At 34.5% G+C, this 71,592-nt stretch overlaps 6 protein-coding genes, 1 non-coding gene and 2 pseudogenes across 10 annotated transcripts in view; 8 read left to right on the top strand and 1 right to left on the bottom strand.

The window, feature by feature from the left end:
• Positions 1 to 4,416, top strand: part of LOC132645510 (protein ABIL1) — a 6,941-nt gene extending 2,525 nt beyond the window's left edge. For 2 of the 4 annotated variants that reach the window (XM_060362523.1, XM_060362522.1), the window contains exons 2-10: positions 1 to 68; positions 172 to 254; positions 522 to 672; positions 763 to 862; positions 986 to 1,075; positions 1,157 to 1,241; positions 1,361 to 1,413; positions 1,499 to 1,602; positions 4,023 to 4,416. The exon at positions 1 to 68 is cut by the window's left edge. In XM_060362523.1, the coding sequence (XP_060218506.1) occupies positions 27 to 68; positions 172 to 254; positions 522 to 672; positions 763 to 862; positions 986 to 1,075; positions 1,157 to 1,241; positions 1,361 to 1,413; positions 1,499 to 1,602; positions 4,023 to 4,178 (864 nt within the window). In that variant the 5' untranslated portion in view covers positions 1 to 26 and the 3' untranslated portion in view covers positions 4,179 to 4,416. The remainder of the gene's footprint in view (positions 69 to 171; positions 255 to 521; positions 673 to 762; positions 863 to 985; positions 1,076 to 1,156; positions 1,242 to 1,360; positions 1,414 to 1,498; positions 1,603 to 4,022) is intronic. The other 2 variants (XM_060362521.1, XM_060362524.1) reach the window with 1 other exon arrangement.
• A 167-nt stretch (positions 4,417 to 4,583) lies between these two features.
• Positions 4,584 to 9,689, top strand: LOC132645509 (UDP-D-xylose:L-fucose alpha-1,3-D-xylosyltransferase MGP4). The gene is made up of 4 exons (XM_060362520.1): positions 4,584 to 5,991; positions 6,636 to 6,797; positions 7,212 to 7,427; positions 9,047 to 9,689. Exons 1-4 carry the CDS (start codon positions 5,494 to 5,496, stop codon positions 9,257 to 9,259), a joined length of 1,089 nt encoding a protein of 362 aa, XP_060218503.1. The 5' UTR covers positions 4,584 to 5,493; the 3' UTR covers positions 9,260 to 9,689.
• Positions 9,690 to 10,466: 777 nt separating this feature from the next.
• On the bottom strand, positions 10,467 to 10,538 carry TRNAG-UCC (transfer RNA glycine (anticodon UCC)). Its single transcript has one exon. It is a non-coding gene; the product is annotated as a tRNA-Gly (tRNA).
• Positions 10,539 to 16,649: 6,111 nt separating this feature from the next.
• Positions 16,650 to 18,068, top strand: LOC132644392 (protein FAR-RED IMPAIRED RESPONSE 1-like). Its single transcript, XM_060360983.1, has 3 exons — positions 16,650 to 17,237; positions 17,355 to 17,536; positions 17,834 to 18,068. Exons 1-3 carry the CDS (start codon positions 16,650 to 16,652, stop codon positions 18,066 to 18,068), a joined length of 1,005 nt encoding a protein of 334 aa, XP_060216966.1.
• Positions 18,069 to 36,970: 18,902 nt separating this feature from the next.
• On the top strand, positions 36,971 to 45,661 carry LOC132645507 (uncharacterized). The gene is made up of 14 exons (XM_060362518.1): positions 36,971 to 37,854; positions 38,033 to 38,119; positions 39,115 to 39,224; positions 39,534 to 39,584; positions 39,709 to 39,880; positions 40,526 to 40,843; positions 40,981 to 41,184; positions 41,384 to 41,869; positions 42,044 to 42,253; positions 42,881 to 43,069; positions 43,881 to 44,044; positions 44,171 to 44,323; positions 44,431 to 44,509; positions 44,858 to 45,661. Exons 1-14 carry the CDS (start codon positions 37,420 to 37,422, stop codon positions 45,311 to 45,313), a joined length of 3,114 nt encoding a protein of 1,037 aa, XP_060218501.1. The 5' UTR covers positions 36,971 to 37,419; the 3' UTR covers positions 45,314 to 45,661.
• Positions 45,662 to 46,239: 578 nt separating this feature from the next.
• On the top strand, positions 46,240 to 48,306 carry LOC132645508 (acidic endochitinase-like; annotated as a pseudogene).
• A 4,141-nt stretch (positions 48,307 to 52,447) lies between these two features.
• On the top strand, positions 52,448 to 57,656 carry LOC132645506 (BAG family molecular chaperone regulator 6). The gene is made up of 3 exons (XM_060362517.1): positions 52,448 to 52,611; positions 53,325 to 55,258; positions 55,621 to 57,656. Exons 2-3 carry the CDS (start codon positions 53,390 to 53,392, stop codon positions 57,535 to 57,537), a joined length of 3,786 nt encoding a protein of 1,261 aa, XP_060218500.1. The 5' UTR covers positions 52,448 to 52,611; positions 53,325 to 53,389; the 3' UTR covers positions 57,538 to 57,656.
• A 6,274-nt stretch (positions 57,657 to 63,930) lies between these two features.
• On the top strand, positions 63,931 to 65,166 carry LOC132645504 (uncharacterized). Its single transcript, XM_060362516.1, has one exon. The coding sequence runs from the start codon at positions 64,137 to 64,139 to the stop codon at positions 64,932 to 64,934; it is 798 nt and encodes a 265-aa protein (XP_060218499.1). The 5' UTR covers positions 63,931 to 64,136; the 3' UTR covers positions 64,935 to 65,166.
• Positions 65,167 to 65,308: 142 nt separating this feature from the next.
• On the top strand, positions 65,309 to 67,418 carry LOC132645503 (uncharacterized; annotated as a pseudogene).
• The last annotated feature ends 4,174 nt before the right edge of the window (positions 67,419 to 71,592 follow it).

The following is a 71,592-nucleotide window of genomic DNA, read 5'->3' as shown; positions in this document are numbered from 1 at the left end:
GTAACCCGGTGCACTAAGCTCCCGCTATGCACGGGTCCGGGGAAGGGCTGGACCACATTGGGTCAACTGTATGCGGTTGCATTTTTGCTAGAGGCTGTTCCCATCTTAACCATTTTTCAACCTTTGCAAGAACTCTGTTTTAACTCAATGATCATGTGTTGCCTGTCTCAGGAACTCAAGAACTTGAGGCCGCAACTTTATTCTGCTGCAGAATATTGTGAGAAGTCTTATCTTCAAAACGAGCAGAAACAAATGTAAGAGTATTCCCATGAACATAATATTTTTCAGTCAATCTTTCATGCTTCTCCTAGGTTTTACAGCAGTCATAGAAAAAGTAGGTAGCAGCAAATTATGTCCATAGGCTCTTTGATCCTTGGCTGTACGGGCTCTTTTAGCCTTCTCAGCAAAAATCTTTTGTATGCTTAGGGCAATCTCCAAAATGCTGGTAACGTTTATGCTTGGTCATGCTGCATTCTTTCATTGCTCCTTTGTGCTCATATTCTAATGCTACTTGTTTTCAGGGTTCTTGATAACCTGAAAGACTATGCTGTAAGAGCTCTTGTCAATGCTGTCGACCACCTGGGAACTGTTGCTTATAAGTTAACCGACTTGCTTGAGCAACAAACACTGGATGTCACAACCATGGAGCTAAAGGTCACGTGTCTTGATCAGGTAACTTCTGGTACTTTCCCCAATGAAAAATGGCTCTTTCAGAATTAAGACAGGATGGAACCGAACTTACTTTTCTTTATTTTATTTCAGCGACTTCTGACATGCAAAACATACACTGAGAAAGAAGGCCTCAGGCAGCAACAGCTGTTAGCTGTCATCCCAAGGCATCACAAGCATTATATTTTGCCAAGTACGGCTACTTTTTAGTCCTTATTGCATTTCTCTTAAAGCTCTTGCTGTTTTCTGCGGTTGTTTCCTCATCCTTTTTACCTGACTTGCACACTTCTCTCTCTCCTGATTGATGAACAATTAGATTCTGCTGGAAAGAAGGTGCACTTCAGCCCTCAAGTTAAGATGGACTCGAGGCAACATTTACAAGCAAGACCCCGCCTTTATCCTTCAGGTGGCGTGACTTCTTGATGATAATGTCTCGTATTTTCTTCGGCATTTTATTTCGTCGTTCTTATCGTATGTTCTGAATTAGGTACGCCTGCTGCGAAAACTCTCTCTTGGCATCTGGCAACAGAAACCAAATCGACATTGAAAGGGACTTCACGTACTTTTATGAGGTTAGTGGTGGTATTGATCTGGAAGCTTTGAGAAGGAGATTACTATCATTTTTTTCTGGATAATATTCTCAAATAATTTCTAGAGGTGTAGAAAAACTGATCTTTCTTTACATTTGCAGTCCTGAGGAAGCAAAAGGTTCTGAAAAAGCATCAGCCGCATTCAACTTGTTAGGTATGTGAAGTTTCCATGTTCACTTGTGCTTTACATGATGATGTGTTAGACTCATGGCTTCTTACTGTTAATTTTCATTGATCAGATGAAGAGAATACCCGGAAGAAAACATATGCAGCTCGTCCTCAGTCACCCAACGTTCGTCCTGCATCAAGCCTAGCGATGCAAACTTTGGGGGTCACGCGGCAGGTAATGTCAAATGCATCTATTGGAAGAACAGTTCAATATATCATGCTATCTGTTCCTTATATTACATGCTATCCTTCCTGAAACTGCACCTAGTGTTGTTATATGACAGCTGCTTATAGAACGCCTTTATATAACTGTCAATCTTGTTATCAGACACGTCAATTTGCTCTTCTTTTACTAATTATTGATACTTCTATAGTAGCTAAAGTGGTTTAGAAGAAAATGATGTCGATCCACTTTGGTTTGGTAGTAGTTATTCTGTAAGAGGAAGATTGATAATGATCATAACTGTCATTGCATAAATTCCGTGCTAGTAGTAACAAAAAGTATCAATTTCAGCACTTTCGTGTGTTCTATTTATCCTTCTGTTTATTTTGACAGTTGCTTTCATATCAAGTTAGTGATCACATGTTATTCGTCTAACATTGGTAATGCAAACAAAGGGGTCTAACTAAAATGTCTATGATGCTATAGGCAGCATGATCCTGAATATTGAGCTCAAAGTCTCTTCAGAAATTTTTGCACTTACATAAGTAAATTCTCCTTTGAAGGCTCTAAGTAGTGGTCAGAACTGATGTTTATGTATTAGAATTTCTGTTTTTTCTCCAAAAATTTTGTTTGGCTTGTTCCCCCTTTTTTTTAATGACATGGGAACCCGCAGCCGCTACCCTTCGGGTGCGCACATGGTAAACCCAGCTCTTGTGCAATAGCTCGCAAACCACATAGGAGAGATAACCCGCACTAGGCAAGCCCCGTGCGACGAGCTCGGCCCAGAAGGCAAATCCCCTGCTGGCATAGGCAGGGGGTTTCGAACCTGAGACCTCCATTATGAAAGCCCCATGTTGTTTGGCATGTTCCCCTTGCAGGGGGAATATAGAGGGGACCAGGGATTCTTCTTCCTTTCTTTAGCTATTTAAATCTGTAATTAGTTGGTTTCTTCCTCCTTTTTATTTCCCTCAACAGCATTGCATGACAGGTGAAAAGAAGGGTTTAGTTTAGAGGTATCTGGATTTTAACTCAGGTTACTCCTTCCTTTTCTTCGAAAAGCATCACTTGAAGGGTGGAAAACAAAAGCTAGAGAAAGAATATACAATTAATTTCATCAAAAAGAAAGAATATACATCTATGCTCATAGTCGTCGTTTTTATCCATTCTACGGTTTGCCTATGATATATATATATATATCGAATAAGTATTTTTACCAATCGACAAGAATATGACCAATAATCTAAAAGATATATGTGCTTGTTATATGTTTGGCTCTTTGTGGTTCCATCCAACATAAAAAATTCTTTGGCGGGTTTGGCATGTTAAGGTAAATACTCTAGAATTCAGATACCTTTATAATTTGAATTCTCTGAGAAGTGGATCTGTCTAATTCCTATTCGATGTCCATAATTCTGTTTCATCCATCCCAAAAATAATTTCTGTATTCCCAGGAAAGAATCTTAACTATGTAGTATTATTTTCTAGAAAAAGTTAATGGGTGCAACTTTTTCCACTTCACTATAGCTTTTCTTTATTTAAATAAGTTTGTGTGTTTGCGCGCACTTATGTTATGTAAACCAAAGCCACCCTAACGTAAAACTGAACAACACATTTCAACTCTACCTTGATAATTGTATACTTTTACCTTATCAAAAAAAAAAAAAAAAAAAAAAAAGAGAGAAAAAACTCTGCCTTGATAATTGTGTGGTAACTGTGAGTTACAGAATAGGAAATATAATTCAGAGGGAAGAGTATTAGATTACCTTGGTAGGAGTAAGGTCTGCGTACATTATACCCTCCCCAGACCCCAAGATGTGGGATTTCACTGGGTTGTTGTTGTTGTTGTTGTTGTAGGGAAGAGTATTAGATGACTTGGTGAAACATGAGTATCACTGCTTAACATTGCTATCTGAGGATCATACATAATTGAAATATGAGCTTCCAAGTAGTTTAGTAGTCAAAGTCTTGCAATCTGTCATTGTACTTTTTAATCAATCAGACAACTTAACTTTTTATATTTCAATTAGTTAGCTTCATCTCTCCAAAAAATTTAATTCCAAGAGGTAAATATGCACTTTTGCTGGAGAGCAATAACTTGTTTGGTATTAAAGCTGGTTTGTCTGCCATTTCGTTTTATCTCTTTTGATGTAAAACATTTGTGGCCGTCTATCTATAAGCGTAGACGGTTTGCCTCTTCTCTCTTCATGGTCTAATTTAGTATGTGGATATCTTCTGAAATTTTGCTTCGGATTGTATCATTGGTTTTGAACCTTGTTCGGTCTTATAGTCTGTTTGAAGTTATGGAGCATCTAATAGGACCAGACCGAGACTGCAAGTCTTAATTGATCAAACATCCTCCTATCTCCTCTCTCTCTCTCTGTAATCTGAATTGTTTTCTTCTTTATAGCTTAAGTGAAATTTTGCTTTTGCAGGGTACCCTGGAGGGCAGCAAACCTCTAACACCATACAGATCATTTGATAATCCAAGACGGGAGATTATCCGTGCACCTAATCGCAGCAGGAGTATGCTCTCGGCTTTCTTTGTCAAGCATAAGACATCTAAGTTGAAGACCAGTGCTGTCTCGTAATCTACAGTAAAATCAGAGCAAGAGGTGCCATCCATCTAACTTTCCATCTGTAAAAGAGAAGTTGTACTAGGCCATCACCTGGAGAACACCTACTTTTAAGATCATTCACAAGTTTCCCACGATCATAGGCAATTTGTTTCGTTTGAGAATCAATAAAGAGCAGTGTGTATATTTGTAAGGTAAAGATGTTAATATCTGTCTTCTTGTAGAAGAAATTGTTGGAAAAATAATTCTCTAACTGCATTGTCCAGTATTCTTAAGCCGAGTGTAATCCATCCTCAATGGTTGCATATCAATGTTCTTGCAATTCATGAAATGAATAATACTGACCATGTTGATGTTTTTGATTTCGAAAAAAGGATGTCCGGCAATTCTGACCAATCATGTAGGGTAATTAAAATTCTTTTCCATTGTTATCCGAATTAAATTTCTTTTAACATAACAAAATACTGGAGATAATAAAAGTGGGGAACGGAAAGGTTTCTTGTATTTTTATCCTTTCCTCTACTAGAGAAAATTAAAACGTGTCGTGGATAACACACAGATCTTAATTACTGTATAGGATTACCAAAAACCACGTATTTGGCAGAATGATTGATATAATTAATTATTCGCCCTAAATTGAACTGTTGAGGAACACAAGACAGAGGCTCTCATAATCCCGTTTGGATAATCTTTTGTGGGGAAATTTAGAGAAGTTCTCTGAAAAACTTGTCCAGAGAAAAATAGCACTAAAGCATGTATACATTTCTGTTATTTTCTTGATGTGTATTTATTTAAGGATATTTAAATGAATAAGTGGGAATTCACGTAGCAGATCTTATTTGGGATTGAGGCATAGTTGCTATTGTATACTTCTTCTACCCAAAATAACTACGGGTAAATGAAATTTGATTATTTGAAAAATTAGACTGATTACATGCCAAAACTCTAAAAACAGACCAGACTGATAGAGAAAAGTGTAAAACATTTTACTTATCAGTGCATTCATTTAACCGAAAACTTCCATCCAGAAAATCTGATCAAAGTGTATCAAACAAAACAAGAATTTCATAAAATATTCTCTCATTCTTTTATTTTCAGAGTCACTGGCAAACCCCTCTTAAAAATAAATTCATTTGAGCCAACACCAAGAAATTAAACTCAGGGAGTGGGGATCCGGTTCATAGTGCAAGTGTTTTCAATCCCAGTTCCCATCTCAGATCTGTGTCTGATCTAATACAATTTTGCCAACTACTTTCTTTATAATTCCACAGTGCTAACTTCCCTTTTTCGCTAGCTCGCAATTCAGCATTTTCTTGTAAATCTATCAACAATGTCATCAACATCTTTACACCAAAGACCTCTTTACAATCCTCTCACAGACCCACATCCATTATCCCCACCATCTTCTCAAACTTACCAAAAACCCACTTCTTTTCTTCAAAGCCGAACCACCCTTTTGTTCCTTCTTTCTCTTTTAGTAATTCTTGGAGTTCTCTATCCATACATTCAATTTCCTCAAAATGGGTTTCTCTCTTACACCTCAAAATCCAATCTTTTTGAATCCAAATGGCGTGACTATTCTTTGCCTAAAGCTGCAGCCTTTGTGGCTAAGAATAATACACTTATAGTATGTATTGTTAGTGAACCTTACTTACCCTTTTTGAATAACTGGTTGATTAGTATTGTGAGACAAAAACATCATGAGAAAGTTCTTGTTATTGCTGAGGATTATCCTACTTTGTTTAAGGTTAATGAAAGGTGGCCTGGTCATGCTGTGATTATTCCTCCTGTTTTGGAGTCCCAAACTGCTCATAAGTTTGGATCTCAGGTACCTTTAAGGATCTTTTGCTTCTGGGTTTATTGTGTTTAGTGAACCCCTAATGTTCCCACTCTTCTTTTTTTTTTCCATTTGTTTGAGTAAATTTAGTTTCTGTTTTTACTTAATCAAAATCCTTCTAGTTTCTGTTTCTAATATGTTTGTCTGTGAGCAAAAGTGCAAATAGATACTCGGAATTTGAGTGTAGCAGATTGGCATTATTTATGTGACCCTTAATGAATATTGGAATTTAATCATCACCATCATGTTTCCTTAAGCCTTTTTTTTTTATAAATAAATAACAATGATCACCATGTAGAATTACTACATAACTGGCTCCCCCACCCCCTAATATTTGGATACTTAAAGTTTTGTAGGTAGAATGTGTTTGAGAGTGACAAGATCCTTGCATTATGATCTCTTCATTATTCAGCTAATTAATGCTTTAAAATTGGATTGCTGATGATTGAAGATTGAGAATAGTAACAATAATGATATTGTGTTTCTGTTGATCCTTCACTATCTGTCTTTGACAATCCTGAAACAAATCTTGTAGTTAGATTTAGAGAGGGAACAAGAGCTTTCTGGAATGTTGTACTTGCTTGAGTTAGTTATTTTGTTTCTACTGAAATAACATTGATGGTTCAATTTTTAAGGGATTCTTCAACTTTACGTCCAGAAGGCCTCGGCATCTTCTGCAAATTTTGGAGCTTGGTTATAATGTCATGTACAACGATGTTGATATGGTTTGGTTAGCGGATCCATTTCAATATTTAGAAGGAAAGCATGATATATACTTCATGGATGACATGGCTGCGGTGAGTGCTGAAGAGGATGCAAATGCTTTAACTTTTCCTTGTGTAGTTCTGATAAGCCTAATGGTTGAGAAATTATTTTTAGAAGGAAATGTTTGGGAAGATAAAATAAGAATATATGCTCATTGAATGTACTGGCTTAATTTAGTGCAATGGTAGTTCTTAACTCTCATCATCTTGGTTCACTCTAAAATTTCTGATTTAAGCATTGTGGCAAACTACTATTTCCTTCTTTTTTCCCTTTAATTTTCACTTCTCTTCTTTCTATTTTTTAACTGGGAAGATCGGTCATTCTCCGGTAGTTACAACAGCTTTTATTTGGTTGCATTAATTTATACCAATTTTATTGTCTTGATATTGTGGATTGGATTGTTAGTGATGAAAAATCCGCTCTCTTCCTTTCTTTTGGAACACCAGGTAAAACATCTGAATCACTCTCATGGTTTGCCACCTCCAGGGAAGAAGGGTCGGCCTTATATCTGTAGCTGCATGATCTATGCACGACCCACCAATGGAGCAAAACTAGTTATGAAAAAGTGGATTGAGGAAATGCAGATTCAACCATGGTCCAGAGCAAAGAAAGCTAATGACCAGCCAGCTTTTAATTGGGCATTGATGAAAACTGCTGAACAGGTGCGGGTTGCTTTCTTTTTATTTCATATTCTACTTCCATGCTTTAGCACCAGCTGCAAGAAACTTCGTTTGTATTGGAATCCCTTGTTGCTTTTGCATTTCATGACTTATTAGTTGTTGGTTCTTCCATGGGTCATTTGAATGGTTTCGGCAGGAGGTGTTAAAAATGTCAGGCTTATTTCAGAGCCAAAATTAAGCATGATCTAAACGTAAAACTAAGCTTGTTTCTCAAGTAGCACTGTTATTCTTTGAAGCCCAATGACGCGGGAAGGTATAACCAACTTCCTTTTATGTTTTATCCTGTTCCTTGTTTTTATTTCCTATTTTCTCTTCGTAGTGTATCCCTTTTTGCTGAATAATTATAGCCTGAAGTTTATGTGATTGAGGTTGAAGAAGCAATGTAACATGCAGCTGGTTGGATCTCGTTTCGAAGGCAAATTAATTGATGAGATTAGGCAGCATTTCTGAAATAAATAAGCTGCTTTTACGCGCTGCTATTTCACACTGATTGCTGTTTTAATGATCTGCACCAATTTAGCTTTTCTATCTATTCCAGAAAACTCACCCCTGGTATTTGTAGAGTCATATTTGTGTTGTAGGTCCAAATAGGTAATTGGTAATTTCACGTAACTTCTTGGTATCCTTTTGAGCCTTAGTCTGCTCATGCCTATAATAGCCACAAGAGGACTTATGTGGTGATTGCGGTGAGAGTTAGCGAAGTGTCAAAGCCCCGTGTGCTACTACTTCGAAGAGCAACTCAACTGACTTTAAGCTGTGATATAGGATGTATCCTCTCCCCTAGGATCTGAGAGACCTTCAACAGACTTAGAAGTAAAAAAGGAGTGATTTGTTGCTTATGGATCATCAGAACACTGGCTAAAAGGTTACATAAGGGATACTATTTCCGTTTTCTTATGTGAGCTAGTCATACCAAGATCAATGAAAGAGAACAAAATGGAACTAGCTTTAAATTTATTGGCAGACTGATGATGCAACTAAAATTACTGGATCAAAACGTTTTCCAGTTTAGGGTTATTTAGATTCTGTCTGATTGAGCGAGTGAAATATGGTTAGTTTAATTGTGTTTTACGCTAAAAAGTAATTTAGTCTTCTCCTTTTCTGTTCTGCGCTGCACTCCCTTTCAGTGAAAATATAAGTTAGAAAGATTTTGTTCAACTCTCAACGGAATCAAACTAGAATATATGAATCAAAGCTAAAATAAAGTTGTGGAGTTTATCACAAAATAGATATACAAATAAAAGTGTGATTTCTCTGACCGGATAAATGAAAGTTGGCAGGCCTCTACTGTACACGTAGCCCACATGACTTTATCTCATCCAGTTATCAGAGAATCTGGTTTTGTGGAAAAAACTAAATAAAGCAAGACCAGAGCATGATTATAGCTCTTTCAATCATCCATTTTCTTTTTCTATTTTGTGGTCACAACTTAATGCAACAGCTCTTTTAATTTTTGTTTAGCTGTTTATTTTAGTTTTGTGCTCTTTTGCATCCAACATTTGTTTTTTTATTTATTTCATATTTTTTTTGGCTTCTATTTTAGTTACCTTTGATCAGGGTAAGCAGTTAACGTGTTTGTGTAATACATGACACTGTTGCAGGTTGACATGTATCTGCTTCCTCAGTCAGGATTCCCAACGGGTGGTCTATACTTTAGAAACAAGACTTGGGTGAAGGAAACTAAGGGAATGCATGTTATTATTCATAACAACTACATAGTCGGTTTTGAGAAGAAGACAAAACGTTTCCGTGATTATGGTCTCTGGTTGGTGGATGATTATAGCTCTGAATCTCCACTTGGCAGATTAGACTAGATAGGAAGAGAGTAAAAAGACCCCATGATGTCCTTTTGGCAAACCACCGGAGCTATTATTTGAACAGCAGCACGCCAAAGTTCTCTCTTCCCTAAAGGCTTTGGAAGTTTTAGGAGCTGGCGGACATGCATTGCCATCTCTCAAATCATTTCATTCAGTTGATATGATGTGATGCTAAACGAAAATGCATAGATTTTGTATTTCCACCCCAGATTTGTTGAGAACTCTGCTATTGTTTATCTAATGTTTGCTTTGTTCTCATAAAAAACGAGTCTGCATTAGGGACTCCAAAAAATGCTCTATTCTTTCGCTCTTTGTACTCCAATATTGATTTGTATAATTGTATCTGTTCTGTATACAAGACACAGTAATTTGTGTAATACTGAGAGAAATCTTTAGTTAACAAAACAACTCAAGCTTGAACAGCTCTTTTTTCCAGTTTTCAGTAATATGTTTTACCGGACTAGTGCATTTTATATTGGTTTGCAAGCCTAAGCATGGATTTCTTGTTTCTTCCCTTTCTCCTTAAAGGATTAGGCATTCATTATAATTCACAAGATTCTAAAGTTATTTTTGCTTTCTTTAGACATTAAATTTGTCATTTAGGGAAAACAAAGTTTGAAGCTTGTTGAACAAGTATTGACTGATGTCCAGTAGTATCTATTATATATGAACAAAAGATTGAAGTTATCTTATATATGGGGTGAAAAGAACCTAAAATCGAACTCTTTTTGTCATCCGTTGCCGTCTCCATCCAAACTGTGTCATATGAAGAAAAAAAATCAGGAAAACGTTGTAGGATGCGTCTGCCGGGAGTTTGAAGCTTGTTGAACAAGTATTGACTGATGTCCAGTAGTATCTATCTATTATATATGAACAAAAGATTGAAGTTATCTTATATATAGGGTGAAAAGAACCTAAAATCGAACTCTTTTTTGTCATCCGTTGCCGTCTCCAGCCAAACTGTGTCATATGAAGAAAAAAAATCAGGAAAACGTTGTAGGATGCGTCTGCCGGGAGTTTGAAGCTTGTTGAACAAGTATTGACTGATGTCCAGTAGTATCTATTATATATGAACAAAAGATTGAAGTTATCTTATATATGGGGTGAAAAGAACCTAAAATCGAACTTTTTTTGTCATCCGTTGCCGTCTACAGCCAAACTGTGTCATATGAAAGAAAAAAAATCGGGAAAACGTTGTAGGGGATGCGTCTGCCGGGAGTCGAACCCGGATCTATTGCTTGGAAGGCAATTATCCTAACCGTTGGACTACAGACGCCTTGGTTGGTTGTTACTTCTTACTCCTAACACTAAACTGTTTGGTATGATTAACATTCTGTACGAATAATTTTCTTTTACCGCTCACTAGTAAGATTAACTAGTGATTGCTCTATTTGGAGAAATTAAGGCCCCGTTTGTCCCAAGAAACCAAAAAAAGATTCACTTTTTTTGGAATTTTGAAGTTGGAGTTATATTTGGCCATAGTTTTTGCTGAAATGTAATTGTCAAAAAGTGAAAAAATTTAAAAAATAAGTTTTTTGAGTTTTTAGTATTCCGGAATACAACTTCAAGTTGTATTCAAAATTCTTATGGTCAAACGCTAAAAAGTGAAAAAAGTGAAAAAAAAAAATCGAAATAAAGTAAATAATTCTTATGGCCAAACGCCTACTAAAAATCATGTCTTTAAACAAGATCTTTAATAAACATATTTTCAATAAAACAAATGATTCATTCAAATAATTGTGGGTCTTGCTTAATTCTTTATTTTTATAATACGGTTGTTATAGTAGAGTTGTAGCTCTACAAGTGCTCTTTGAATTCAACTAGATATTACTCTCTCTATTTCATAATAAGTGACTTTTAGGCTTATGCACACCCCTTAAAAAAGTGTTCATTCCTAAAAAATTAAGAATATTTTTACTAATTTATCCCTAATTAAACGTTTAGAAAAAGAAAAGCTTAATGATTCTTGATTATGTAAATAAGTGTCATTTTGGAAGAAGAAGATTAATTTCTTCTTGAAATCCTAAAATGCTATTTATTTTGAAATAAAATAAAAAACCAAAAAAATCACTTATTATAAAATGGAGAGGGTAAATGTTTTATCACAAGGCTAACCAACCGACAATTTTTTTTAATCATTTCTAGTGGATTAGGAATAAGTTTATCTATTAGTACTATCTAGCAAAATGCTGTCACTATTGAATCAATGTGCGATATATAATTAACTAGAGATTTTTGTCATGCAATCAATTTGTTCTATACGTGTAGTGTAGAGTGTCGGTCCACAGTTTACTAGCCACAAGAGTTGATTATACGTGTAGGATATTATATGAAAGCTGTCATATTCCTCACTGTTCTAATACTATTTTATTTGTCAACCTAGGTACTAAATTGTTCTAATATCCACACTACACATTTCAGATTCCTTCTAATTATCTAGTGCTTCTCATTAACGGGGGGCATAAACACCAAAAATCGAAAAATCGGATTGAACCGAATTAATTCAGTATTTCAATTTTGGTGTTTCGGTTTCGATATTTTTTTTAGTAACAAATTCGGTGTTCGGTTCAATGTTAGGTTCCGATAGTTAAACTGAAAATTTACTACATGATTTTTACAAAGTTGTTTATCCTGTATATCTCAAAATATATACCGTGAAAACAATTAAGAACTTTTTCATGTTCTAAAGATAAAGTTGACCTTTCCTGATCTTTTGTATTGACTGTATCATTAATATAACAAATGGTTTACTTCCCTGTTGATGATGTAGTAGGTTTTACATTGGGAACTCTAAAACTCTCACATTTAGTTTCAGGAATCAGCATTTTAGAAAATTATATTGTACTTAGTTATTTGGAAGGTGGAGATAGATTATTCTGAATTGCGTTCAGAGGTGGATCTAAGATTTGAAGGTGGCGGGTGCCACAATTTTTTTCAATGTACATCTTGTTAGGAACGTGTATTTGGGTCGGGTCCATCTCTTTTTAGTTTATTCGGGTTAACTTAATAGATTTTTTTTTATTTGCAAATGTGAAAATTACATCTCAAAAATCAAGAAACGAACATAATTAGCATCTTAAACAAGGAATCACACTCATTAGCACCTATTAACAACACAAGTAAAATCAACATTTTCACCAAGGGACTTGCATCTCTTATATATATTGAAAAATGAATTCGCACAAGTAAAATAGCATCTTCAATAAGGGAATTACACCAATCAAAATAAGAAAAATAATAGAAAACTCTTCAATAGGTAAATACACTCCATAAGTAAATGTAGAATTAGATAAACTACAAGTTCTCAAAAATAAATCATAAAATTTAATGTTTTTTCTAAGCAGTGCTTATGAAATTTCCATCACAATTTAAGTAGTAAAGTGATTTAAATTGAAATTATAAGTACTCCAATTCATTTCTCATTTTATTAATTGCTTATTAAGAGTGTCTCAAGTCAAATATAGATAAGTAAACATGGACGGAGGGAGTAACAAACAAAAGAAATTATTAAAAAAAAAATTGAATTTTGATCTCAATCCAAAATTCCCATTGAGACCCAAGTTTTTCGATTCAAATAATCACAGATTTGAGATTAAGAGAAATGCTTAATTTAAGGGGTTTTGAAGTTTATATTTGTGTGTTCTCGCTAGAGATCACAAATAAAATAATAGAAAATATGAAAGGCAATATAAATAATAAAAGATAAATAGAAAATTGGGATGGCCGAAAAGGGAATTACTAGTACAAAGGAAAGAAAAAGCGCAAAGAAAAACGAGAGTCGAAAAATATTCAAAATAGATTCACACTTGTATCAGCCGTGGCACCTTTGTCTAATTTAGGATTAGGGGTGACAGGATCAAATATTTAACCTAATTTAAGCAAATTACAACATAAGTATATATAAAAAAAATATTAATCGAGGGGGTGCCATGCCACCCCCACCCTAAAGGGTGGATCCGCCCCTGATTGCGTTCAATCTGTGACTCTCTTGCTGCCTTGTTGGTTTTGTTTATGGACTGTGTTGCTGCCTTGCTACTGCTTGTTTATGGCAGCAGCTATAAGCTACCGATTTTGTTTAAGTTTAAGGTTGCTGCTACTGCTACTGCCTACTGCTTGTTTAAGTTTGAGGCTTTAAGCTAGTGATTTTGTTTAAGGCTTGTTTAGATCTCTTATAAGTTCATGTGAAAATTGAATTCCAATGAATTGAAATAGCCCATTTTGAATTAATAAAACATAAAATAGCTCACTTTTAATTTAAAAGAAAGTCCATTTTACAAGCAGAAAACCGAATTAGAAAAATAGAAACCGAACCGTACCGAACTTCAAAAAACAGAACCGAACCGAACTAATTTAGTGCGGTGTTCGGTGTCCACTTTCAAAAAATCAAAACCGAAAAACCGAACCGAACGCCCACCCCTACTTCTCATAGTTGTTGTTGGGCTTTAAAGACATGGGTTTAAAGATGAGTGTAGTGTGAATTGGAAAATGCTGGAAAAATAAGATGGAGGCAAATGAAATTCAAATAAATTTCATTTTATAAAGGCACTTTGTCCCTCATTGGTGGGAGAAAGCACTTCTTGTGTGCTATAGAATAACCTCTTCTAGCTCTTAAAGAGTTGAGAAGAGGGACTCTCCCCGCGCCGTTGTCGTTGCTCGGCTTGACTTTGGATTTGAATTTGGTGATCTGATTGATTGACAATCTTTTTGGAACAAATCAACAGTAATAACCATTGGACAGACACAACTATAAATTCCGAGTCTTTGCCTCAGTTTTTGACAACTAAAAATTTGCGTTTTTTTCTCCCCTATCTCTGTTCTGCATTATGTATATTTTTCCAAAACAAAAACATAAGGGGTCGTTTGGTAGCTGGACAAGAAACAAGTTATTCATGTATTAATTTCTGCATTAACTTATACCATATTTGGTAGCTAGTAAAGAGAAACCTTATTTGTATATTAATTACATACTTATACCGCGTTTCGTAGCTAGTTAGGAAGTAATTTATTCATGTATAAAACTAGTACGACGTTTGGTTTGCAATTTAGAAACCCGCATAACTATATATGTATAAGTTATGAGGGAATCCATGTATTATTTTATGCATGGTAGAAGATGAAATAACTAATACAAGAATAAAAAATTGAAATGACAATATTACCCTTATCAATCCCCACTTAAATACTTTCCTTTTCTAAACCATATGTTTATATAATCTTTTAATGTCATATTTTAATATTTTTTTAAATAAACAAATATTTTAATTTTAATTGTAAACAAATATTTTAATTTTAAGAAGTATATAATATTTATTAACTTTTAATACAACAAACCAACATCCAAAGAAATAATTCATGCATAACTAATACCTGCATAACTAATATCTGCATTACTAACACCTACATAACCAATATATGCATTACTAATACCTGCATAATACTAACCAGCTACCAAATGACCCCTAAGTTTCCAATGTGATTTGCTGCCGCTCTTTGAATTCGCCGAAGTTCTGCAATTTGCATTGCCACTATTATAAAATAGTTTTCCGTTTGGGCTCGAAAAATTTTCGTTTCATCTAATTTCTGTCTTTAACGTTTTCTGATTTTATAAAACAGAAACTGGTTTTAGTAAATTACTGGTTGTAGTAAATTACTGGTTTTAGTAAATTACTTATTTGAACACTTAGAGATAACAATTATTACATCATGATGTTAATTATTTCGTGTGACTGAGCTTGTTGAACACTGAAATAGAAGCATTTTAGATTTCGAGTGTGTTTAGTACGGAGGAAATAAAGCAATTTTTCATGTTTAGTTGGGTAAAAGTTTTGTAAAATATTCACTTAATTTCTTAAGTAAGAGGTAGGGAAAACAAATCTCATAAAAGACGTCTAAACTGATTGTCTGCCCCACCCTCCAACACACCCCATCCCCGTAGTATTTGTCTAGATTATATACAAATGCATTTTGGATATAATATTATTCCGCTTGCCAAATATAGGAAAATAAGTAAGAACAACACTTATTTTTAAGAAATATAATTTTCAAAGAATTTTTTGTGGAGGACATGAATTAGGGTAGAAGGTTAGTAGGTAGTAGAGCGTTGTCTTTCTTATCCTTCCTTACTAGTAGTCTTAGTATTTCTCCTATTGTTTCTTGTCTTTCGATTTCTATTATTATTTACGGTCTCTAGTTCTTCGCTTAGCATATTGTTTTGTTGTAGCTGCTGCTCTTTTTTCCTATGTGACCTGCTTTATTATTGCTTTTCTCTTAGCCGAAGGTCTATAGGAAACAGTCTTTCTACCTCCCAAGGTAGGGTTAAGGTCTGCGTACACTCCACCCTCTGCAGACCCCACTTGTGAGATTTCACTGGGTGTGTTGTTGTTATTGCAAGAGAATTTTTTGTGGAATCGTCTTCCTTCATACCGAACACAACCTTCGTTTAAAAGAATTATTTAGATTACTAGATAAAGTCAGCATCGTGTAAAAGCATATTATCCCCTATTATTTATATTTAAGGATGCTGCTATTTGACACAACTCAAAATGACACAACTTGGCACAACCCACTTAAAAAGTCCTAATTACCATTAATGAATATTTGGCTCTAAACAATTTTTTATTTTTTCGCTCCATGACTAAGTCATAATTACACTTAGGCATGCTCAACTTTTCCGTTTTTCAAACACCTCGAGAAGATGAGCAATCTCGTTTTTATACATTTATACGTTATACATTTACGCTATACATTTATATGTTATACATTTACGTTATACATTTATATGTTATACTTTGCCTCTTTTTATTTTTATTTTATAATTTTATACCATTTAAACAATAGAAAAATCCCTAATTACATACAATTGGTGCCTCTTTTTTATTTTATTTTATCTTCCACAACAGTTTCCTCTTACTCTTTTCTCTTCTTCCTTTGCCGAAATCACAAACATAAAATGGACCCAAACATTTTCAATGTTGATAATAACAACAGTGAAAACGTTGATTACAACAGTGAAACTGATGATTACAACGGTGAAAATGTCGTTAACAACATTGAAGACTGTGATATAAGGGCAACCTTGAATAATGTTTTAGGGATTGAAGATAATAACAGTTTGCCCTCTAATGTTGGAGAAGATGAAGATGAAGATTTAGAGGATTTCAATGGTGGTGGTCCAAACCCATACTTGGACAGCGAGGATGAAGGGTTCAACTTGGTGCGTGTAGAGGAAAAGGTAAATACTCCTGATCACTTTGAGGAATACGAAGAGGATCCTTTGACGGATGAATATGAACATGAGCATGATGTGACAGCTGAAGATGAAGCTAGAGGAGGAATGAATGAGGAGAGATTTATACATGAATAATTTTTACAAGGTCCTATTAAAGGGATGACATTTGGAAGTAAAGATTCAATGTTTTCATTTTACAGAGAGCACGCCAGATTGAAAGGGTTTGGTGTGATGAAAAAAACAGCGTTAAAAAAATGTAGTGATTTTGTTAATTATGTTGCCTATGCTTGTGATAGGTCAAGGAAAGGAAAACAAAAGAAATCGAGCAAAAGGATTGAATGTAAAGCTCGTGTTAATGTTGTTATGATGGTTGATGGATCATCATGGCGTGTCACTAGGGTTGAAAGTGAGTATAATCATGTGTTGGATGCCAGATTATCACGATTTATGCCCTCACACAAGGAAATGAGACGGAGTTTGAAGAGGCAGCTTGTTGCTCACGACATTGCAGGTTTGAGACCTTCAAAGAGCATAAGACTTTTGGAAGTTGAAGCTGGTGGTCTTGAGAATTTGGGATGTACCCCCAAGGACTGCAGAAATTACATTTTGCGGGAGAGGAGGTTGAGAACCTTGTCCATCGATGCAGAAGCAATAAACAGGTTTTTTCTTGACATGCAGATTAAGGATAGGGAGTTTTTCTATGCAGTAGACCACGATAATTCTGGCAGGCTACGTAACTATGTATGGGTTCATACACATTCTAAGTATGCATATCTTGAATTTTGTGATGTGATATGTTTTGACACTACCTACCTTGTGAATCAATGGCGCATGCAGTTTGCTTCATTCATTGGTGTGAATTAGCACCGGCAGTCCATACTTCTTGGATGTGATTTGATTACAAGCGAGGATGCTAGCACTTATAAATATGTCTTCTCTACTTGTCTTAGAGCCATGAATAGTGTAGCTCCAACCGCTATTATGACAGACCAATGCGAGAGTATTAAGGCAGCTATCAGAGTAGTGATGCCAAATGCAATCCACAGGTATTGTATTTGGCACATCACAAAGTTGCCTTTCAGGCTAAAGCGAGTTCATAATGCTAAAATTTCCAAGAGGGAATTTAAAGCAGTAATCTTTGATAGCATTACTATTGATGAATTTTTTGGAAAATGAGAGGCATTTATTCAAAAATATGAGTTACAAAACAGAAGATGGTTCTCTAATTTGTTTTTGGAAAGGGAGAAGTGGGTTCCTATATACCTAAAGCACTATTTTTGGGCTGGTATGCGATCCACACAAAGGTGTGAGGGTATGCATGCTTTCTTTGATGGCTATATCAGTGGCTCTAGCACACTAAAGCAGTTTGTTGAGCAATACAAGATAGCCTTGAGAGAAAAGCTTGATAAAGAGTTAACTTCTGAATTTAATTCTAGGTATACAGAAGCAAAAGTTTTTTGTGGATTCATGTGGGAGGAACAAATACAAACTCATTACACTCGTACAATATATGATCTTTTCATGGACCAGGTAGCGAAAAAGTATCACTGTGAAATGAGCATTCATGAAGATGCTTAAGTGGTGGAAAGTGTGGAGAAGTTCGACATTGCAGATTATTCAATTAAGAATGATTTTCATGGCAATGTATTTGTGTTCTTGGTGGAATACAGAACAAACGGTGAATATTTGGAATGCAATTGCAAACACTTTTAATCTACTTATATTTTGTGTTGCCATATACTAGAAGTTATGTCAAGAAAGAGGATTAACATAATCCCTAAGAGGTATATAATTAGAAGGTGGAGAAGATATGTCGTTCGTCCACACTTGAGGAAATTCTTTCCTGGTGGCTACCCAACCATAACTGATGAGTTCAAAAGATATTATATGTTGAAGAAATGGTTTGACAAGGTCTGTGATGTTGCATTGGATAGTGAAGTGAAAATTAGAGACTTTAAAAATGTAATGAAAGCCAGACTGGCTGCCTATTTAGATTGGGATGATGATATGCTGATGCTAGACGTTGGGGGAGATGATTCAGACGATGATAATTTCACATACATAAGAAACCCAAAAGAGACTCGTCCACGTGGAAGGCCACCAATTAACAGACGTAGAGGAGGACGTGAAAACGTCTTTAGGCGAGGGGGTGGACCAGGGTATAGGGCTAGATGTGCACCTAATGCCAATGAAAATAATGAGAATGGAGGTGATCATGCTAATGCAGTTGATAATAATTGTGGTACAAGTACAAGAAGACGTGCACGAGGGAGTGCGAGAACTGGACCTAATGCCAATGGTGACAATGCCGGTGGAGGTGATAATAATGGTGGTACAAGTTCAACAAGACATGCACGTGGGAGTGCAAGAACAAGAGGTAGAGGTGTAGGGGGTGGTAGAAGTGGCGGTAGTTATAATAGAAGTAGTGGTGGTGATGTTCAAACAGACCAACTAGTCGTTTAATTGAATTGGAAGTTTTATTTTGTGTTTCAAATAGTGATGCATTATTTGTTTGTTAGTATTGCAAGTTTTTGTATATATTGATTGAATTGGAAGTTTTATTTTGTGTTTCAAAATAGTGTAAATGTTAATGTACTGGATGATGCATTATATGTTTGTTAGTATTGCAAGTTTTTGTATGTATTACGTAACAAAGAGAAGTTTGCTATTTGTGTTAACTTCAAACATGTGATTTGATCACAAAATTGAGAATGTTCTGCCTAACTTTTGAAAAAAATTGTCTTTAAAAAAAATAGTTTCATAAATTCTCCCATATTACTTGTTCAATAGAAATTATTAGAAATCTGAGAAAACATAGTAAAATATCATTTTAAAATTCAAAAAATTCAATTATTCTTTCTTAATGGAGGGAATCCAAAAATTTTGGAATTGAAAAACGTTTAGGAGGGAAAATGAAAAGGTGAAAAAGTGTCTTCTCACTCCAATTTACTACTCCTATTTAAGAACGTTCAGCCCTAACTTATTATTTACCCAAAAAAATTTCAATACAAAGTAGTTTTGCAAACCAACAAATTTTGTTGATAAATGGTCGATTTCACTCAAGTCCATCCGAGTTACCATCCCCACCCCCGTTTCAGAATAAGGCTGAGTAGATCTTATGCAACGTTGGATGATGTGGTACTCACATTTTTTATTATTTTCATTATTATTATTTTTGTTAAATTACAATGTATTTATAATTCTTATTTTTTTACATTGGTTGCCAACGGTTGTATCTCAATACATTCCACCTCGAGGCACTGCCACTAGGATTGTTCATCACAATGTTGTATGGACAGCCAAAATTATACCTTGTGGTCAAAGAAGGAGAATCCAGGATGGATGGAAAGAATTCGTTGAAGGGGCAGGTTTTGAAGAAGGAGATGTGCTGGATTTTGTGTTGTTTAGGAGCTCTGATTAATTTGTTAAATTCGTGGTTGTTAATAACGTGTCACACCCTAACAATGGTATGGCATGACGGTCACCCGACTCTCATCAGAGTCGAGCGAACCCTTAGATATTCGCTCTATCAAAACCTGTCATTTCAAAAACTTTTGAAAACATGAAACTTTTCCAAATAGAAATCATTATCTTTATAACGATATGAAAACTTTCAATCAAATAAGTACTTTAAACCAATTGAAATCATCTAAAATACATACTATTTTAAAATCCACAAATGACTTAACTGACATCACTTTGTCAACATCTCGACAAACATACAACAGGACACTGTCTACAAAAGTCTCTAAGAAGTGAACTGAACATTATGAGTCAGGACAGGGCCCTGACATACCCATAATCATGCATATCTATACATGACTCAGCACATATCCAGAATGAGGTGGAACTTGCCAATCCCAGCTGACGTCCAAGCATTCTAGCTATACACTTAACCTGCCAAACAATCTGGGGCTGCGGGCATGAACGCAGCGTCCCCAGGCAAAAGGACGCCAGTACGGACAATGTACTGAGTATGTAAGGTGGTAACAAATCATAATCATAATTTGATTTAGGAGAGAAGAAATCACAATCTAACTCAATACCTGCAGCCTTCGCTGGAAGAAACATAAATGTATACACGAAGTCTCAAAACAATCTTTAAGTAAATAATGCAATCTAACACACATGCCGCTTCCGACATGTTAACAGAATGGTCCCTTCGGACAGCCGCTTCCGGCTAGTATCACAATAGTCCCTTCGGACGGCCGCTTCCGGCATAATAATGATGGCCCGTTCGGGCAGCCGCTTCCGGCTTAATAATAATGGCCCCTTCGGGCAGCCGTTTCCGGCTTAATAATAATGGCCCCTTCGGGCAGCCGCTTCCGGCTTAATATTACCATCATATCAACACAAACTCAATCTACAAATATCAATTTCAATTTATAGCATAAGTCACTAATCAATTCATCACAATCCGGTTATTAGCCTTAGTCTTTCATAAGAAGTTATCAAATTTGTATCTCACTAGACTTAGGAGGACATACTTCCAGGTTTGAGGGTAGAATTGTTATGAAATCTTTACTACTTATATTCTACTCAATTTCATTTTATTGCCCTACCCAAAGAATAAATGATCATATCAATACAAAGGGATGATACTATGGAACGTAAACATAAATGGTAAATGAAATGAAGTAGTAAAATCTCGCACCCCCTTCAGAGTGGTTTTGAAAATCAAACTTTATGTTTCCTTTAGTATAAAACTAATTTCCTCGAAATCATTAGTAAACCCATATACACAACTCAACTTGGCACCTTATGGGTGTTCCCTTTGGAACAGAATAGGAGTACAATATCAATAAGTCATCACAAGAAACATTTAGACCTTACTCGTCTAAGAATGGAATCATATGGAGTACATATAGAATGAATAGCACAAGAATCATGCCAAAGGAAGAAAGGTTTGCCTTACATACCTTGTTGCTTCTCAAGTTAACCATAACTTAGGTCTCGGGTTTCACCAATCTACAAACAATACCAAATATGCCAATAATCAAATTAGGATACTCTTTCAAACAAATCCTTAATTACTTAGAAATCTAACGATATTCGGGTAGCATCTTCCTTAAAAACTTAATAATCCTTATGATTCCAATTTATCCAAAATACCAATCACAATACCAATAACAATATCAACAAACACATATCCAAATAGAATCAAATCCATTCTTAAATCACCTCCAAAACAGCCCAATATACATTCCTACACCGATGCTTGTATACACTTCTTTATTTTCGTATATACATAGTATAACAACAAACACAACAACAACAACTACAGCCAATCCTACAATATTCCAGCCCACCAAACAATTCATAACGACCACCAAACAGTCCACATGATAACAATAACAATTTATCCGATTTCTCGCAATTAATTTCGTAGTTCCCGTCTCACAATTTAATTATGACCTGGACGAATTTAAATATATCTAGTAGAAGAGAATTCTTACCTCATATGCCAAGAAATAATCTTCTTCCACCTTACTTCACTTTGAAGAAAGCCTGAATTCAACCACGCGATAAAACAGAACAATGAGATCGAAGCGGTGAACAAAACCCGTAAGTTAGAACTTCACGTTACTGCTTGTTGATATTCCTCCTTGTAAGAAAGAGCTGATCATGTACGTATACATGTAGTGCATTGATTATTCAAATCTTAGTCTTGGTATCAATTTATCCAATTCAATTCTATTTGAATTCTTAAATACTATTCTATTTGTACGTATACAATTTGTCATGGTCTTTACTTTAAATGTGCTAACAGATTTTACAATTTGTCATGATCTTTACTTTACATGTGTCATGTTAGCACTTCATATGCCATGACTCATTCTAGTTGCTATCCTTTAGTTCAATACGTGGCAAACTCATTTAAGTGGAAAACAATTGTTGTCCATGCAATATACATCCAACAGCTTTAATTAATACAACAATTAATCGGTACTCTTCCACTTTATTCCATTATTTAATCAATTACCCACATAATTAATTTCTTGATCTCAATTCACTTAAATGGTGATTATTTTCGACACACTTTATATACTCATTACCATGACCGTATAATATAACACTAGTCCATAACCTCATTTGTCATACATAAAATATTATTTCCAATCATTGTCGTCACATTTTTGTCTTAAATAATTTCGGGATTTCATCCCATGTATACACCAAGTTCTTTGATTTTCATGCTTGAAATGACCAAATCCTCCGGGCTCGAATAAATTTGCTCATTTTTGGCGGTTCAATTTCCTAGTCTAAAAATACGGGGTATTATAGCTTGGACCGTATTTCATTCAAATAAATTTCAAATCTCGACGAAGCTTATTTTCTTCGATTTGCTTAACTTCTAATCCTTATGGTACATCTATACCATCACTTTAATCACTTATAAGCTTGGGGATAACCTCGTGTCCGTTACTAATAAAATTTAACTCGCGCACTTTCCAACGCATGAGAATACGGGATGTAACATGACGACCCATTGTTCGTAGCTTTTGCAAATGCATTACCAGACGTTTTGGTTTGAAACGTCTTTGAACTTTGTATGCTCTTAATTATGAATATCAATATCAATATTTTATGAATTTGGGTTTATAGAATGCTGTTTTAAGTTCTTAAAAGTTTTTGCACCTGTGAAAAAACTTATATTAGTAATAACTTTAAAAATGATGCCACTTAACTTTAAAAACAATGTCACTTAAATTTGTGATTATTTTAAATTTAATAAAAATAAATAATTAACCTGGACTATTCAAATACTAATCATATTTTTCAAGTTTGTTGTTCTAATAGTGACCAAATCTGGATGAATTTTCAAGTAATGTTAGACTTTCTTTAAGTATTTTTTGTGTACCAAACCAACAAAAAAAAAAGCCTTCAACAAGAACACAAAGACAGTAACAACATAATAAAGCCAAAATCTTATATTGTGCATGCTTTTTGCTACATTAACCAACTTACCATGTTTCAAAACAAAAACTAAGACATATAACAGAAGTAGACCATCTTAACATCAAAACAACTTCTTTCAAAACATAGATTAAACGATACCCAATTCCCATTATATATTATTATTTTATATTATACTTTTAATTTTATTTAATTCTTGTAAAATTGAAAGCAAATTCATCATTAAATTGAAGTTGTTCAGACCTTAAAATTCAAATAACAATTATACAATTCATCATAAAATTGAAATTGTTCAGATATTAAAATTCAAATAACAATTATACAAAGTTGTTCTTCTTTGTTGTGCTCATAGAAAATACATTTAAAAGGGGAAATCTAATACAATTTATCGGGGAGGGACGAGCTTTGAGGGTCATTGTTAGGCTTGTTGATAGAAGACAACATAATTCTCTCCAGCCTAGTCGCAACAGCTTCCATACGCATCATCATTATCTCCTGCTTGTGGCACAACCCATCCATACGTGGACTTAACGTAGCAACTTCCACCCTCAATCCATGAATCTGACAAACAAGCGACTGAAGCGGATTGTTCATCGGATACACATGGACTTGGGGGCGAGTAGTGTTAGGGACATTCACTGTGTTACTCATCATTTTCACCTGTAAATAATATTAAAAAAATTAAAAACGATAAATATTAGGTGGATGTAAATGAAGAGTAGTAATGATACCTTTCAATATTTTGATTTGATGCCTTACGGAGATTTGGTTTCTGGATTGCTTGAGGTAAGATCTTGTGTGTAGTAGGGTTTTAATAGCAAATGATACAAGTGAACGGTAAAAAAAAATTAAGAACAAAGCATGCCTAGCCAATAGCAATTCGTTACTTTCCTTGATAAATGAAGAAGGGTCATAGGAAATCTGTTTTTTTCCCATACCAATGTGCGCTGATATACGTAAAGTCATAATTATCACCATTCACAGCCCTTTTTTTCATTTTCCACCAATAACACATTTTTTTTTTTTTGTAATTTCATCATTAATACATAGCTTCAAAATAAAAATAAAAACATTAGATTTCCCTCTCAAAAGTTGTTTTCGGATCAAATTTTCTAGATTTGCCCCCATGTTTTGGATCAAAAGGAAAAAACATAGAGGGGAAATTTCAATCTGAAAAATAAAATTCAAACTGAAAATTTATTATTACTCCACTTAATGTAATACTTAGATAATTTATTCATCTACTTGCATTTGGAAAGTGTTTAATATGGAATTGCCACATGTTGATTTTCAATGTTACCAATTATCTATGTGATTATATATGCTATATGTTGATTGTTCTATTTTATTTACTTGATTTTGAGATAAAATATAGAAAATAAAAAATAAATTTGATGAGGTCCAACTTGATCCAATTGGACCACCAATGCTTGGTGGAATGAAGGTGTGACTCTAATTTTGGTTCAATTTGATCCAACATAAGCAAGTCAACACAAGAGTCAACAAACCCTAAACCCTAAATCCTAAATTAAGAATACGACCACTTCAACATTGAGATCCAACTTGATCCAATTGGACCACCAATGCTTGGTGGAATGAAGGTGTGACTCTAATTATATCAAGATCAAGTGTTGTTGATCTTCAATTTGATCCAACATAAGCAAGTCAACACAAAAGTCAACAAAATTGAATTGAGACTAGAACCACTTCAACATTGAGATCCAACTTAATCCAATTGGACCACCAATGCTTGGTGGAATGAAGGTGTTACTCTAATTATATCAAGATCAAGTGTTGTTGATCTTCAATTTGATCCAACATAAGCAAGTCAACACAAAAGTCAACAAAATTAAATTGAGACTAGAACCACTTCAACATTGAGATCCAACTTGATCCAATTGGACCACTAATGCTTGGTGGAATGAAGGTGTGACTCTAATTATATCAAGGTCAAGTGTTGTTGATCTTCAATTTGATCCAACATAAGCAAGTCAACACAAAAGCCAACAAAAATTGAATTGAGATACAAGTTGATCCAATTGAACCACTAATGAATAGTGGAATGAATTCACCATAACACAAAGTGTGTGGACTCCAAATTGATTCAATTATGTGTTAAAGTAAAATAATTTTAGTCAATTAATTCAAAAACAATATGTTTCAGTAAAATAATTAATTTAGTAATATGTTACAATTTGTTAGTACATGATGTCATGACTCCAAATAAATCATTCATGATTTGGTCATAACAAACTTAATAAAGGTTGTAATTTATGAGTATATTAAACTGTTGAGATTTCATATTAACCAACTTCAAAAAAAAAAAAAAAAAAAATTGACTATAACAAAAACCAGGGTTAAAAATGAGCGGTTTTTTATTTTTTTATTTAACCAAACGGTGCCTTTCTCTAATTCACAACAACTATATAAATGACATTCTTCCAACAAGACCACTAATTTCTAACTTTTCGAGTAAAGTGCCTTTTAAAAAATACATACCAAGGTATTCTAACAGTTCATCTTCCATTTTTTTTGCCGATTAATAAACTTTATAAATTGCTTTCTTCTGTTAGTTAATCTTTTCTACTTGTTGTTTTTGCAGAAAAATATTTGACGAAGCACAGTGGCCGACATCAAGCATTTACGAAAACATCATCAAGCCACCCAAATCTATTCATGAGCGTCTTATAGACGTTCATTTTCTGTTGGTAGACATGATGCACAAACTAGACAAGATGATGGAGGAGATTGCTGAGTTGAAAATAAACCAGGAGAAAATGGAGATGATGAGCAAGGCTACATGCAGAGGCGTTGACCTCGAAGTTGATGAGATCTTGCCCCCTTCACCCAACCGTTTTCTTAATTTTAGGAATGATTAGGGTTTCTTGTTGCGCCCCCCCACCCCCACCCCCACCCCCACCCCCACCCTGCATGTCAATGTTTAGGCAGGGTTAGTATGTATTGGGGGTTTGATTTTGTTGTTTTGATTTCGATCGGAGGGGGGATGATTTGTTTATGTAATTGGGGGGGGGGGGGGGGTTAATTAATTTTATTATATATATAAACTTATGTCTTATTATGCCTAAATTTATGTGGTGCTAAATATTATTTTTTGAGTACTATTTGTTAAATACAACTATCACGAAAGTTACAAATATAAAATATAAAATAAAATACGAGATATTTTAGATTCTTTAATCGGATTAATACTCTTATTTAAGTTAATGGAATATTTAATTTCACATATTATATCAGAAGAGCCAAATGAACCTTTCAGTTTCCCTCTTAAGGAAATAACGGGTACAATTAAATTTGCGAGTCAAGGGAATAAAAAAAATATTCAAATTGAAAATTTATTATTACTCAACTTAATGATAAAATATTCAAACTGAAAATATATTACTCAACTACTTAATGATAAAATATTCAAACTGAAAATTTATTATTACTAAACTTCATGTAATACTTTGATAATTTCTTCATCTACTTGCATTTGTAAATTGTTTATGATTAATGGAATCAATTACATTGACAATAAATATGGATATATATGAACGGTTACACTAACAATAAATATGGATATTTATCTCACATATTTCGAGACTATTCAATTATACAACCCTTCATTTCCAACTTTTCATTTACATCGCTCCAGAATAAACCTACCAAAAGGTATTCATAAATGTTCATCATGCTTTTTTTTTTTTCAGACTAAAAAACAGTATAACTTGCTTTCGTCTTCTTTTAGTTAATCCCTATACTATTTATTCTTTGTGCAGAAATGGGTGACAAGTGGCAGTTTGGTGGACATAACAAGTATGCAATCCTCATCAATCCGCCCAAGAACATGAATGAGCGTCTTATGGACATTTATTTTCTTTTGATGGAAATGGCTGAGAAACTAGACAAGATTATGGACGACCAGACTGAGTTGAAAGTGAGGACAGAGAAGTTGGAGGCGATGCCCATGGCTACAATCGGAGGTGTTGGCTTAGAACTTGATGAAGTCTTACGCCCCACCCCCACCCCCACCTTTTCCCAAGGCTATGTGAATCTTTTGCCAGGGTTAGTATAAGTATGTTTGGGGATTGATGTTGTTGTTTTGGTTTGTATTGGGATATTAAATATAAAATTATGAAAATTTTAGTTAGTTCGCCAAAAATTCTTATATAAACAGATGTATTATACTCATATATGGATTTTATTTGAACCGTCATTTCAACTTATAACTTACACTGATAGAGATAACCTTATTATTATAAGAACTTATTTCTTATGACTTACAGTGATATGTACGACTATTCGTTTACAATTTTGACAAATTTCCAAGAAGGATAATAATGTTTACAACACGGCATACAAGATGCCCTCTTGTTTATTTCCAATGTCCACCTCTTAAATTGGCCAACGAGAGTTTAGCTAATGAAATGGGTAACCAAATCTAATTTGTGAAGGGTTTAGGCGTGGGTGGGTTTGGCCGCCCAAGGTAAGAAAATAATTATATCAACTAATGCATGATCACTATATAATCACTAGATGGGTTGCATGCAAAAATTACCCTAAATACGTACAAAGTTATCAGTAACCTAAAAAATTGGAGAGAACACCTAAGAGAAGAAGACTAGGTTTAGGGTTATGTGCATCTCCGAATGTCATAGAGAAGTTGTACCATACCAAAAAAGAAAACTACGAAACCATGGAAAATGAACTAACTGAGCTAATACACAGGCTAATCAAGCTCAGAGGCAGAGGCTCTACTGAGATGATACTCTTGCTTGACCCCCTTCCCCTTACCAAATGGTATGAAATATACGAGAAGCTCCTGAAGCATAACCCCCCTCAAGTCTATGATACTGATGGTGACAATGAGTCATCAAAGGATAGCCCCTTACTTGATACTAGGGGTGTTGCTTTTGGTGATGCATGCACCAAGGTTCTTGATCTTTGAGGTGGTCAAGATTACTGGTAGGAATGGTTGGTATGGGTGTTTTTGTCTAGATGCTATGTCATCTCTGTTTTTAGTTTTGTTGTGTTTTGTTTTGTTTTAGCTTGTTTTATCTTTGTTTGGAATGAAATGTTTGTTTTGCAATTACAATTCGTGTCTCTTTTAATATTTCTATGCTTAATAGCTAACACGATGGAATGATTTAACTTGAAAACGCTAAGACTACACAAAATAATTAATTTTGATTTTACGGATTCTTATATTTTTTATTATTTTATGCATATTAGATAATTTGATTAAAAATTGGCGAAATGCACTCAATGTAAAAAAGGAAAAGAAAAAAAATAAGGCAGTAAAAAGGAAAATGTTCATAAATATGAGTAAAAACCCAATTCCATTGATCAAAAGCAGATTTACATAACAAAGATGAGTAAAAAACACTACTTCATATGTCACCTAAACAGATTTTCACTTGCACCGGTTAGGAACTCAAGGGAAATTGTAATTTTTTTTTTAAAGGCGCGCAACTAGACTCGAACTCGGGACCTAAATGTTCTAAACTTAAGGCGGAACCATTATACTAGGGCAGATCAACCGCGTTTAAGAATCATCGTTACATAGTTTTAGTCGCTACGTCAGGCCTAACTATCATTTTACTCTTCAAAATGGAAAAGGAAAATGTTTTGCAATTACTCTTCAAAAAACAGATTCATATAACATAGATGAGTAAAAAACACTACTGCAGTGGTTGAATACTCAACCATCTATAAAATGCAACCTTCAATAAAAGGCAAACCGAAAATCCAATAAGAATAGGAAAAACTTGTCTTACAAGGCCAACTAAATCACAATGACAATAACCAAAACACTACTGCATTGGCCTAACTACTAAATTAGCAACATAACAATAACTAGATACAATTAGACAAGGCCAAAGAGAATTTTTGCAACTAATACACATAGAACAACGATCACAAGCCTTTTGAATTTGGCTTTTTCACAGTCCCTCTCTTGCTTAGTCACCTTCAATTTTCGTTTCAATGAATCAATCTTGTCTCCAACATCCTTCATTTTGTGTTTCAATGTATCCCTCTTTTCTTCAACTTCTTTAAGTTTCTCCTTCAAAAGCTCAACCTCTGGAGAAGGATCAATTCATTTAAAATAACCACATCCACCCTTATCCTACATAAAACGATAAGAAATTATGAACTCAAATAAAACAGAAAATTCAAGGCCGAAAATCAGATTTTGAAAGTAGCTACTCACTCTTGGAATCTTGCAACCAAAAAATCTACGACCTAGGTTGTTTGGAGTCCTTGAGGTTCTTACAAGACAAGAGTTACCGCAATTACAAATATCAAATTCCTCCGTATTCCCTGAAAATTGTGACATAATTTAGGCTGGAAGGACGTAATATGATCTTTTACAACGAGAAAGAGAAAAGAAAATGAAGTGGTTGAGGCTGGAAAGATGTTATACAATGTTATACAACCTATTTTATGACCAACGAAAAAAAAAAAAAGAGTATAACCAGAAAAAAAAAAGGTGGAAGGATGTTATACAACCTGTTTTATGACCAATGAAAAAAAAGGAGTATAACAAAAAAAAAAGTACAAGGAGTATGGTGAGACGTTTTTTCTTACTGATTGAACATTGGGAAATTAAGTGTAATGATGAAAGAGTGTAAAATTTGAATTTAAAATAGGAATATACGTATATATATATAGGTTGTATAATAAGTTCTACTTTTTTCCTTATTATAGGTAATTGGTCATCATCTGTTTGATTACCAATAAAACAACAAGAAATAAATAAATAGTAATTGGTCATCATCTATTTGATGACCAATAAAACAACAAGGAATAAATAAATAATAAATAGAAAATAGGAATATACGTATATATATATAGGTTATATACTAGGTTCTACTTTTTTTCTTACTATAGGTAATTGGTCAACACCTATGTGATGACCAATAAAACAAGAAGGAAAATAAAATAAATAAATAAATAAATAGAAAATAGGAATATATGTATATATATACTATATAAGAAAAGTATATATTCAAAAAGAATGCACGGTTTTCTCTAGTGATTGGCATTGGGGAGAAAAATGTAATAATGATCTTGGGTGAAGAGAGTAAAATTTTAATGAATTTGAAATTGGAAAAATAAAATTTTCAGAAAGGGCATAAACGTAAAAGACGACGATGGCATTTGTGCAATTTGTGCCAAAAGTCCACTTGAATTTACATTAATACCCTCCAAAAGGTGGAGTTGTGTCAAGTTGTGTCATTTTCGGTTGTGCCAAATATAATTACCCTATATTTAAATGAGTCTCCTTGTTAGATTGCTATGCAACATAATTCACTTTATGCAGTGATAGATGTAGGTATTTGGATATATATATATATATATAATATAGGCTTTTGCTATCCTCCAATATGAAGGTTGTAGGATAGCATCCTACCCATTTTTTAGTTCACTTAAATGCCCCAACAATAAGTTGATAGTGTGTAAATGTGAGGGGCTATTTTGTCTTTTTACCCAAAAACTATCCACTTCTCCTTCCCTTTCTCTTACCTTGTTTTTTCTCAGGCTTGATTTTTAATGTTACCAATTATCTTTCTTTATTTTTTAAATTTTGTGTCAAATCAAAAGAGAAGTTTTGAGACGGAGGGAGTACTATCTAAGAAGAGGGAATACAGGCGCCTCTCCGTCAACATGTGCGCTTGTTGATATACACTTCACCTTGAGGGCATTTTGGTCATTGCAGTAGTTTTTGTGCATCACTTTGCTTGTACTGTTGGTTTTGAACAGTTAATGACAATAAAGCTAGACAACTTTTGATACAGTAATCATCTGACTCCTGCCTTTCTATAATGGGCCCAAAAGGATATTTTCGTAAATATCATAAATGGAGCATGGCTACTGGTGGAGAATGAATCTTACTGTAGGTGCCATACAAATATTTTGGCTCCTTCACCAATTGCCCATATGCTTCTACCATCAACCGTCTTATTTCTCCTAATCTTTTTCCAACTTCTCAACAATTTTATTTTCTCAGAGATCTTTATTTGTTTGAGGGATTATATATCATAACCTTTGCTTGATAGTAGTACTTTTTTCATCATATAAAGGAGTATTGTTTACAGTTCATATGCTTTCTAATTCCAACACAGGATGAGATAAATTTCTATTTAGGGAAACCATTAGCCTCTATTTAGGTGTAGGCAATTTATCACAATCTACAATCATTAAAATTGTTCCAAAACAAAGAACATCAAAAAATATATTTTTACAGTGATTGTTAGCTAAAAAAATTTAAAGCACATACTCAAGATTTGTACTTCTATGATGCTAAATAAAGCTTTATATTATCAATCCAAAATTCATAAAAAAAAACTATCCGTCAATTCCAACATTTTACTTGTGTTTGGGCCCGTGCACAGCACGGAAATTTTATAACTAGTGTGTATATATATATATATATATGATTGAAATTAAAACAAATAGTACTAGTACTTAAAGTTGAAAAAGAGTATCTTGAGTTGAAGCGAGGAGGAGGAACCCATTTTTCCTTCCTAGTCCTTCTTTTACTTGCAATACAACCAATAAGATGTTGAAATTTCAAGAAAAAAGAAATTAATCAAGCATATACGGCCACCATTGACTTGCAAGATGTCAAATATAATGATGAGATTGTGAACCATATCAACAAATGAAATGTGAAGTTTCTCTTTTTTTGGAGGTGATTCTATTGATTATTAAGCTTGACTTTATGCAATTATATATTCTTTCACCTTTTGATTAATTCCCAAAGTAAAGTAGTATAGAAAAGGTCACAAAGGGAACGAGTTAATTCCCTAAATGGTCATTTATATTTTGAGAATTGCCTTCTAAAATCACTTTTGTTTCTTTTAGGACTACAATATCATTCAACTATCACTATTTTTCTCAAAACATACTAAACGTTACAAAAGCCTCCTTCTCTCCTAGTTGACATGCATTGTCACATTAAAATTTTATTTTTTTAATAATAAAAATATTTAACTCATCAAACTCATTTAACTCAACCCATTTCATGTCTTATATCCAACTTAGATTAAAATACCCAATTTGTAATTAGGACAACTCGCAGCATATAAAATTCTTAATGTTAAACATCTCAATATTGAATTAAAACAAGAATAAAAAAAGCTGCCCACCATACTTTAACTCTCCAAAATATGAAGGCATAATATTTTATTAATGGGAGAAAATAAAAAATAAAAACTTGTGAATTTATTGGAATCCTATGAAGTGCGTTTGCTGAACTCAACAGAAGAAGAAGTTCTCAAGTATATTTTAGGCTTCAATGATGATCCTATGGCTCATGGAATTCTTGTTCAGCTATCATTACCTTTTGTGTGCTACCAAACTTCATTATCTTTATAGCTGAATTTTCTTAGTGGTCGTTTGGTGCATGGCCAAAATTATCCCGGGATTATAATCCCGGGACTAATTTATCCCATATCTTGGGACTATTTTATATCATCTCCTAGATGGTATAAAATAGTCCCGGGATAAGTGGGATATGTTGGGATATCCCAGCTTATACCATGTGATGCATTTTATACTTTGTTTGGTACAAGGTATAAATTTATCTCAGGATAAATTTATACCTTCTACCAAACATGGTACAAAAAATTAGTGCTGAGATATCCCAGCTTATACCATGCACCAAACGACCCCTTAGAGTTAAAGAATGTTTGACTCGCTACAAGATTTAAATTAGTTTTATCCAGAATAAAAGTTAGGTATTTTCATCTAAGTTGGGTATAAGACACGAGTAAGGTTAGGATTAAATAAATTTGATGAGTTAAATAAATTTATTATTACAAAAATAATATTTTTATGTGACATAGCATGCCAATTACTAAAGTAATATTAGGAGACAATTCCCAAAATATGCGCGATCATTTAGGAAATTAACTCCAAAGGAAACAGAGTTGACAAAAGGATCTTCGGATATATTGTACTGCTCAATAAAGAAAGAGAAATATCAACCTCAGAAAATTTAAAATATCTAGTTAAATTATTGAGAAACAAAAAAGAAATGAACAACATGCGACTTATCAAAGCTAACTATCAGTTTGATAGCTACACGAGATGAGAAAGTTACGTACTTATTTTATTTATTTATATGTTAGTGTATTCGTACCAAGTCAAGTCATCTCAATTTGGTTACTCCTATCCGTTGTGGAGAGTTTCTTTGTTAATAATTTGAAAAAGGTGGTCGTCAACGACAACAACATATCAGTGTAATGTCACAAATAGAGTATGTCGAGGGTAGAATTGTATGCAGATCTTACCCCTATCTCAAGGAGGTAGAGAAATTATTTCTGAAAGACTCTCGATGCAAGTGTAGTAATCAAAATAGTTATCAAAGACAATACGACATCAAAAAAATATGTCAACTAACAATGAAAGAATTCGTAAAAGCAAGTCAAACTTATAAATATGCTTACAAATATATAGTATTATGATTATCTTGTCAATTCAACACTCTTTTAATTTTACGTCATGAGGTGTTATATTAATCATATGCAAGTGGTAATAAAATTGATATATTTTTTGTTATATTAAAAAAGTATTCTAAATTTCATGGTAATCCTGAGGGGTCACAAAAACCCGCAGAGTTGGACTATATTATAGTAATTTCGGTCAAAGTTGGAGTGTGTTTTAAATATTTTTCCCTTCATCTTATGAAATAAAGTTTGCCAACTTTTATTTAACTAAGTTGCTCGTGAAGTTTAACTATCTTATTATTTTCTCATTATTTATTATCGAACCAAATTTCTTATTTCGTTGTGCTTGAGAAAAATTATTAGGAGGCACCTAATTAAGTTACTAATAAGTAGTAACTAGTAACAGCAAGGAAAAAAAACATAAACAACTAGTTAATACATAATAAACATTAAACAAACTTTTTGAATGAATTAATACAAGTTATTCTGTTTCATGCCGCAACTTCGCTCGATTACTAATGAAAAGCTTACAAAGATCAATCAAGCCAATATTTTAAAAGTTGGCTGGCAAATATTTTGTCAATAATCAATATTAGGGGTGTCAAATTTGACCCAAAAGGTGATGGCCCGTCCAACCTGCCCAAAATTTTATGGGTTAAGTTTAAGATAATTTCATACTGGGCTGATTTTAGCCCAACCCAACATAATCTATTTTAAAGTGATCTCCAACTTAGCCCAATGTTAGCCCAATTCTAGCCTATTTTTTAAGATTTACTTAAATTTGGATTTATTGCTTGAGATTTACTTTTTTTTTTTTTTTTTTTTTTTTTATGTATACACTTTTCTTGTATCATGTATCTTATAAGTTTGTGGTATGTTTAATATGAAGGGAGATATTTTTCACGAAAATATGTTTAATATGAAGGGAAATATTTTTCACGAAAAATGTGTTTTTCTTGAAAATATTTACCACGGAAAATGTTTTCCTCAAAAATATTTTTCACAAAAAATCCGCGAAAATAATTTTCAAGAAAAATATTTTTCGCGAAAAATGTTTTTCTAGAAAATAGACCATTCAAAAAAACTGGGTCAAGTTGGGCAGGTCATGACCCAACCCATTTTTAGCCCATTTCAGCCTAAATAACTTTTGGGCCAATGTTAGCCCAACTCATTTATTACCTCAGCCCATTTTAATTGGGTCAATTTCAGTCCAACCCGCCTATTTGACACCCCTAATCAATATGGTATGACCAACTATTATCCCTGCCATTTTCACCTCTCCTCGCTTCATCACAATAAGGGAGCTTGCAAGCGAAAAATAAGACAAAAAAAAAAAACATTTTCTTTAAATGAGGTAGTAGTAAACTTTTTTTAAACTGGTAAAGTTAAATGAGGTAGTAGTAAACTTCTTCAAGAATTGCCATAATTTGTTAGATAACATAATGACTATCCTTAAAAAAAAAAAAAAAAAAAAGGAAAAATCGTTTTCATTCAAGTGTATATTGGATTCTCTTGCCAAAATTTGTTAGTAAATAGACAAATTTCATTGGCTATTCCCATTAAAATCTCAAATACACATATTTACTTCAGAAATTTGGAAAAAAAGAGAAAGAAATCCTAGTAAATATTAGAGATGTGTACAATTAATATCATTGCTATTAAGCTTACTTTATGTATTTGGTAATGAAAATACTCCTTCCGACCCCTCTCATTTTTTACAGCTGTTTCTATTTCATGACGTCCTAAACTTTTTTACATCATTCTAATTTTATAAACTCTCTCAATTTATTACCAAATACTCCTCCCGACCCCTCCCATTTTTGACAGCTCTTTCTATTTCACGACGTCCTAAACTCTTTTACATCATTCTAATTTTATAAACTCTCTCAATTTATTTGATTCATAAAGTTATATATAGTTTTTTCACTTTCATTTGACGCATTATCTGTCAAATTAACCTTTTCAATTAATATTACTCGATCTACGATTTCACTATCAATATAACAGCGTATAAGTCCAATTAAGATTTTAATCTTAATGCAACATCAAACTACCAGCATATAAAACGAGATGGATGAGTATAAATTTTTCGTAATTCGATGTCTAAATGTTTTAAAGTTTTCGAGTATATTTATATATTTCAAAATTTCAGAAAAATCATATTTCATCGGTCTGATTTTAGTGTCATTTAAGATTTAACACGTCCACTAAGGAAATATTAAGAAACACAATTTAATTTATTAACTTAGCTTATATATATCTTATTTTTCTCAGTTTTACTCATACTAATTGAAAGAGAAAATCGAAAAGTTAGTATTGTTAAATACTTTTGACATCTTTAATAGAAAGGGAAAATTGAAAAATTAACTGTATGTTTAATTTTCTAAAGTGATCGAGATATTTTCCTGGATTAAAGCGACACCTTAAAGGAGTACATTTTTCTTTTTCTTTATAAAGGAGGAGAAAAAAAAAAAAAACAAGAGTCACAAGAAGGATATTTTGTCCTAAAACATACATGTTGCAAGTGAAAAGTAGGTCATAGCACATGCTTTAATTTCAGTTTAGGGACAAACAAACCCTCCCCATTAGGCAGCGGAGTTGATAGCGCACTAATTCTCACTCATGCTTGTTCGATATTTCCAAAATACCGCGTCTTTTTCAATTTCTCATCTATTATCGTCCTTCTCTCCAAAACTTTGACTCTTTTTGAAATCCAATAACAGTATAGTCCTTTGAAATCTTAAATTGCCTCCACTTTCTAGTTCTAGGTTATAAAACTCACCTTTAATGAATTTAAAAAATTACTTATAATTTGTTAAGTAATTATTGTTCTAGTCTATGAAAGAAACTTAAACTCCTGATTTTATCAAATAAGTTTTTAGTATTTTGAGTTCCATTCTATAATTGAGCATGTTATATTAGGTCACTTACCATTTATTTTAGATTACCAATCAATATTATAAATAAATATCTAAATTTACCTTTAAGTGATCAGATATTTCTCCCTGTAGAATATTAGTAATGTGGCTAACAATTATTTTGAGCTGTAATATCTAAAATTATTATATGTATACATAATACATGGTTGACGAACGATGACGACTAATGCCACGTTAGCAAAGCAGACGCATGGGGTCTATCTTTCTTATTACTCCCTCTGCTCTGCTGCTCTTCTTTCTTGCATCAAATAGCTGTATTCTCTTTCCTTTTTCCCATATAAATTGTATAATTAATACATGCAGATCTTTTTTTATTATTGAATTAGTGTGAAGCTGCTTCTTTAACTCACTCACAAGAAAGAAAGGGGGAAAAAAAAAAAAAACTCACAAGCATCTTCTTGATTTCTTTAATGGTAGAAAACAAACAACACACACTGCTAATTCTTCTTTTAACATCACAAGAAATATTCTACTAAACGCTCTAAATAAATCAATCTCTCCTATACACTACTACTAGAAGTGGGTATAGCTGTGTTTCCTTGATTCTTGGTTGCTTTCTTTTACTTGTATGAGTTTGTGTGTATAGATTTATTGTGATTTTTTTTGGAAGGGATGTAAATGGGGTCTCTTGAAAATGGGGTTTTATTGAAGAAAGATCAGAATTTACTTCGTTCTTCATCAGCAACTGGTAGGAATGCATTTGGTCAAAGACAAGTCAGATCGAGATTTGCAAGATTCTTATTTGTTAAGAAGATTAATTATTTACAATGGATTTGTACTGTGGCTGTGTTTTTCTTCTTTGTGGTTCTCTTTCAGATGCTCTTGCCTGGTTCTGTGATGGAAAAATCTGGGAATTTTAGTCAAGATAGTGAAGTGGGGTATGGGGATTTAGGTTTATTGAAAGAGTTGGGGGGTTTGGATTTTGGGGAAGATATAAAGTTTGAGCCTTTGAAGGTTTTAGCTAAATTTCGTGATGAAGCTGTGGAGGCTAATGGAACTGTTGCTTCAAGGACTGTTGTTAGATTTGGTTATAGAAAACCTAAGCTGGCTTTGGTAAGCATTAGTGTTTCAGTTCAATTCTTACTTGTGTAAAGTAAATCTTGATTGTGGTTAAGTGATAAATTCAAAGTTTTGTTACTAATGGTGGATGCTTATGTACTTGGTTAAGTAGTCCTGTGTGTTTTTGTTCTTTTGGAGTAGCTGCTGATTTATTCTGTTTGCTTGCATATAGGTATTTGCAAATTTGTTGGTTGATCCATATCAAATAATGATGGCTAATGTTGCAGCTGCATTACGGGAGATCGGCTATGAAATTGAGGTAAATTTTGTGATTTTTACTTGGTAAATGGAGGCAATGCCAGCTGCTATGAAATAGGTTTTGGAACTGATAAGAAAGTTAAACAATGTTGTGATGTCTTGCTCTGAACTGATAAGAAAGTTAAACGATGTTGTGGATGTCTTGCTCTGAGATTAATAATAGTGTTAACACAATTAGGGATGTCAGATTCTTTCTTCCTCTTGCTTTAATCTTCTAAGTAAGGATATAATGTTCTTCATGTACAACTGGTAATCAATGCTACATGTTTAGTCAACTCAGAGTACTATTGACTGCTGAAATTAGCGGTAAATGTTAACTTGATTACTGGTTTCATCTTCTGCAGAATTTCAACTGTAGTATTTGTTGAATCCATTGAAGAGTACTTCAGGATTTTTTGTATCAACTTTCCTTTTAACTTGCAAGTAGATTACACAGGGAAATCTTTGAGCCTGGTTTGGGACATTGTTATGCAATCTTATTGAAATAGGTTAAATCTAATAATCTGAGGAAATCGGAAATGTGAGATGGACTTGTGACACAAAAATCTAGTATCAAAGAAGAAGTGATAAGATATGTTGTATATAATTGTAGAGATCATCAAGTTGATCCGGAGTTAGTCAAAAAAGGATTGATGAAGATTTTTCTAGAACACTAGAGAAATAAAAAGACAGCAGTTCAGTAACATCAACTTAGCTTGTTGTATGAAGATGCCTGATAATTGAATTTCAGCTTTTTGACATTTAGTGGTTTAAGAATGAGCGACCTGAAAATGTTACAACTTATGTTTAGAAAGATGTTTTGTGCAGTCCAATAGGACCTGTAAATGAGTCAATGTATGCTCTAAACAGGTACCATTTAGTTTCCTTAATAATTTTTTCCAGCATGTGCTGCTAGGCTTTAAGTATCACAGGTTACGGAATAAATCAAAGTTGCACCTTAATCTTACCAGAGATGGTTATATCTTTTGACACTTATGACCTTCCAAAAATCTGCAGGTGCTCTCACTTGAAGATGGTCCGGTGAGGTCCGTTTGGGAAAATGTAGGAGTTCCAGTCATCGTCATGAACACCAATGGGCATACAAAGATCTCTTTAGATTGGCTAAAGTATGCATATTTTTATTATTTTCTAATAACTGAGTAACTTTTGATTAATGTTGATGATTGATGACGGAAGAAAACTTTTGGCTGTAGCTCAACAATGATTTTCTGTTTGTTATATACCTTTGCTAGGCTTCTTGAAATTATCAGACATAATTTTGTCTACCCTTCCTTAGTTATCTATTTAGAGTATGTGCCATGCTGAGTTGTTGTTCCTTATACCTTAGATATTTAAACTGTTGCACCGCTGAGAATCCATCTATTACCAAAACAGTGGAGTGATATAGTTTCTGATTGTTTTACATGCTCTTGTAGTTATGATGGCCTACTTGTGAACTCCCTTGAAGCTGTCTATGTCTTATCTTGGTATGCACTTTTTTTTTCTTTTCAGTATCAGATATCTTTCTTAAGTGTCCTGTTGGTTAATACTTTTGTGATTTTTCTTCTTTCTCTCTTTTCTGGTGCCTCTTTCCAATGATATTTGTGACAGTGTAATGCAGGAGCCTTTCAAGAATGTACCTCTGGTATGGAACATTAATGAACTTACACTTGCTTCTCGGTTGAAGCAGTATATTTCAAGTGGACAGAACGATTTTGTGGACAACTGGAGAAAAGTCTTTAGTCGTGCCAACGTTGTTGTCTTCCCAAACTACATCCTGCCGGTACTGTTCTTTAATCAAAGATAGATCCCTCCTTCGCCTCGATATGATTCTAGTTTCCATGCATGTTGAAATACCGAAAATTCTGGGTGAAAGATGATTTGCACTCATTTTATGTGTTGGTATTCTGTAATTCACATAGAGTTGTCTTGGTAGAGGTCATCTCACAGACTCACACATAATATTGCCTTCCCAAGAAGGAAATAACATGCATCCAAGGGTATGGTCTAGTGGTCAATGAAGTGGGAGGAGAACCATGAAACCTCACGTTCAAGGTTCAAGTTCAGTAGAAGCAAAAGACACTAGGTGATTTCTTCGGGTCTGCTTAAGCCTTGGTAGGCAGAGTTACCCGGTACTTGTGCTAGTATATGGTAGCAGGTACCCAGTGAATTAGTCAAGGTGTACACAAGTTGGCCCAAACACCACCATCATCAAAAAGAAAAATAATAACAATTAGATATCCTTAACTTCTTCCTAGCTCAAACAATTTTTATGTTCTCGTTATCGACTACTGTATTAAAATTCTTCTTCTTCTGAAATGGATGAGTTATTCAAAGTTCAAACTCCCTTTTGCATTCTCATACTTAGTTCTTGTTAAAGAAGAATCAGTATTATCTGTACGCTGACTATGAGTCATACATTATTTAGATAGGTTATTCAGTGTGCGATGCTGGAAACTACTTTGTCATTCCGAGTTCTCCTAAAGAAGCATGGGAAGTTGATATCTTCATGGCTGTATCCAATGATAATTCACGAGCTAAGTTGGACTATGCACCTGAAGACTTTGTTATTGCGGTTGTGGGGAGTCAGCTTTTATATAAAGGCCTCTGGCTAGAACAAGCCCTTGTTTTACAGGCGTTATTACCGGTTTTTTCTGAATTAGCAAATGATGGCAATTCAAATTCCCGTTTCAAGATTGTTGTACTGACTGAGGGTTTAAATACCAATTACAGTGTTGCTGTGGAGGTAAAGGATCCTTTTTTCTTGAGTAAATTGTCTCCTTGTCTTGGTCTGTATAATTTAGCAATTTGAATGTCTGTAAAAACTTTTTTTTGGGTTCTTCTCATATGTACTGTAGTAACTTGGCAGTGTGATTTCCATAGGCTATTGCGCGGAACTTAAGATATCCCGAGGGAATGGTGAAGCACATTGCTCCTGCCGAAGATACAGATAGAATTTTGAGTGTGGCTGACCTTGTTATATATGCATCTTTCCGTGAGGAGCAATCTTTTCCAAACACTTTGCTAAAGGCAATGTGCTTTGGGAAACCTATAGTAGCTCCAGATCTACCAATGATAAAGAAATATGTAGGTATCTTAACTCGTTAAATTTCCTGTGGGTATACATTTTTTGCCAAGGTTGACATGTACGTTCTGACTTAAATGCATAATGATATGCTTTCTACTTTTAAAGCAAGGGACTAAATGCTTTACGCTATTATCAGGTTGATGATAGGATGGTTTTTGACTTTTAAAGCAAGGCTGACTATTTTTACACTATTATTAGGTCGATGACAAGGTGAATGGCTATCTTTTTCCAAAAGAAAATGTCAACGCTTTAGCACAGATCATGTTGCAAGTAGTATCAAATGGTGAACTATCACTTCTAGCCCGAAAGGCTGCTTCAGTTGGTCAACGTACTGCAAGGAACCTTATGGTTTCAGAAAGTGTTGAAGGGTATGCTTTGTTATTGGAGAACATTCTCCAATTTCCATCTGAAGTTGCATATCCCAAGGCTGTCACTGAAATTCCTGAAAAAACAAAAGCAGAATGGCAGTGGCATCTTTTTGAAGCAATCGAGACAAAATATTCTCAGAACAAGACTTTGAACACCTCAAGATATTTGAGCAAGTTTGAAAAGCAATGGAATCCGGACCAAAGAGAGGGTTCTGCAGCTGTGGTGGAAAAGAATGAGAACTTTTTGTATAGTATTTGGGAGGATCACAGAAATACTGAGATAGCTAATAAGAGAAAGAGAAGAGAAGACGAGGAGGTAATTGATTCTTGGACTTGCCGTTCTTCTTCTGTTTGATCTCCTTTAAATACTTAACTTTGTGACTGGTTATTACTTCTACCAACAAAGCAACAGCAAAAGGAGTTGCTTTGTAACTGGAAAATTCCGTAGATTAATGTTATTTTTATCTTTTTGCTTTTAAATGAGATGCAGTTGAAGGGCAGAACTGATCAACCTCGGGGAACATGGGAGGAAGTATACAAAAGTGCTAAAAGGGCTGATCGGTCTAGAAACGATTTGCACGAAAGGGATGAAGGGGATCTTGAAAGAACTGGTCAACCATTGTGCATTTATGAGCCTTATTTTGGAGAAGGGACCTGGCCCTTCTTGCATAGTACATCACTTTATCGTGGCCTTGGACTAGTGAGTCATCTTGTTTTCTAATTGCTTCACATTTCTCTATAGCTTGCTTGACAGGTTATGTATGGGAGCATAAAATATTAGTTCTCTCCTTAGTTTTTATTTATTTTCTTAACTCAATACCGTGGACGGTGAACCATATGCAAAGAAGACTGAAATTTTGTGCTACTGAAAGAAAACTGAATTGAATATTAGCTATAGTTTTTATATTTTTCTAAAACAATCTCACTTTTGCAAAGTCTGTCACCAAGTTGCTTTATATATATGGTGGTTTCCTTTTTCTTCCATTTTGTCAATTCCTCAGTGGTAAATCTTTTCAAAAATTGAATTGACAATTTGCTACGTGAGGATTGTTTTCTTTGGCTTATCAGTGTCATAACTGTATCTCCATTGAAATTGGATGCCAATCTGGCTAGATAGAAATATAACTTAATTTGCAAAATGACATGGTACTAGCCTTGATTGGTGGAAGTTGGCTATTACTATTTCATGTAGTGTTGATGTATTTAGTTATGATCTTTCGATGTATTTTACTGCCAAAACTTTTGATAGTCTGATTCATTATCTCTTTGAAGTTGGTAAATCACGTAACTCATCAGTCTGATGTCTATCTGAATTGGCTCATTGCAGTCGACCAAAGGGCGACGACCCGGTCATGATGATATGGATGCTCCTTCTCGGCTTCCACTTCTAAATAACCCTTACTATAGAGACGTTCTTGGTGAATATGGAGCCTTTTTCGCTGTTGCTAACAGGATTGATAGGATACACAAAAATGCCTGGATAGGGTTTCAATCTTGGAGAGCAACAGCAAGACAGGTATATATTATTCATGGATGTTTCCACTTCTCATTTTTATATTGTAGGCAACTTGTTCTTCTGCTAGCGTGGGAACATGATAGCACATCCACAGAAGAGAGTGTACGGGCCCTTGCCCTTAATTTAGCTTAGATGCGGCTCGAATGTCTTTATGCAATAGGTTGTGTTAAGCATGCATTCACTGTAGGCTGTCTAGAATTCTCTTACTATCTTAGTACTAATGAATTGCCTTTCCGACAGATGAGTTTTGGTTGCAACTATCTTCATTTACTACCTCAAGCATTACACTATCCCTGTTGCTGGTGAATAAATAAATTAAGCTCTAACTAGATATCCTCCTTTCTTTCTTTTCTTCTTTCTTTTGGGTGGATAAGTGACTCTGACTAGACATTCTTTGAATGAGTGTCTATTTTTCTGATCTCTTCAACTTAAATTTTATTTCGAGTGGATAAACTTCAAAATACTAAAAAAAAAAATTTAGTGCATTACAAAATAAGATTTTGGATCTGGATTCTGGACTCTGCCTAACTATCATCCAGTGTGACCTGTCAAGTAAATGAGTGCTAATTCATACTCTCAAATTTACTGCTCCAGCTGAAGTTTGTCAAGATTTAAATGGTCAGAGGTTCTTCACCTCTGCCTTGAACGAAACAAAGAGTAACTTGCCAACCTGTTTTTGAATATCTTTTTAGTTGTTTGCTCTTGCTTGGCAATTGAGTTGAGACGTGATGTATTAAGTGCAAATCGCATTACTGTACCCATGGGGTTTTATTTTGATTTACAATTTATACTAACGTTGTAACATAAACAGCAAGCGTTGTCCAAGACTGCTGAAAAGTCACTACTTGATGCTATTGAAGCGCGAAGGCATGGTGACACACTCTATTTTTGGGCTCGTATGGATGTGGATCCAAGGAACCCACTCAAACAAGATTTCTGGTCATTTTGTGATGCTCTTAATGCTGGAAATTGCCAGTAAGATACCCTAATTATTTAATTTATTTTCCCATGATTGCAACACCCCTGTTTAAAAAAAAAAAATCTTTTATTTGATATTGTTGGGGATGCATTGCCTAATGTCTTTCCCGTCATATATTGAAGGTTTGCTTTCTCTGAGTCACTCAAAAAGATGTACGGCTTAAAGCAGAATTTGAGCTCTCTTCCTCCCATGCCTGTGGATGGAGGCACATGGTCTGTCATGCACAGTTGGGCTTTGCCTACCAAGTCCTTCCTTGAATTTGTAATGTTTTCAAGGTTTGAATACTTTTTGCCTCTGCAAGTCATAGTTGAATCCTGAGATTGGGCCCCTGAATTGCTTTTCTCATTGAAAGGTCTCTTAAAGATGTAATCTTCCTTTGCAGGATGTTTGTTGATGCACTCGACTCACAATTGTACGAAGATCACCATCGAAGTGGCCGTTGTTATCTTAGTTTGACAAAGGTAGTGATGCTAATTTGGGAGGCACAAAACATGAAAATGTGCACAAAATGCATGCATTTGTTGTTTACTTCATGCATCCATGCATGGTAAATAATTTGCTTACTAAGCTCATGTTTCTGAGACCTGATTGTTAAACAACTAGCAGAATGAGCTAAAGGAGGAGCGATATGTCTAATAAATAAGAGGAGTATTGAATTAAAACTCTTAAAAAGAATGTCTTGAAATTCGTTGTCTTACTGACATTGGGAGGTATATTCCCTTGTGGTAGGTTGCTTCATTTATAAAAATATCATTGACATTGTTATGGACTTAGCTTGTAACCGTCAAGTTTTTCTGACATGTTTTCAGGACAAACATTGTTATTCAAGAGTCATGGAGATGCTTGTCAATGTTTGGGCATACCATAGTGCAAGAAGAATGATGTATGTGGACCCACAGACAGGCTTGATGGAAGAACAGCATAGACTAAAAAGCCGTAAAGGCAAACTGTGGGTGAAATGGTTCCAATTTAACACTCTTAAGAGCATGGACGAGGAACTGGCTGAGGAGGCGGACGCTGACCACCCAAAAAGAAGGTGGTTGTGGCCGTCAACTGGTGAAGTTTTCTGGCAAGGTATCTATGAGAAAGAAAGAAACTTGAAAAACAAAGAGAAAGAGAAAAGGAGGCAACAGAGTAAGGATAAAATCAAAAGGATTAAGAATCGAACTCATCAAAAAGCATTAGGAAAATATGTCAAACCTCCTCCAGAGGAGTTGGGACATTCAAACACGACAACAACAGCAACAGCAAAGCTTAAGAGGTAGCACTAGTCTACAGGTAGTCTGTCCAGAGTTAAATAGTCTAATTTGGTCATTATTTTTTTTTTCTTCCAAAATGCCTACCATTTTTTCATTTTTGTTCAGAGGGATGTATAGGTTTTTATGATGTGCATGAGCGTGTATTGAGCGTAGACGCATCCTTCTGATAGTGTTGCCAAGCATGTGCATGTATTATGTTAGTGTTTCTTTTCTCCATTCTTTTATTTGCATCACTCATTTTCTCTCCAAGCTTCTCGTCTATATAGGAGAATGAGAAGGATGGATTTGTAAGCTAACAGTTACCCGCTGAGCTTCAGCAATTGTACGTGTTGTAACTTAAGAAAACTTTCTACACCTTTCTGCTGAGTGAAATTACGTTGTTTACTTGAAATGCAAGTTAAATCTACAGTAGTTGCTGTAAACTGAGATACATCACTGAAGCTAAACCAGATCGAGTCATTTTTGAGGGGAAGACCGTTGTAACCATATTATGTTGTTATCAATCACTTTAATCCACTTTCATCTGCATATGTCCCTGTGTGAGTGCAGGGTAGCATTTCAAATCGGGGATCTTCTTATGAGTTAATTACGGTGAAGTACATAATATAAAAGGTTCATTTTTATGTGTTGTGAGCAACTGCCCCTAGTGTATCAAACTACAGAACAGACGCTTATACGTCAATATAAAGCAAGTGTTCGAGGAGTTGGTTTAATTTTTATTCCTCCCACCAAGGCTAGAAAAGAAAATAGCTCTCTTTTTTCCAGGTCTAATACTCGTTATATGAGTACACCCCATGTATTTTTTATTATTTGATAAACTGATTCCAATTGATTGAGATTCTGAATTTCACTTTATCAATAAAAGAGAGCGTGGATCAAATATCTTTTGGGTTCCCAACTACCATTTTGGATTTACTCTTTCATATAGAAAGCTTGGGATCCACATTTCACCCAGAAATCTAGGCTGAACTTCTAACTTGCCCGCTTCAATTTCGTCCATTAATATCCTTTTTGAATAATTTAACTTCAAGATCCTCGAGATTGTGAAGGCTAAAGAGTATAACTGTGGAAACAGGCAATGCGTATTTCATGTTTTAGAATTTCGAGAGTTCCTATTACTGACTACAGTGTTGGCTTCAAACATGAAAACAACATGAAAGAAGCCCAAGCCTTGTGAATAAGTATTTTTTTTTAAGGGGTCGTTTGGTTGGTGGGATGAGATAGACAAGGATATTCTGTGGCATTATTTATCCCACCTTCTCTATGGGATAACTTATCCCACCATCTATACTAAAATGGTTGGATAAAATAATTCTAGGAATAAATAATACCCATTACCAAACGCCTGATAAAATAATCCCATGGGATATCCCAGGATTATTATCCTTATACCATCAACCAAAGGACCCTAAGGGGTCGTTTGATACGGGGACTAAATTATCCCGGGATTATAGTCCCCGGACTAATTTATCCCATCTGGGACATCTCAGCTTATACCATGCACCAAACGACCCCTAAGAGCTTCGTTAGCGTGTGGTTATTTGCTTTCAAGTTTTCTATTGTTTAACAGTCAGTATATCGAACTTAATAACTGCTACGCTACGCAGAAGCACAAACTAACAGTAACAGGGCTTCTATTTTGTCTACAAGTGGTACAAAGAACAACTTTCCACAACCATTCACATTCAACTTTTTAAACTATAAAAAGCATGCAGCTTTGCAGCATTCCAGCAGGAACAAAATACAGATTTCATTGAAATCAAAGTAAAAATATGGCAATGAAGATTCCATTTTTGCTACCTTATGTCCCAATACTGTTAATTTTAGCGGCTAGCGGCAAGGTCTGAAGCGGGAGGAATTGCTATCTATTGGGGACAAAACGGCAATGAAGGGACACTAGCCGAAACTTGTGCTACAGGGAACTACGATTTCGTGAACTTAGCATTTCGTTCATCGTTTGGCAGTGGTCGAAATCCAATGATCAATCTAGCAGGCCATTGTGATCCATACACCCCAAATGGATGTGTTAATGTGAGTTCTGATATAAAATCTTGTCAATCCAAGGGAATTAAAGTTATGTTATCGATTGGGGGAGGAGCAGGTGCATACTCAATTGCCTCCTCTGGAGATGCTAGTCAAGTTGCTACTTATCTCTGGAACAACTTTTTAGGTGGAAAATCGCCCTCTCGCCCTCTTGGGGCCGCGATTTTGGATGGAATTGACTTTGATTTAGAGAGTGGTGAAGGACCATATTGGGGTGATCTTGCTAAGAATCTTGCAAAATATAGCAAGATAGGCAAGAAAGTGTACTTAACTGCAGCCCCTCAGTGTCCATTTCCTGATGCTTGTGTTGGAGGGGCCTTGCAAACAGGTAAATTTTCCAAATGGTCACATAACTATATTTTTTAATAGAAAAATTACAATTTTCACCCTACTAATACAAAAATCACTGCTGCTGGAAAATTAAACTTTCGATGGATAGATATTTTTTTTTTTTACTTTTTTCTTATTTTTAATAAATACATATTTTTAATTAAAAGAGAACCAACCTGATCGGACCAGACCCAACACCCATATGCAGAAATTTGATAAATACAAACCCATTTTTTTGCAGGGCTTTTTGACTATGTTTGGGTACAATTTTACAACAATCCCCCATGTCAGTATAATCAACAAAATGTGACTAGTTTTCAAGATTCATGGAAGCAGTGGATTTCATCAATTCCTGCAAAGAAAATATTTCTTGGATTGCCTGCTGCTCCTGATGCAGCTGGAAGTGGATTTATTCCAGTAGGTGATTTAACTGCTCAAGTGCTTCCAGCTATAAAGGGTTCTGCTAAGTATGGAGGGGTTATGCTATGGTCCAAGTATTATGATGATCAAACTGGTTACAGTTCTTCCATAAAAAGCCATGTGTAGATATTTGTACTGTTCTCTTAAAAGTTAAAAACAGTATATATTACTCCATTCGTCTCAATTTATATGATACACTTTGACTACACACTTCTTCCATTAAGAGTCATGTCTGAATATTTGTATTGTTCTCTTAAAAGTTAAAACAGTATATATTAATGTAGTGAACTTTGACTATGCACTGAGTTTTTTTTATTTTTAAAAAAAAACTTTTAAAACTTATGATGTAAAATAAATTTGTGTTGCTTTAAATTATCTCATTAATTAACGATAAAATGAAAAAATAAAAAATAAATCGATTCTAAATATAAAAGTATCTTTTGGGCCACACACTAAAAGAAAGTACATTACACAAAAGGACTAATTTGTAAAATAATGTGATTTTGTTCGCTACCAGTTTATAACTATATATAAGGGAGGATCCATGATTTTTGTAGTCCTCAAAACCTCAAAACTTTCATTTTTACCCCTATGTGACCTTTATTTACATAGTTACCTACATGTAGTTTGGTAAATTTTAAAAAGTTTGATGGCAATTATACCCCAAAAAGCAACAAAGGTAGATTACACTTGTCAACTATCAATAATTTTTTCCAAAAGTTAAGGGTCCCATGTATCCTCATTTAGATAACTTAATTTTTATATACTATCAAGAAATCATATAAAATTGATAATATTTAATTAAGGATAATTTAGTGAAAAGACTTCTTAATTTCTAGGTATGAGTGATTTGTTAGAGCAAATTTCTTTTCCCAACTAAAGCGTTTATTATGTCTTACTTTACATTTAAAAATGTCTTAAGTCATATGTTCCTCTCCATATGCTTTCTCTCTATTAAACATCCAACATTTTACTTCTTTAGTGATATCATATGTGCTTACAAATACAGAAAGTAAAAAATTATTGAATGACATTGTTTAATATTGAAAATGAAGGTAGAGTTATCAGTCTAGATTAGATTACCTTTAAGATTTCTTGTTTGATTAACTAAGAATTAATTTTTTTAAGTATGAAGCATATATGAATAACTAAATTGATTCTTGATGTTCATTTTATGAATTTAGTTATTTATTGAATTTCGTCTAAAACTAAGGTTAAAACACATTTGACTAGCATAAAGCCTTGACACATAAAATAATGAGTGAAAAATTAATAAATATCAAAAGAAATCTATTTTATTACTACTATATATAAGAGAAGATCCCAAATTTTTGTAGTCCTCAAAAGATTCTTAATCCTATGATGTTGCTACACATGGCTTTGTTTTGTCTTTTCTTTGCCTATTATCATTTTTTAGATTCATTCTTTGTCTTAAGTCAATTTTTATGTGGGCATATGTAATTGATGTATATTTTACTACTATATATAAGGGAGAATTCCAAATTTTTGTAGTCCTCAAGAATTCTAATCCAATGGTATTGTTACACATGACTTTGTTTTGTCCTTTCCTTGCCTATTATCAATTTTTTGAACTCATTCTTTATCTTAAGTAAATTTTTATGTGGGCATATGTAATTGGTGTATATTGAATTGTAGTAACTTTTTGTGAATCTTTTCTTGCTCTTTACTTCCTTCGGTTCATATTATATGGTATTCTTAGCTTTCATATTTAATTCGAATAATTTTTTTATATAACTGAGAAGGTATTAATAGTTTTTTATACCGAATTTTTATTATTTAGATAAGTGAATTTTTTACATAACCAAAAAATTGTAACTATATATAAGGGAGGATGCAATATGTAGTTCTCACAAGAATTCTAACCCTATAGTGTTGCTAGACGTGGCTTTGTTTCTTCTTTCCTAGCATGTCCTCATTTTTTTGACTCATTCTTTATCTTAAATTAATTTTTATGTGGAACTATGTAATTGGTGTATATTGATTGTAGTGCAGTAGCTTTTTGTGAATCTTTTCTTTTTCTTTATTAATAGTTTTTCTTTATACCAAATTTTTCGTTATTTAGATAAGTGAATTTTTACATAACCAAAAGATCATATTAAGTAGGTACTATTTAATTAAGGTATATTAGTTAAATGCTTCTTACTTTCTAGCCCAATATAAAAACATCATATAATATGAACTGAAAGGATTATTAAATTATCTTTTACATTGTTTGTTATTATACATATTAGCAAAATATAGGCAATTATGGAGCCGCATTATCGTTTTGAACTGGAGATTTACTAGATCTTATTAATTACTCTTGCCCCCGTATTAATTTATGTGACATTTTTCATCTTCCCGGAATTAATTTGACTAACTTAACAACAACAACAACAACATACCCAGTTAATCCCACAACGTGGGGTCTGGGGAGGGTATTAATTTGACTAACTTATAAAGCTAAATTGAATAAGATCAACTTAATATTTTAAAATTAAAATTTAGATATTAAAATTACAAAAAGTACTATAAATTTCAATTTTAACTTAGAATTAATATTTTTAAGCATAAACTATATATGAATAACTAAATTGATTCTTGGCGTTCATTTAATAAAACTAATTCTCTTCTTAATTTCGTCTAAAACTAACATTAAATCGCCACATTTAGCTAGCATAAACTATTGTTACATGAAATATTATGAGTAAAATTAAAATATAATATATTTCTATCTATAAATACAAAATTATATGCTCACGGATTCATAAAAATGTCAATATTTTTCAATTTATGATTTTCACCGAGTTGTAATTATTTTACATAATTAAAATATACTCCCTCTGTTTCAATTTATGTGAACCTATTATTATTTGAGGAGTCTTCGAGGTGGTTCTTTGATCACGTTTTCCTTATATTTTTTCTAAATAATTTGAAGTAAAAATTATCATAACTTATAGTATTTTTTATATAGTTTTTAAATATATAAATTTTATCTTTACAAACTTGAAAAATTTATGTCAAAATTTAAGGTCAAAGTTATAAAGTTTGACCCTCGTACTCCAAAAAAGTTTACATAAATTGAAACGGAGGGAGTATTACTTTACAGAATGTCCACTCGCTTGTGTCCTTTTTGTATTTGATAATTTTTCTGCCAACCTTCCTTTCTCATAAATAATTTTGTTTTAAAATGATCTAATAAGTTGACTAAAGAGCATTAATAATAATGAAGACTTATTAACAATACAAATTTAACGTTCCACTGAATTGTTAATTATGCAGTAAGAAAATAGGTAATAGATTATACTTTTATAAATAAAATATTGGGAAAATAACATCGTATGCCATTTTGGGTAAACTATTTACCCGAAATGGCCATACTTTTTTTTTTTTTTTTTTTTTACATTTTGCAGCCTCCATCCCATATTGAAAAACTTTTATTTACCCGAGTGGCAACCCCCCCCCCCCCCCCCCTCTCTCCCAATATCAAACTCCAAGATGCTATTTTTTCCTTCCAAATCTCTTTCTAATGTTGATTTTTTTTAGGGTATAGTGTGTACAAAACACATACATTATGTTATATTTTTAACACTTATATAAACACTGTATAAACTGTATACAGTGTATAAACATTGTATAATACTGTATAAACCCCTTTAATGTATAAACATCTCCTGTAGCAGTGTAGAAGTGTGTATAAACACGTTCTTTATACATTATTATACATATTTATACAAGGTTTATACATTATCTACAGTAGGTGTATAATGTTGTATATACAAGCTGGGGCCATAATTTGTTGGGTCATGGGTTTGTAATTTAAAAATATGGCTATGCAAGTGTAATTTTGTGTGCTAAATTGTACATTATTGAAATTTCTCCTAAAATATTACTATATTTATATCTTGAGTTTGGGCTCGGACTTAACACATGCTTTGTAACTAGTATCTATATAGAAATTAAAATGATAAAAATCAAGCCACAAAAAATTTTAAAAAATTAAAAGTCAGCTGACGAATGGAAATATCTAGAGGCAAAAGGAAACTCTGGAAAATTCTGACTGGCCCTGCCGGTTACCGTATAATTCAAAAACTAAAAGCAATAGCTTGCTGCCAACTAAGCTAACATCCACGTGTCATTTCCCTAGCTCAGCAGAACATGGAGATAAGCTGTATCCCACCGCATCTAATCCTCTCTGAGTTTCAACTATGTTGTCCGAATGATTACGTGGCAGGAAAGGAAGAAATATCGGGACATCTTAACTAACTAACGTTGGCGCGCGAAACATCTCGAAGGACGTAGAACTTCTCAAACATGTGGAGTATAAATACGAAAATGGCGAAGCAATTTATCAGATTGAAAGAAAAATTTCATTTTCAGAGCAGTTATTACAAAGAGAGAAGCAAAGTTCGAGCACTAAAGAAGTTGGGTTGGTGGATAGATTTGTCCTGGAAATTGAGTCATTTGGATTTGTGGAACCGATTGGACGGAGCTTTTATTCTTTCTTAACTGTAAGTTTATTGCTTAAATCTTTTTAATATTCGGCTTTTCTGTGTATTCTTGTTCTGAAATGATGGTAGATGCATTAAGCATTCTAATTCGAACGCGATCATCATTTTGAGACTGGGTATAGTTTTAGGATTCATATATAACCCAACATAATTTGTTGTTGTTGCGTGGTCTTGCCATTTGGCCTACTAAGACTAAAGAGTAAAGACCCTGTCTTTTTATTCTGATGATGATTCGGACTTTTGGAGTAGATATTGTTCTGAGCAAATGGCAGAATAAAAACAGCAGCTTTTCAGCCATCTTCAACCAAAGAAAAAAGGGCTTTTGAAATTTGCTTAAAGGGTATTTGATGTTGTACCTAAATAATGTTCCTTTTGCATGTCTTGAACTTGTAGTTGTACAATTTCTTGGTTGTATCATTTAAAAAGCGAAGCAGTGTCCGCTGATTGATCAGACCATAAATACTGTTTTAGTAACAGATGAAGGAAATTGTCAGTCTAAAAAAATGCTCTGTAATAGTCGCACTCAGAATTATCTTAGATTGTCTGACTATAGAGTGATGGAGATGATAAGCACTGTTTAGATCTTTCCAGCTACTACTACTTTTATGCAGAGCTGCTGCTTCTTTATTTTTTTTTTTTAAATCTGCTTGCTTGTATTCCTTTTATTCTTTTCCTCCTAAGCATCCACTGAAGTCTGTATTTTTCTTCTCTAGGTAATATCGTATACACTTGTAAGTGAAGCTTAATTTGGACCTGCATCTGAACCAAGCTGTATAAGATGTATCCCATGAACAGGTTCATGGACTCTCATCCTTACCAAAGGAACCAAGTACCTTATAATCCTCATTATTATCCCCACTTCGAACCGAATTCTCATCATATGAACATTGATCAAGCTAGATCTACTTTACCTTATGATTCTTGGCCTTGTGGTGGTAACTATGGGCATCCTTATCCACCCCAGTGTCACAGTTGCTGTATCCATAACAATTCTACAAGCCAGTGTGCGTTCAGACCTCCTTATCCTTATTTTTCACCACCTCCCTACAGCAACGGTAATTATCCTGCATATCCGGTGATGCATCCTGCTCATTATGTTCCTCCTCCGCATTTTACCATGGAGCAACCCCGCTACGAATATGAAAAGAATATGGACAGAGATCATCACTGTTGTGGTTGTCCAAATCATCCATGTAGTAATAAGAAAGGAGGAAGCAGTGTCAAAATAGAAGAACATGGCCAGGATAAGGAAAACGAAAGCAACGAGTCTATGGTTCCTCTTGGGTTCAAGAATTGTCCTTATCCAGCTGTGTGGTTACCACCTGGTGACTTGAAAAATGGGGAGCGCATGAAGCCTAATGGATCCAAAGATAAAGAGGAGGAGGAAGATTCACAAGTTGTGAAACCGTATGGAAATTTCAGGCCCTTCCAACAACCAAATGTCTGGAATGTATGGCCTCCTCATCATGGGAACAACTCGGAGTCACCAAAGCAAAGGGGAGATTTGCCTGGAAAACAACATCATAATGATGTGAACAGGAAGCAGTTTCCATTTCCAATATTCTGGATGCCTTATAAACCTGAAGAAGCCGGAGAGAAAGTTAATAAGGAGTCTGATTCTGGCCTCATTGCTGAGCAGGAGCCAACCTCCCCCTCAAAATTAATCAAACCGATGTTAGATGATTCTGAAGAGAAGAGAAGCAATTCTGAAGAACATGAAGTGAATAGTGGAAGTGAAATCCACGGGAAGGGAGTTAATAAAGGTTCTGTTATAAAAACCATTCCTGTAAAGCAAGTGGAGCAGAATGAGAAGGTCTTGGATGGAAAAAAGGAGGATGCGTCCCAAAACCGTGATGGTGATTCTAAAGAGAAGAAAATCACTCAAGACGGAGGTAAAAATCAGTCCTCTTCTCCTACAAAGTCATCCAAGTTGCCTCCTGTCTGTCTGAGGGTTGATCCGTTGCCTAAGAAGAAAAGCAGTAATGGCAGTTCAAGGTCCCCTAGTCCTCCAGGCGGTAAACGGAAATTGGCAGAACCGTGCAGTGACAGCTCCAAACCTCCCATCTTATCAAACGAGAAGGAGAAGGTTCAACTAGACAAATCATCGACAACAAGCATGCCGGAAAAAAACATAGACGTGGAACCAAGTAAAAGCAAGACAAAAGTTGTTGAGGTTGCCCAAGGGACGACCAAAGAAGATAAACTTCAGGATCAATGTACTGTTTTCCCTAATCTGAAACGCCAGGGCGATGGTAGTAAAGCAGCAAATGAGACAAAAGATCATCCTGATAATAGAGTAGCTGCAGAAGCTAAGTCCAGCAATGAAGGACATCAGAGAGGTGAAGCCAGGAAAGCAGCTAATGGAGAAGCGGATGCAGGTGATAAAATGAAACGAGATAAGAGGAGTGAACTGTCAGATGATAAGGCGGCTACAATGATTCAGTCGGCATATCGAGGTTTCAACGTGCGGAGGTGGGAGCCTCTGAAGAAATTAAAGCAGATAGCCAAAATAAAGGAGCAAATGGCCGAGCTTAAAATCCGTTGTCAGGATTTGGAGAACTCAGCTGACAATGGAGGCGACAGCAAACAGAGAACTATTATCACTGAAGCCATAATGGATCTCCTGCTGAAGCTCGACACTATTCAGGTATGTGGATGACATAAATTACAAAAACATCATGCAAAATGCAATAAATATTCCTCTATATACATTCTAGTGGAACCGTTGTTTTATGTTTTTACTTCTGAACTCAGCTGAGATTGGTTATGTAAAATCAACTTGATTGTATTGCTTTTTTACTCCATGATTCGCATTGTGTGATTTTGTTTGTACTCGTTGGCCTACTGCCTAAATCACTTAAGGTTTGAGGATTCCAATGTACATGTCACCTGAGTTTTTCGTTTGTGATTTCATGGCTGATATGATTAAGTTTGTGCTGATAAGTCTTTTTTTTTTTCCCACTCTTTTCTATTGAAGTAATTGAAAATCTCTTTTCTATTCTTTGCCAGGGGTTGCATCCAACTGTTAGGGAGAATAGAAAATCTGTAGCAAAAGAGCTTGTTAGCCTGCAGGAGAAGCTGGATCTTCTGAACTGTAAGGAGCAACCGACATGCAGTGAACAGGATTTAACTGCTAAATCTAGTGAGGATACGTGCAGTACGGTAGAAGACAATGTTTCCTTGCAGGGAGGCCAGGAGGTGAAAAAGTTGGAACGGGGTGATGATTTAGCGAAGGGGGGAGAAGGAATAAAGTCTGATGTAAAGGGACCCTGTGAAGAGCAGCCTCTTTGTGTGGAAGGCATGCTATCCAACCCTCATCATATAGGCAATGCAGAGGTACAGGTGAGAAAAGAAGAAACCAAGGACGTTGAGGAGGTAATGGAGAACTTGGAGATGGGAGATGGGGCATCAGAAAAACCTTTTGAATCTAGCGAAAATGCAAATGATAAGTTACTTGATGAGAACACAGCAGTAGTTGAGAAATTAGAAGAGCATGATGAAGCTGAACAATCTTTGGCAACTACTAATCCATTTTCTGAAGAACTAATAGCAAATTCTGATTCACAGGCCATAGGTTGTGGTTTTAAGGAGAAGGGTGACGTTTTGGATGAATTGGAAGAACTCCCTCGAGGAATCCTTGATGAAGAGACCAGTGTTCAAGGTCCTGATAAAATCAGAAAAGACTTAATCCTCCAACATGACAGAGGAGGCCTTACTGCACATATCCCTGAAGAAAGAGTCTCTGATACAGAGAGTCTAGAGCACCACCCCTTGGAAGCATTGAGTGAAACGCCAGTCATTTTGGAGCAGGAGAATACGGACAGCAGCAATGGACTAGAGGGAAATGCAGTTGTTCAGGAAAGAGATGCAGCAGTACTGATTGACATTTCCAAACGGGAGAAAGATGATGCAAGACCACCATTAAATGAAGACGCGAACAACTCTGATGTGGATGATAAGGTTGGTATGGATGGTGCATCAGATGGTTTCTCACTACAATCACAGGAAGACGCAATCTCCACAAACCAGCCAACAGATACTACCAACAAGGAGGAATCAGAGACAGATGAGGTTCTGCAACAGAAAATGCAAAATGCAGTAGACAGAGACATTGAAATCCTTGATTCAGGAAACATCAAAGAACAATCAGCAGAGCCTCAACTATCCACTGTTACCAATGATGAGGTTCAAGAATATCACTTTCAGGATAAGCAGAAAGTTAGGGAGGAAAATATGGAGGTGCAAGGTGAGGAATTTCCAGCTCGCAATGATGCTGGGGTCTCTGTACCCGATAATGAATGCAAAGAGCATAATGTGGAAGTTGAGCAGATGCATGTGGAGGAGAATTTTGACATGCAAGGGAAAGAATCGGTGGCTGCCGATAATGCTGAAGTGGATGGAAGTAAAGCTATGGCTGCTCCAACATCAGAAGCTGCAACTACTGAGACAGAGCTGTCAGGGGAGAAAAAGCTTGGTGTAGCGGAGCACCACAGCACATATCCATCGACATGTGATGCAGTGGAAGGTAATTCTGCTGATGCTGCCCATTCTTTTGGTTCCGTGCCTACTGAAGTACAAGTTATGGATGCAAAAGAGCTTAAAGAATGGAAGAAAGTGGACATGTCACCATCATCACCTACTGCGAGCCAAGTATCCTGTGTTAGTGATACACTGTCTGAGAGCGATAGAAAGCTTATAGAGGAGAACGAAAAATTAAGGGAGATGATGGAGAAACTAATCAAAACAGGGAATGAACAACTGACTGCTATATCCAGTCTTTCTGGAAGAGTTAAGGATCTGGAGAAGAGATTGTCCAGGAAGAAGAAGCTAAAATTGAGACGCAATAAGGTACCAGCAGCTGGGTCAACCTGTGTGAAGCCATTGAATGACTCACTCGGAGACAGAGCTGTGGGGTTGGCAATGTGAGAACATAAATCTTGGTGATTTACTTTTGATAGTAGTAGTTTGGTTCATGTGGTCTCCGTCTCTGTTTCATTGTATGCTATGTATCTGGAATAACAGTTATAAATGTGTTTTCTTCTTAATTAGTAGTTGTCCCTTCTGGTTTCGCATTATATTTGGCAGTAAAGCGTAGCAGTAGTTGTTAAGTACAAGATGTTCATTCACTTTAACATCATTCTCTCCTTCTCTCCTTCGATAGGTTATATAATTTGCTAAATTCTCTTTTCATGTCTTTAGATCCGCATTTAAATGGAAATAGGTAATCACTTCTCAAACAATAAGGGCATGCTATGAATTAAAAAATAAATTATAGTAAGAATACTAACAGTTACTAAACGAGGTTAGAGGAATAAGTATAAAGTAGCTCTATAAAATATCACGAAAAACATTATTCGCATGAAAGTGGATCAATTTTCCTCCCCATAAGCAAGATCACAAGGAAGTTTTGTAAGAACTAGTAATTACTAAGATAAACCATCCAGTACCAGTTTCTCCAAAAAAAAAAAATGTAATTACTAAGATTAAAGTTATACTCAACTACAAAAATTGAAGAACAAGAACTGCACATAAATAGGCTAGCTATTGAATATACAGATTGGTAAATTCAGTAGCTTTGGCCTAAGTGTTGTGTAAAAGAAGTTGCTAAATATATAGTGTATCAAAATCAAATTCAGAACTCAATCACTGATACATGAAATAATTGTCTATGAATTCAGAACTCATAAAGTTCAAAGCTTAAAACCGTTTCTGCTCTGCCATAGGAGTAAAACACACACATCCACCACTGGAACTGCTCTTTGTCTCCTCCATCATAAAATCTTTATACTTCATGCCAAAGCGTTTCCAGTTAAAAGCACCAACCATTGATGGATTCTTCCCTGCCAACTCTATCTCTACATCCAACTCTCCCTTTGAGATCTTATCACTATCACATCTCCATATCTTAAGACTCTGCAAAACCCTAAATTTCGAACAAGACGTGGACGACATACAATCCTCATAATCACTATCCGACTTGTATTCATTATCAGTATCATATACAGCACTTTCATCTTCTTCACTCTCAGTATCCAGTTTGTATTCAGCCACACCTAGTAAAGAATCTCGTGATAAAAACTTACCAGCCTTAAAGATCTCGAAACGAAGGCTAGAACTTTTAGTGGATGGAACAACGAAAACAAACTTCTGGTTCCATTGCTGCTTGGTCCCAATCTTGATCTTACTTGTTTTCAGTTGATTCTCTTTATGTATATAAATTTTCACGTAGAATTTGCCATTCTTTTTCACATCAAATTTAGCAGATTTTACTTCTACAGTTAGAAGTCTGTATTTTGCCGGCCCTGATGAGGAATACGCCATTGTTGTAATATGAACAACACACGTAGAAGTCTAGAACAAGGAAACAACGTAAACTGTATAGTAGAATATATAGTTATATTCCGTGTTTTATTTTAGAGAAAATTTCCTCTAATTTAGGGTCACTTTGATATATAAGGCAGTGTTTTAAAAGGCGGGGGCGTAAGGCGAGGCGTTTTATGTCTGCCTCAGCGAGGCGTAAGCCCCGAGGCACGAGGCGTAAGCCTCATGGGACTTTAATTTTTAGTATTTTATAAAATGATATAATTATAATAAATACTTTTAAATTGGTTAAATAACGTAAAAAATTGAAGAAAACAATAAATAAGTGATATATATATATATATATATATATATATATATATATATATATATACACACACATATACATACTCCACCCCCACAAAAAAACTAATTAGAACAATCTATTATACGTACTTACAAGTATAAGTGACTGCTCGTTACTTTTTTGAGATAGTAGAAGACAAGATAAATAATTGGAAAAGAACATATATTAGGCATTCTAGCAATAAAAAAAGGTCTTGACTTTTAAATTTAATGTTTCAGTTCCTTTTTAAAATATTTGAGTAATTACATGTTGACTTTTGAAAATTTGGGCATTATACTAAGGACTTATTTAACAAATTTCGTTTTAGTTTGAAGAAGTTTTCTGGACTTACGCCCCAACAAAAAAAAACTCGCCCCAACAAAAAAAAAACTCGCCCCAAACGCCTGGGCGTACGCCCCAAATTGCTGGGCGTACGCCTTTGGGGACTTGCGCCCCGACCCATCGCCCCGAGGCATTTTTGGTACGCCCCGCCCCGGGGCTCGCCCCGAGGCTCGCCTCAAAAACGCCTTTTAAAACACTGATATAAGGTGATAAGTTGATGGACAAGGTAACTGAATGGAAAATATGTAACTGAGTGGAAAATATTTTATTCAGAATATCACAAATGAATGTGCTCTATAATTCTCCTCTATTCTCTAGTACTAGTTGCACGAGGCCGTGCCAAGCCCAAACTCATGATCTAAAAATAACAAAATTTAATTATTAAAATATAAATTATTTGTATCACATTTTTCTATTGTATAATTAATTTAATTTAACAACACATTAATCATGTCTTATTGGTAATTATTAAAGTTTCTTAGTCATAATTGAATAATTTTAAAGAATAAATTATTTATGAGGAAGTTTTGAAGGAGAATTAGCAAATACAAAGGGACACAATATTCAATATTCACTAAAGAAGCAAGTTTTTGGAGGTTTAAAACAAATAAAGTGTGTGTTTGGTATGGAGAAGAATAATTATCAAAAATTTTTTTTTAATGTTTTCATATTGGGTTGGTCAAAATTATTTAAAAACATTTTCTCTAGGAGAAGCAGGAAAATCGAATTCCACAAATGAAATTTCACATTCATTGTGTCTTCCCCGCTCTCCAATACACCTCATTTTTAGTACCCCACCCCCGTAGCCCCCATCCCCACCACCCACCGCACCCCAGCCCTAACCCCACATCCCATAGTACTTGTTTAGATTATATACAAATGATTTTAAGATAATATTTTTTGCTTACGTACCAATACAAGAAAATAAGTAAGAACACACTTATTTTTGATGAAAAATAGTTTTAACATAATATTTTCCTTCATAAACACATCCAAAGAAAAGAATTAGGGTACTAAGTAGTAAGATCTAATAAATGCTCTGATTGAAATGAATAGTGACTCCAAAGTTGAATAAATTTTAGGAAAATATGTAATAACAAATAATGTGAAAGGTACTCCCTTGATTCTTTTTTACTTGTCTCTCATTGACTCAGCACTTCTCTTAAGAAATTATTTATTAGGAGTAAAATATACTAATTACCCTTATTAATTATGCTTGAAAATTTAAGTTTGATTATCAATACTCTACATAGTTACTTAATGATAAGGGTAATATAGGAAGAATTAATAAAGCTTTCGTGATTTGTTAAAATAAACAAGTAAAAAATACTCCCCTGTTTCAATTTATGTGAACCTTTTACTGTTTGGAGAGTCTACGAGATGCTTCTTTGATCACGTTTTTCTTACATTTTTTCTAAATTATTTGAATTATAAAGTATCATGACTTATAATATTTTTTATATAGTTTCTAAATATATAAAGTATATTTTTACCAACTTGAAAAATCTATATCAAAATTTACAGTCAAAGTTATAAAGTTTGATCTCTCGTATTCCGAAAAGGTTCACATAAATTGAAATGTAAGGACTATATTTTTAGACATACACGAAAGAAAAAAGAAAAAAAAAGACATATGATCCAATTAGAGAGACCAAGTGGGCATGGCTATGAAAGAAAGCAAAAGTAAGCAGCCACATGGAGCATCAGAGGGCAAAGCATAATGTGAGGACTACAAAAAGTCCCACATTTGCTCTTATATATAATAGTAATATATGAAAATATGCAACACCCCTATTTATAAGTAGTAAGAAACCTACTTTGCCTATAAATATAAAAACTTATTCCTATATGAATTTCATTACACCCCTATTTATAAGTAGTAAGAAACTTACTTTGCCTATAAATATAAAAACTTATTCCTATATGAATTTCACTACACCCCTATTTATAAGTAGTAAGAAATCTACTTTGCCTATAAATATAAAAACTTATTCCTATATGAATTTCACTACTCTGAGAGATGAATTAAAACATCAAATTCTAAACAAATTTAATTTCTTACTCCAACTTGAGTTATTCTTCCAACCGTAATTAACTAGATATATATAAGTAATTTAGGATTTATTTTTCTCATTAAATCTTTCTTAATTTGGACTATGTAGACAGTCCTAAGAATTAGGATTTTAAAATCAATTAACATCTACTTTCGACTAAATCAATTGAAATTTTATATTACAGATTTTGTTTATTTGAATTATATAACATAATATTAACTATATTATCCACACGTTACTCTTTTCTCAGTTAGGTCCTTGAAATTAACTAATTTTGCTATACTAGCCAAATAGTTAATTGATACTATAAAAGATATATACTTTTCTAGTCGAACTGGAATTCATTCAGCAAAATATTTATTTGTGAAGACAGATCCTTTAATCATATATCACAAAGTTGTCAAGTAGAATGTAAAAATTATATTAAATGCTCCCAGTAAGTACTTATATAGTGTGTTACTGTGTTTAACGTCAAATCATGTAAATTTATTATAATTAAATTATTAAATTAGGTAAGAATGTATATTAATTAACTATGATTAAGCGTGAAAAGGTTAAATAAAACATACTTTCATTGCTTCTCTTAAGAAAAATCAAACACTAATTGGACGCATTAAGCTACTGAACTTTTGCACGTGCAGAACAAGGCAGCTAGATGTATGAACTAAAAGCTCAACATTCAGTCAACACCTAAAGATTATATCTGAATTGAGGAGGTTGTTTGACGAAGATAATTCTTCAATCTGGCTGATTTATGGTAATGGGTTGAACTCTTACATCAAACAAATTAAAGGAGGGCCTTAAAAATTAACCGAAAAAGACGATTATTTTAAAAAGGAAAATGAAAAAGAAGCTAAGGGAACTTTTGTTACTTTGAAGAGATAAACCAGTGGTTATATTTTGGTGGCGATTGTATCTTTCTAAAGTTCATCTCTGGATATATGAGAGGTTATGGAACTTAATTAGAATTCTTGTCCAAAACGTTATTTTAGTTAATTATGTTAATCTTTTTTGGAAGATTTAAAAGAAAAAAGCGTGTTATATATATTAGAATGATAACGAGTAAATTTAACAAGGAGGTATCTATATTCTTTCCCGTCAAACAGTCAAACAAAATACTTCAACCTTATGACTTCGATGTGTTTAAACATTCTCACGAAGCATCGAAGAAGTTTAGTGCACCTCAAACACGTAACGCTGAGCTACCCAACCAATCACCATCTATATAAGAACCAAAAAATAAAGACATGATAATTTACAAAAAAAATTGGGGAGGTTTATATAAATTGTAATTAAATTAAGGGAGGATGTAATAAGCAGTCCATTCAAGAATTAGGTGAAGTGTACGGATAGCCGAACTTGAGACCACCATTTAAGTCACACCTACAGTGTTAAAAAATTGCAAAATTATCCACTTTCGGGATAACATCACATCACACACACATACGGCGCTGAAGTTGCATAAATGTTGTCTGAAGTTGGGAGGTCACATACATGAGTAAAATTCAGGCGCAAATGATTGATATTTAAATTTTTTTGGCATGAACTTCAGGCACGTATAGCTAAAGTTCAGACATTTTTCATGAACATCAAGCACATATAACTTAAGTTTAGACATTTAAGCAAAACTTCAAATATTTTTAAGGTGAGGGCTTCAATTTTAAAAGAAATATTAATGGCAATGTACACAAACGCAGCTTTAATTGAGTCAAGATTATTTATGAGGTAAACTTATTTTAACATTCAACGATATCGTAATATGGTCAAACATTACTATAAAAGACATAATCCAGTAAGAATTACGTGTTACCTGAAAGCTAATATCATCACCTTATACAGGGAAGTCTGGAAGATGATATCAATTATGTTGAAGAAGCGGAACTTTTTGTCCGAAGTTTATTACTCCCTCCGTCTCAAATCATCTATCATAATTCTCTTTTAACGCTCCTTAAGAAACATTAACTAGGAGGGACTTTTAACTATTTTTATCCTTCATTAGTATTTGAACAATCATAACATTACCCCATAATTAAGGTATTTGTAGTGTTCAACAACAATAAATACTACAGTGAAATAGGAAAAAAATAATCAATTTTATCTTGAACTTTTAAAACGATAAATAATTTGAGACAACTATTTTTAAAAATCACAATAAATAATTTGGGAACGAGGGAATACTATTACAAGTTAAATAATTTAGAAGAATTGAGTACAAGTTAAATAAGCGGGTGCAAACAGAGCCCCCATTTATGCTCACAAATCGACACCCGGGTCAGCCCAGCCCAACAATCCATGAAACAGTTTCGTCCAGGGTATATATGTAATTCCAAAAGATAAACATTTGGCCGGCGGCAGGGAGAGTCGCGTGGACTCTTTTCTCAAAACCATGAATTGAAATCAAGAAATACTCTAATTCAATTCTTGTTCTTACTAAACCATCAATTTTCAATGTATTATTAGCACACAAAGTAGTTAATTTCACCATGGAAGAGGGAACTCAAATTCTGGAGATAAACTTAATCTCTGCTCAATCCCTCAAAACCCCAGTCGCTAACTTGCGCCGTATGCAAACCTACGCCTTACTCTGGATTGACTCATCCACCAAACTCCGTTCCAAAATCGATAGTTTCGGCGGCGAGAACCCTACTTGGAACGACAAATTCCTCTTCCGTGTAACACCAGATTTCATTTCCAGCGATACCTCCGGTGTGTCAGTTGAAATCTACGCCGTTGGTTATATCAAGGATCATCTCATCGGTACCGTACGATTACTGATGAGTAATATGTACTCTGGAATTAGTACTGCAACTCCGGCTTTTACAGCTGTACAAGTGCGACGACCTTCTGGAAGATTCCATGGAGTTTTGAATATCGCTGCTTCGGTTTATAGTAGTACTGATTTTACGTTATTGAATGGATTAACTGCTGTATGTTTCCGTGATTTGATGCAAGAGAAAGAGAATGGTGGTAAATGGGGGAGACGACGCCGTGTAGGATCGAAGAGGAGTGAACAATCATCAATTGGGACCGTTGGATCTTGTGATTTTGATTATTCGGACGGTACTGATTCGACGACTTCTTCATCATCGTCGTCGTCGGTTGTTTCAACAGCGTTGACAGATTGGAATTGTGTAAGAACAGTGATGGCGGGAAAGAATGATTTGAAATCATCGGACGGTGGAGGTTTGTTGTGTGGATTAATGATGCAAAAGAAGATTCAATTGCGACCGTTGGATCAGAATTCAGGGTTCTGGGCTGAATCCTTTGAGAAGGAGCCATAATGAACGGTCCAGATTTGATTTTTTGCTATAACAAGATGAGCAAATTTAGCACACACTATAATAGTCCATTTCATTTCCACCCTTTTAGTCTCCTTAATTCCAGATTTTAATCATTCATTTGTTATTTCATTGCAATTTTTGGTTACGTTTGATTAGCAATTAACATTTGTGATGTAATCTAGTTTGTAGCTTCTTGTTCTTGATTCTGCTTATGGAGCTTATTTGAATCAAACTGCTATTTTGTATTCCCTTGATCTTTCTTAGGTGATATATAGATGTTTTTTGTTTTTTAAATAAACAACTAGAGCAGACATGCATAATAGTTAGTGTTATTTTACCTTGTAACTTTTTTGATCTGGTAATGTGAATTTCATTAATCAAGAATCAAGTAGATGCATTGAGATTGCAAACGGTTCTTGTCATCAAAATTGAAACTGTTTAACTTAATATCTCTAAACCAGTGAGGTATTTCTATGTAGAAATGTAAAAATCTTTTAGCTTTATACTCTTACACTTTATGGTGGTAACAGTTGATAAGCTTTCTAATATTGGGGGACTGGTGAAAGGTGAATTAGAAAACTTAGGTAAAGCTAATTTCTCCACAATGGCGCCAAATCACATGGAAAGTTCCGCCATGGAAATCGATGAACAGAGTTGTATTTCTTCTGATCAGATCAGTAACCCTAAGTTCTCCGTCAATGTGTTACAGCTTTTAAATCTGCTCAAATGCAGCATGGATTACGATTCGGTGATTACGCTCGTTACAGGAGGTATTGTACGGCTAGATTAAGGAGATTATATCAATCCCTCAATTTCACTCACGGACGTTTGAAGTACACTAAGCGTCCAATTTCAGTAAATACAGTCACTGAAGTGAGGTTTCTCAACTTGGTTCTCTATACAGCTGAGAGAGCTTGGAGTCATGCTATGGAAAAGAAAACATTGCCTGATCAACCAAATGCTCGCCAAAGAAGTTATCTCATTGGTCGGTTGAGAAAGGCCGTTAAATGGGTCATTTCCAGGAATTATGTTCCATCAAGGGAGATTCAAGAACATCTTTAGAAGCAGAGGCTTATGCTGCATACATGAAAGGGAGTTTTGTTTGAACAAGATCAAAATTGGGACGTTGCTCTAAAGTGAAGCACCAGGGCTGTGTATGAGGAACTTGGAAAATATGGAGATCTAGAGAACCAAGTATTGTGCCGTGAGCAGGTTGAGGAACTAGAACCTAGTATCAGATATTGCTTACACCAGATTGGTGAGTCTAACTTACAAACTTCTGAACTCGTTTCCATCGGTGAAATGGAAGGGCCTGCACTGGACCTTTTCAAAGCAAAGTTGGAGGCTGCTATGGCAGAGGCAAGATCTCAGCAGGTCGCATCTATGACAGAATTCCATTGGCTTGGAAATAGATTTCCAATTTCAAATGCAAAGACACGGGTGTCCATTCTGAAAGCTCAGGAACTGGAGAAAGATATCCATGGCTCAGCCGCTGATTCTCTTCCAGCAGAGAAGAAACTTGTGTTATATGACAAAATATTTGCAGCATATCATGAAGCCAGGAGCTGCATCCGGAATGACCTGGTTACGGCTGCTAATTCGGAAAATGTGAAGGATGAGTTAAGTGGACTGGATAAAGCCATTGGTGCGATTTTAGGGCAGCGAACCATTGAGCGGAATCAGTTGCTAGTTAAAATAGCTAAAAGCAAGCTGGTCCGTGATGATAAAAATGAAAAGGTCACAAAGCCGGAGGATCTTGTTCGGCTGTATGATCTAGTGTTACAGAATACTGCTGATCTAGTTAGTTCTGGTAGAGATAGAAAAATGGAAGAAGTTGCCTTAGCTGAAGAGTGCGAGCTAAAAAGTATGGTTTTCCAAGAAGAAAGGTGCTTCTACTTAGGAAAGTCCTACAGTTCGGCGGGAAAGAGGACAGAAGCTTATGCCTTGTACTTTCGAGCTCGTTCTTTAGCTGATACAGCTCTTATGAAGCTGCAGTCCGTGAATGCTGCTGATCAGGTCATGATCAAGGAACTGAGAACACTGCATAACGAGAGCAGGTCTAACAGCTGTGTTGAGCATGCCAAGGGAATTATGGAGGAGGAAAAGGCTCTAGAAAATCTCTCGAAAAAGATATCAAACATATCATTGAATGGAACTGATAAGAAGATGGAGAAACTTCTCATGGAGAAAATGGATACATACGAATCAGCTGTTGGTGAAGCCAACATGAAGGCTGTTCCTCGAATTGAAAATTTTCCACCTGGCTTCCAACCAGTTCCTCGTAATCCCATCGTATTGGACCTGGCTTATAACCTTATTGAGTTCCCATCACTGGACGCTCGTATGAAGAAAGATAAGAAAGGTTTCATTAGTAGGTTTTGGGGCTGAGCTTCTTTTTTTCCTTGGTCATTGATTTGTCAGCTGCACCATAGAGTTGAGGCAATTTTGTCAAATTTTAAGCTGCAAAATTCTTCGACATGCCTTTAGAAAAAATTTCTATACCTGAGAAGTCAGAGAAAATTTCATCCTACGTGCACTGTGTTTTTTCTGAAGTTTTAATTTTGGAACAGATTTAAAAAAAAAAAAAAACACTTTCTAATATTGAACTCATCTGATTAACCTGTTAAGTATTAACCAAAGGCACAGAACAAAAGTATAAAAGGCAAGTCCATAGACCTTTTAAATTTTACAATGATAAGGGGTTGAAACACACAAGCTGCAAGTCTTTTGTTAGTACTCTGGAAATTGGATTAGTAATAAGTAAGAGCAACAAATTTCTACTAAAATTCAAAACAACTCATAGCCGTAAAAAGATCTCACTTTCAACGTGCTTTGTGACAATTGAACTTTATCTTACGGTATTGGAGAAAGCGAATTACTGATAAATCTATCACAAAACTAGTTTTAGAAAAAGTTAATTTGATTAGTCCACCAGCTAAACTAATAATGCAACAAGACCTATTCAATTGTCCTTTTCTTTTACCTGTAACGTCGAACATACTTCTAGTTGATTATAACTAATTAGAATTATTGTACGTCTCAATGTCTATTCAATAATTGCAGCCGGTTTTTTCTATAAGAACGGTTTTAATTGAATTGTTGAAAAATACATTAACAAACTGAAAAGCAGTAGAAACCAAATTTGACTTCAAAAAATTGAAGATAATCACTACTACATTTAAATCGAAGAATCCTCATCCTTTTCTCTTGTAGTTATTTTATCTGGGAAAAACAACACAAGATACCCCTAAAATGTAAAATATTTATCCGTCCATGTCCTCTCCTAAACTAATGTCGCTTTTTACCAAACCGACCGAAAATATTTATCCGAGTACCCCTTCGGCCAAAACCCTTCTTCCATGATACATTGTTGTATATTTATATATCATGATGGTATCATGGAGGACTAAAAAAGGGACTGAACCAATCCTCCGTGATATCGTCTCAGTATATTTATGTATCACGATGGTATCACGGAGGATTGAGAAGTGTCTCATTAAAGGACTGAAGTAGTCCTCCACGATACCATCATAATATATACATAAGATGATGGTATCATAGAGGTTTTTCTCAGAAAAGTGTATCTTTTGAATAAATGAAATAATACCATCTCAGTATATTTATATAACATGTTGGTATAATAATTTTGAGAGCTTTTCAGATAAATAGTTCAGTAGCATGAAAGTAAAAAGGATATGGGCGGATAATTATATTATTTTCAGGGGGCAGCGACGTTCTTTCCCCTTTTATTTATACGTACTTCTTAAAGGGTCCTTAATTTACCACGTCGATCAAAATTTTCTCTCCTTCCATAATAAATATTTTGCAAAAGACTTGTAGAAAATATGATATTTACTTATGTTTGATACTTTTTGCTTATATGGTCACGACCAATAATCAAATCCTAATCAATTATATAAATCTATTTTCTTTTAATAAATAAATTTACATTTCTTGGATTTATAAGTTAAAGGTAAGTTCTATCGAGTGGTAGTTAGGCCCACTATGTTGTATGGGGTGGAGTGGTGGCCAGTTAAGAACTCACATGTCCAGAAGATGAAAAATGCGAAATGAGGATGATAAGGTGGAGGTGTGGGCATACTATGACAGATAAGATTATTAATGAATATATCCGAGACAAAGTGGGAGTGGCTTACATGATGAACAAAATGAGGAAAGCAAGACTGAGATGGTGCAGACATGTGAAGAGAAGATGTGTAGATGCCTCAGTGAGGAGGTGTGAGAGGTAGAGGCAAAGAAGTATTTAATAGAGGTGATTAGACTGGATATGAAGCATCTTCATGAGTTTACCGGGGTCATGACCTTAGATAGAAAGATATAGAGGTTGCAGTTTAAGATAGAATGTTAGTAGGTAATTGAGTGTAGTTGTTTTTCTGCGAGATAGACTTGGTGGTAGTTTGGAGCACCTTACCTATTTCTCCTCTCATACCAGCAACATGAGCTTTATTCTCGTAGTCATAGTCTTGCTCTTGGATTGTTACTAGCTACTTGTTGTTTCTTGTACTTCGGGTTGTCGCATTATTTTGTTGTTGTATTGTTCCTCCCTGAGAATGGTATGTGATGTTTATTCTATTTGTTATGTCGGCTTTACTACTGTATTTTCTCTTTAAACTGTTTTGATATGGTTGACGTGAGCCGAGGATCTATCAGAAACAACATATCAATCTACCTCCACGAGGTGGGAGTAATAAGGTTTATGTACACTCTATCCTTCTCATATCTCATTTGTGGAATTACACTACTCGATATGTTATATTTGTTATTGTTAGATATGTATGAAAATTTATAAAAATTGCAATTTCCTCATACCAAAATGGTGGATCAGAAGATTTTAAATATTAGTCAAAATCCACTTAGTTTAACTTCAAGGAATTAAAAAATAATAAATAATTGGGAGAAAAAAAGTGCTTCATCACGAAGAAACCCATAGAACAAGAACTAAAAAGAAAGAACATAAATATTAATCAAAATCCACTTAGTTTAACTTCAAGGAATTAAAAAATAATAAATAATTGGGAGAAAAAAAGTGCTTCATCACAAAGAAACCCATAGAACAAGAATTAAAAAGAAAGAACATAAAATGCAAGTCCTTCATTACGAAGAAACCCCCTTAGACTACACAAGAATTTTAAAACAAGAGGGAGAAAGAAAACACGCACTATAGTATTAAAAACCATCGAACGTGATGTTCACGTGAAACTAATTCAACTTATAGTTAATGAACTTAAAATATATATTAATTAATCACTATGATTATATATGTTCAAACACATATCATGTATTTATTGGTTTGATATAATATTCCATGGCCTATGCGAGGGAGGTTTTACCAGCAGAAAAGTTAGAAAGGTGTTAAAAACAGTTGCTTACACATCATGTGGAGCCTGTGAAATAAACTAATTATGTTTTTCCTTTCTTCTACATTTGTGTTAAAAAGGGGAAAAGATTTCAGTATAATAATCAGTACTATACAATAAATAAATAAATAAAGTGAATGAATCTTGGTGAGACCCCCCAAATCACAACCACCATAAGGAAACACTGTTTTTAGATTTAGGGATATTTTGGTCTGGTGTGGCATCCAAACATTCTCTTCCATTAACTATGTATTCTCAACTCTGCCCCTTTGTTTTATTTCCCACATGTTCGTCATTACTTCAATACTTTACTTTTTCCCTTAATGTCAATCCTCAACTCATCACTTTGTAGACAATAAGCATTTTGGGGCATTTCAAGTTCTGTTCAAACAAACAACATTAATTCTTGATTTCTTTCTTCTCCCCACCATTACTAGACTCCCCGTGTGAGGCACCTGCCTACTCCTATTCCCATACATAGAAATTTTATCCGGTGATGTTTTGTGACTTATATATGTCTTTTAATTCATATGTTCATAAACATATAATTCGAGTTGAAAACAGTTATCACAATTTATGAAAAAATGTGCTACCTTGGATCGAATTCAATCTCTAAAGCTAGTTCATGATATGCGAATTGTTCAAGACCATATGAGAAGACCTGTTCCCTCATCCCACTACCGATATGGAAGTCACCATATCCTTGTATGCTCAAACATTGTCAATTGGAGCTTGGAGATTATAATATGGGGTCCAACATTGGATAGATCAAGAATTGGGATGTCTAACTCTAATACCATGATACAGATATGAATTTTTGGTCTAACTCAACCCCCAAAATTGCCTTATAATATGAAAATTGTCCAAAAACATATAAGGAGGCCAAATTCCGGATCCCACCACTAATGTGGGACTCAAAAATAATTATTTTGCACTCATAAATGCCACCGAAGTTTTGATAGAATGGTAAATACCCTTTCATCCTTAACCAGAAATAATTATTTTGCACTCATAAATGCCATCAAAGTTTTGATAGAATGGTAAATACTCCTTCATCCTTAACCAGAAATCTCAATAAAAATGAGGTCGTCTTTGGCAGAGAACCTCCCAAAGTAAAACTTCCCTGCGAATCCAAAATTCCAAATAATAGGACCTGGAATTGTGATCAAAATTATAGTAAGGTAGAGATCTTGGTTTACCTATTAGGTAAGGTAGAGATCTTGGTTTACCTATTAGGTAAGCTAAGTACAATACTATAAAGAACTTAAGATAATGTTTGT

The sequence above is a fragment of the Lycium barbarum genome, chromosome 6, assembly GCF_019175385.1.
Source record: "Lycium barbarum isolate Lr01 chromosome 6, ASM1917538v2, whole genome shotgun sequence".
In the NCBI taxonomy this organism is placed as follows: Eukaryota; Viridiplantae; Streptophyta; class Magnoliopsida; order Solanales; family Solanaceae; genus Lycium; species Lycium barbarum.
Note: the sequence above shows the minus strand (reverse complement) of the source record. Positions and strands in the feature narration are given on the sequence as shown.

Excerpts from the sequence above, each read along its gene's own strand:
- LOC132645509 (XM_060362520.1), top strand. The coding sequence starts at position 5,494 with ATGTCATCAACATCTTTACACCAAAGACCTCTTTACAATCCTCTCACA. Across the intron at positions 5,992-6,635 it reads CTCATAAGTTTGGATCTCAG|GGATTCTTCAACTTTACGTC; the intron begins GTACCTTTAAGG and ends TCAATTTTTAAG. Across the intron at positions 6,798-7,211 it reads TCATGGATGACATGGCTGCG|GTAAAACATCTGAATCACTC; the intron begins GTGAGTGCTGAA and ends TTGGAACACCAG.
- LOC132644392 (XM_060360983.1), top strand. The coding sequence starts at position 16,650 with ATGACATTTGGAAGTAAAGATTCAATGTTTTCATTTTACAGAGAGCAC. Across the intron at positions 17,238-17,354 it reads GGCTACGTAACTATGTATGG|CACCGGCAGTCCATACTTCT; the intron begins GTTCATACACAT and ends GGTGTGAATTAG. Across the intron at positions 17,537-17,833 it reads ATGCCAAATGCAATCCACAG|TGGCTCTAGCACACTAAAGC; the intron begins GTATTGTATTTG and ends TGGCTATATCAG.
- LOC132645507 (XM_060362518.1), top strand. The coding sequence starts at position 37,420 with ATGGGGTCTCTTGAAAATGGGGTTTTATTGAAGAAAGATCAGAATTTA. Across the intron at positions 42,254-42,880 it reads TTTATCGTGGCCTTGGACTA|TCGACCAAAGGGCGACGACC; the intron begins GTGAGTCATCTT and ends GGCTCATTGCAG. Across the intron at positions 44,045-44,170 it reads CTTAATGCTGGAAATTGCCA|GTTTGCTTTCTCTGAGTCAC; the intron begins GTAAGATACCCT and ends CATATATTGAAG.
- LOC132645506 (XM_060362517.1), top strand. The coding sequence starts at position 53,390 with ATGTATCCCATGAACAGGTTCATGGACTCTCATCCTTACCAAAGGAAC. Across the intron at positions 55,259-55,620 it reads TGAAGCTCGACACTATTCAG|GGGTTGCATCCAACTGTTAG; the intron begins GTATGTGGATGA and ends ATTCTTTGCCAG.
- LOC132645504 (XM_060362516.1), top strand. The coding sequence starts at position 64,137 with ATGGAAGAGGGAACTCAAATTCTGGAGATAAACTTAATCTCTGCTCAA.